Source organism: Macadamia integrifolia, chromosome 6 (genome assembly GCF_013358625.1).
Source record: "Macadamia integrifolia cultivar HAES 741 chromosome 6, SCU_Mint_v3, whole genome shotgun sequence".
Taxonomy (NCBI): Eukaryota; Viridiplantae; Streptophyta; class Magnoliopsida; order Proteales; family Proteaceae; genus Macadamia; species Macadamia integrifolia.
Window position 1 is genome coordinate 6,464,409 of NC_056562.1, and position 63,622 is coordinate 6,528,030.

At 40.2% G+C, this 63,622-nt stretch overlaps 3 protein-coding genes across 3 annotated transcripts in view; 2 read left to right on the plus strand and 1 right to left on the minus strand.

The window, feature by feature from the left end:
* LOC122081754 (protein decapping 5-like) overlaps positions 1–5,327 on the minus strand; it is a 33,353-nt gene extending 28,026 nt beyond the window's left edge. The window contains exon 1 of the mRNA XM_042649000.1: positions 4,880–5,327. Coding sequence (XP_042504934.1) covers positions 4,880–5,021 — 142 coding nt within the window. The 5' untranslated portion in view covers positions 5,022–5,327. The remainder of the gene's footprint in view (positions 1–4,879) is intronic.
* A 10,449-nt stretch (positions 5,328–15,776) lies between these two features.
* LOC122080826 (lycopene epsilon cyclase, chloroplastic-like) lies at positions 15,777–20,310 on the plus strand. The gene is made up of 2 exons (XM_042647691.1): positions 15,777–16,280; positions 20,179–20,310. The coding sequence occupies exons 1-2, from the start codon at positions 15,987–15,989 to the stop codon at positions 20,188–20,190; spliced, it is 306 nt and encodes a 101-aa protein (XP_042503625.1). The 5' UTR covers positions 15,777–15,986; the 3' UTR covers positions 20,191–20,310.
* Positions 20,311–30,121: 9,811 nt separating this feature from the next.
* On the plus strand, positions 30,122–53,580 carry LOC122081700 (peptide-N4-(N-acetyl-beta-glucosaminyl)asparagine amidase A-like). The gene is made up of 2 exons (XM_042648897.1): positions 30,122–30,271; positions 50,400–53,580. The coding sequence occupies exons 1-2, from the start codon at positions 30,122–30,124 to the stop codon at positions 52,191–52,193; spliced, it is 1,944 nt and encodes a 647-aa protein (XP_042504831.1). The 3' UTR covers positions 52,194–53,580.
* The last annotated feature ends 10,042 nt before the right edge of the window (positions 53,581–63,622 follow it).

Consider the following 63,622-nt stretch of genomic DNA (forward strand, 5'->3'; position numbering starts at 1 on the left):
GGGTTCAGGTGTTTGTAGTGGGACATGAATGGGAGCCTTGATTGCTTGGCATCTCTACTTTTTCGCCCGGACCAAGTTAAGGCTCTTGTCAGCCTCAGCTGTTGGGGATATGCCCACACTTCTATTGTTGGTAAGTTGGTTTTGATGATAACAAACAATGAAAGTATTTAACAATTTGCCTTTCAAGTATTGTCTTGAGGTGACTTCAAGTCAAGAGTTAAAATTGGTAAATGAAATGAAAATCAAAATCATCAAATAACGAAGAACAAAGTAAAGAAGATATGAAGAATAGAAGTGATGAAATATAAGATCAAAGATCAAGAAAATAGCGGGAGTACGAAGCCACCAAAGCTTGAGAAGGTGGTATCAAGATCTCAAGGTGTCAGGACTCGAAGAATGAAGACTTCAAGAATTGAAGACTTGAAGTTATTCCTAACATCAAGCAAACAAGGTCAACATGAAGAACATAGAAGACCATTTGCAAGAAGACAATTGTGATAATATAGATCATTGTAATAGTGCACACACTATACGCAAAGCACTTCCCTGTATGCATCTACATAATTGCATCATCATTAACCTAGAATGACCCTAGGTGATGCCCAATGACCTAGCTTTAAGACCCAAATGAAGTTGAAATCATGTTGGCTATGATAAGCCATAAACATTACTGAGTTAACAGCAAAGTCCACACTAAGGCCATTTTAGTAATTTTAATGACTGAATATAAAGACACTTTATGTTGCAAAAGTGTAGAGCATCGAGTTGTGAAGCCAACGAAACTTGAATCGAGTCATTCCGAGCCCAAACAAAGAAGTTACACATGCTTCCTTTACAAATAGTCTTGTAGGCCAAAAGAATGAAGCCTACTGGTAACTACCAGTTCTGTTCAGGCTTTGACAGACAAAGACCTACCGGTAACTACTAGAACCCTCCTGGTAAGTTACCCGGCGAACCGGATGTCCACCGAATGATTTGAAAAGCCTCCAACAGCTAGTTTGACTTCTCTAGCGGCTATATTTCTCCAATAGTAACATCAACCGGTAACTACCCGTGCGAAACGGTAACTACCGTAGAGCCAAAAAGTGTTCATTAAACACAAATTCTAGCTCCTCTCTTAAATCACTCACTCTATAAATAGCCCACAGTTATGTAAAACATAACAACACTCAATACTACTCATTCAAATGCATTAATTGGGCATTAGAGAGAAGAGAAAAGCAAACATGTTTGAGTTCTAATCTTGCTCTTTGAGCATATTTTCAAAGAGGAACTCAAATCTCTCCGCACAATCTTTTCCATTATTTGGCATTTTATTGCAAGCATTGAGAAGACATCAAGGTGCATTCATTGCATATCATACACGCACCACACGAGGTAACATACAACCTTTTTATTTGATTGAAAGTTGTATTTGTCTAACAGTTGACTTAACTCTAAGATTGGACATTCTTGTTACACATTGTTCTAGACTGTACTTAGATAAGTGTAGAGGATTCTCATATCCTTAAAAGATTGAATAGGTCCCTCTCTACCTATAAAGAGATTTGGAATGTTACTCTCTACGCTCTACCTGTAAAGGAGATTTTGTGAGGTATCCTCTTATCCTGGAAAAAGAGTTGTAAAGGTGATTCCTCCCCACCTATTGTACTGAAGGGGAAGAACTAGTGGATGCCTAAGGTGATCTTGTGAGGAGGGACTAGACTCGAATTGCAACCACTATAAATCTCTTGGTGTTGACTGTGATTGTTTTATTCTTAATATTCTGCATTTGTTTACAATCACGAAATTGAAGTTTAAAATGTGAAAAAGTGTAAATCCACTAGTGATAACCTATTCACCCCCCCCCCTCTAGGTTATCCAACATTAGCATCATCATTCATCCGTGAAACCCATAGCCCCTTGATCAAATACAATTCTAACATGACTAGAAATAGCCTAAACCAACTAGTAATCAAACTAACCACTTAAATCAACAAATAAAAGATTTAAAACAACTCAAATTCTAACAAGGACTTCAACTTAAACTAAAAAATAAAATAAATGCCATATTCTTAACTCATACCTTATTTAGGTCCATTAAAGTTGCCTATTATAATGAATATCCTTTGGACCAAGGCCCAATATGTAATGAACCAAACTCAAGGCTTATTTACAGTAAACTAAGCCCACTTATGTGATTTATCTGCATCAAGTGGTTAGCCTGTTGTGCATGTAGGCACCTAGGTGATGCAGATTGATAACCAAAATAGGCTAGTTTTATTAGGAATAAGCCTAGGGTTGGGTTGTATATGTGTTAGGTCTTCAGTCCATGTGGCTTGGAGTATATTGGGCCGCTTTTATGGGTCTAAAAGAGGGGCTCTAAGATTGAGTACGGGATTACTAGTTAGTTTCTTTTTTTCATTAGTTTCCTTTTTAGCTAGGCTTTGATGGGGTTTCTTAGTTTCTAAAATTAGTTGTTACTTTAGTTTCTAATTTCAGTCTATTATTAGTTTCTAATTTCAGTCTATAAGTAGTTTCTAATTTGATTAGTTTACAATTTCAATTTTTAGTAACTACATGTTAGTAGTTTTAGTAATTCCGTTTTTAGTAGCTTTTGGAGTTTCTAAATTGTAAACACCCCCCATCATTATAAATAAAGGAAAGGGGTCTCACTTTGAGCCCACGATTTTTATAAATGAAAAAAGAATGCTTCTGCGTTTTGCTCCTTGTGGGTGGCTTTGTGTTTGATCAAAGTGTGGGATTGGTGTTTGATCCGATCAACACTCTGTGGCGAGAAGTCCAGGTGGATCTTATTCTTTTCTGGTTTTCTTATTGCTGCTGTTATTGTTCTGCATCTCAGGTAAGAGAACTAATCTACTGTTAAGTTCAGATCTGAGTTGTTCCAGAATTCTCCAAGTATCGACCACCCCTACTGGACTATCTAGCCATCGGATTGAGTCCCCCTTTGGATCGAGTGTTCCCCTTGCTGGAAGGGAGGTTCGATCCTGATTCCATGCCCATCAGACCAAGGGATTGTCTGGTCTGGTTAATTTTCTGAATCTGGCCGATTGTGTTAGAATTGAAATCTGGTTTGGTATGTTCTGTCTCTGTGGTGTTGCTACTGAGTATGGTGTATTTTAATACCCTATTTTCTGCTACTGATTAGTCCTGTAGTTGGTGTGATATCTGATTTCTGAAACTCTTAAGTTCTGAGTTGAAACTTCTACTTTACAATTGGCTATTCGATTCCTATTTCTGGACTATTGTGTATTGTCTATTTTTTGGGTGATTAGTGGTTGTTCTTTGATTAAAAGATCCTGCTGTTGAAGGCTTGGTTAGTCTCTATCTATCCTAGTCTTACATTACTAGGTTAAGGGTGGGCTTTGGGATTATGGATTAAACTAAGAATTAATTGTTTGGACAATCATAATTAAGGACCCTCTAGATTAGAAAAATTAGCCAATTGATCATAGCCAATGTCATCAGAATTCAGATCCACATCAGCTCCAAATCTCACCGTACCTCTGATCCTTGTTAACACTAGCTATCAAAAATTAAAATTTCCAAAATGAGTTACTTTATAATTTTTGTTTGGACACATGAAGAAATAATGTATAATGTTAGAACTCGAATCTGCACCCTATACACCAGACCGAATGCCAGGGGAAGAATTCCGAAGGAAGTTAGCAGCTCCTCAATCATGAGAGCCTTTCTGATGAATTTATTAGGAATAAATCTTTCCTTCTGGCAGTTTATGCATCTTCAGCATGCAGACTCTGGAGATTTGAGTATAAAAATTGCACCCTCTAGCTTGGATTTCATCACTGTAAATGTCATCTTTGGAAGAGGTGCTTCAGAAAGCAGAATCTATTGTCTTTTCAAGCTCCATTTATAAGGATGCTGATTCTTATGTTTCTTATGGGAGTGTTTAGATGCAATGGAGTAATCTCTTGTTGTTGATATCCAGAGGCTGAACCAATTGGATTGATTTGATTTTATTGTATCATTTCATTCAGATGAGCTCCTTTGGCTTTGGTTTTGAAGGTTTCCTTGAAGTTTCAGCGACAAATCTTTCTAGAGTTACTATTGGAGGGATAAATCTAGTTTTTGGATATTTTTGCTCTGGATATATATAATGTATTTTTTTTCTCTTTTGTACATTTTTTTCACCTTGGCTATAAATTGGGGGGAAAAATTTTTGCAGCCAAGCACTCTGCCACAATGAGTGAGAATCAGATGCCTTTCCTTTTCCTCTTCTAGAAAAAGTCAGTCTACAAGCCACTAATGAAAAGACGTATCAAAATTCATAACAATAATGCAATCGTTAAGGACCAGTCTTCACCTCGCTGTTAAAGCACCACAAGTCCTATTAAACCCTGCGCAACTGCTGGGGAGCTACATTTAAAAAATAAAAAATAAAAAACAAAAAAGAGAAGCGATTTGAAACAAATCCATACGGTACTCAGTAGAAACGCTATACATGAGATAAGGCCAATGACAATAGGAAATGTGCCTCCTAGCAGCTCATTACCCTTTACGTCTTAATTCACGAAAGGGGGGAAAACATTGACACTAAAGCGAGAGTGAACTATTCAGAAAACAAAGGCACAATAATAACAAGATCAGAAATCGCATTACAAATGACCGTCATTACAGTTTTATCTCTTTTGCGAACAAAATTATGCAAGATTGTAAATCTAGCCACAAATGAGCCGCATAATCCATTATAAATCATTAAATTCAGTAAAGAAACCCTCCTTGAATCAAGAAATACGTAAAGCAAAAATAATAATAATAATAATAATAATAATAATAATAATAATATACATTCTCACGATGAATCATAACAAGATCGTTCCTCTCGATAAACTACAAGGGTTTCTGAGTACTAACATACCATTCTGCAATCCGATTGTGGATTCTTCAGTGTCGATGTTGTAAAGAACGCCCTCATAGCGAATCTCGTACTTGGACGTCAAACTGATGAGGCTACCGATATAAGAATCGGCCGGACTATCAGATTTGCCGGACTCCGCCATTGACGGACGATCCGATTTCTTCTTCGACTGCTAGGGTTTTCTCGAGCACTTCAGTTTCGGTTGCAAGAGCCAGTCTCTCTCTCGCTCTCGCTCTCTCTCTCTCTCTCTCGGTCGCTCTTCTATCTTCTCTAGTGTTAGCCTTACTGTGAAGTTCCGGTTAGATTCCAGGGAAGAGAATGGCGTACTAGTATGATTGAAATTGTGCCAAACCGGTCTTGTGGATGCTTTAGCGTGTGCAGTGGACGCAGTAAGTACATGCTACGCAGTTGTGCGGGGCCTTTTGGCCGAAGCTTTAGAGCGAATACTGCTAATGTGAGCCGCTGTCTGCTTAGCATTTGGCCCTTTGGCCTATATGGGTTGTGATGGAATGGTCCGGAGGTCCATGGGGTCTCTAACCAAAATCATTATTTATTTAATAATCTTTAATGATGGGTTCTGTATTGTTTAACCAAATTACCCAAACTATGGACAGGTATTACAAAATTACACGAAACAGTATTTTCTTTTACACATGCCTACTTTCTCGGACAATTTGCATTGTTCCCTGGATTCTGATTCTCTCCCATTGCGGGAGAGAGCTCTACACACGGATTTAGATTTTCTTTAATTAATAATTGTGTAATTTTTGTGCAATACTCTCTATGCACATGATGCTTGTACATTTTCAAAATCGAATGGTTATAGAAGTTTAAAGCATCTGAGGTAATAAAGTGGATTTGAATTCCAAAAAACTTCTGTAACCATTGGATTTTAAAATGTACAATTGTCGATTGCACATAGAGAATTGAACAAGAATTGCACAATTAATAATTGAAGAGGATCAGAGTCCTCAACACACATCTAGCCCCGACACATGGCCCAACACCTAGACTTGGGGTTCCACAAAAGAAAAAGCACAGACATCGGCTGCCCACGGGTGGATCTCTCTCTCTCTCTCTCTCTCTCTCTCTCTCTCTCTCTCTCTCTCTCTCTCTCTCTCTCTCTCTCTCTCTCTCTCCTAACATCTCTTTTCTCCCTTCACAAGCTCAGTTTGCTTCGGCAACGGGCATAGAGAGCATCAACTCCAAGGTTTATTACGATTGCATAATAGAATCCCAAGACTATAGGTACAATGGATCTTCCCTCTCCTCTATCATTTTCATTCCATCCCAACCCACAAAAGGGCAAAAAAATATCAGATCGCGAATATAGCCTATTTATTAATTATGTTTAACATACAATGGTTGTATCGACTAATCCTCCAAGAGACTAGCATAGCAACCCACCGCCACGATCTCCACTTAAATCGTGGATGCACTAATGGAGAATCGAACATGGGACTATGTCTCTATCCACATAATCCCCAATTCGCCCTAACCATCTGGGCAACCCACGGATGCCACAATTAAAAATTTTACATGTATACAAGAAAATATTAATTTAAAATTGATTTAGACATGCAATTTCTAAATTATCACATAATAATAAATGATAACTGTCACGCCCTATTCACCACTAGGATCATCTGATACAGTAACCACAACACAGCAAGCCACACGTGATCAATGAAATATGATAATTTACTACAGCGGAAGTCTTATCATAATTGATTACCTGTAATTCCCCCAAATACGCTTGATATCCAAATTGTTATATATAAAATATTTATATATGGGCCCATAGCCATGATATTTACACAAGAAATAACAATTTAAATATCGAGAGCATAAAAAGGAAAATATACCAAAAGAATCAAAAGAGTGCAGTAAATAGAATCTCACTGTTGCCCTGCAACACAACCCTCATACGGGCAACCGTCACCGTGTTCAAATTCTTCGGAGACCCACCAATCATCCACTGGGGTTTTGTTAATGGGACCCGGCATGGGTTCATCTATAAAAATATCCTGCAAAATCATCTAAAAAGGTGTGTACACGAGGGGTGAGTTCACTAGCTCAGTAAATGGAAGAAAGACGCACACAAGCAAATGCAAAGTAAATGATACTATCTGCATGAGATTCATTTTAATCCTATTCCACCTAAACAAATCATTTTAGGTCATAGGTAACGTGCTACTCACAACCACAGTGCGTGTATGCCCTGGGTCCAAGACGAGTTCCCCATCCTGTGATACGCCCATAGGGTTGTCGGAGAAGGCCCACCGTGTGCACTCGAAAAAGTAAATCGTGGCCAAACCACAGTAGAAATATAAATCGTGGTCAAACCACAGCAGAAAAGTAAATCATGGCCGAACCACGGCAAAAATTAAAAGCAATACGATTGGCCCTCTAAATGTATCACCAAGGTTTTCAACTGTCCTAATAATCAGTCAGGCGTAATTCTAACCACCACGGTGGTCCGCGACCGACGCTTCCCCCAGTGATAACCCAATACGTAAACCCCTTTGGGAAGGATCGTAGCACGAGGGAATATGAAATCCTAACCACATGCTCCTACATGAGATAGCACAACTGCATAGTTCTTCCGTGTCCCATTCCACGGTGAATTAATGCATTTGTTTCCAAGCTAGCTATGGCATCTAATCTAGAAATTCCACACATGTTCGGCAAGTCGGCATCATAAATATCATATAATAAATCCATTCTCAATATTTCAACATATAACAATGCATATAGAATTTAAGATATACATGTTCAGTTTTAATGCATCACTCATTCATCAATCATATGCATGAGCATGGCAATCAGTATGTCAATATAGTCTATGAATGCGAAGGATGCCAAAAACACTCAAAAAATTAAGAATCAAAGTCCTCTCCACACTTACCTATTTTTGTAGAAGAATCAACACTCGCGGTACAAGTAAGATCCGGAGTGAGAAGATGAGTTTCTCGAAACATATCACAGATAAAGGGTTTAAAAATGCATCCAAATCAGGATTATAACCGACGTAGGATATAGACATGACGCGTATAATAGCATGAAGAAAGTCATCGACGAGTTTGAGTTCCATAGGAGCTCATTTGGGCTACAGGTGGGTCATACAGGTGGGTAGGAGAACCCACTTGTGCATTCTGCCTAGACAGGCGGGTCAAGAACTCGTCAGTCCTACCTGCCGGTAGAACTAGAGGTGCAGGAATGACTGGTAGGTCACACCGGCAAGTCAAGAACCTGTCAGTCTTACCCGTCGATACAACCCAAGAGGGTAGGTGTGACTGGTAGGTCACACCAACGGGTCAAGCACCCGTCGGTTCTCTCGGATTTTGCTGATTTCCTTCTTTCTTTCATTCTAACTCTTGGATCCCCAATAAAGTGATTCCCACATCATTTCCCACACATTTTAAGTTTCATCTACTTGGTTGTACCATGGATCTATGACAACAACAAGATTTGGGGGGGAAGAAATCATACATTTACTTGGAAAAACCCCAAATCTTGGAATCCTCTTTCGAAACTCAAATGCCACTTCAATAATCATCAAATCTTTGTTTCCCTCCTCAAAAATTTCAAAGAAATCACACAATGGCTTCATTATCCTCTAGATTCAAACATATACGAAGAGGGTTTCATCAAATTTTAAGGTTCATGGTACTACTTACTTCAAAATGAAAATCTCAAGTCATCGGACACTATTCCAACGACGGGAAGGCGAGGTGCGGCTCTGGAATCCAATGGGTGAGCCTCTTTCCTCTTCCTTCTCTCCTTCTTCCTCTCCTCTCCCTCTTCTTTACTCCTCTCACCCACTTTGCTAAAAAAAACATAAATGAGGGAGAGAGTTATAAAGGCTATTTATACCCTGGTGTTATAAATATCTTATAAGGTTCGTTTGGTTTTGTCCATTTATGGATCGAATCACATTAAACCGTGTTTTCAGGCGAGGTAGCCGACATCAGCTAGTATATAAGATCTCATTATGACGAAGAGGCCAAGACGCACGTGCTCATCCAAGCCGGGCATTCTGGGGTCCACAATACCCCAACAGGTGGGTCACACCGGTGGGTCTCGCACCTATAAGTGACACCCATCAGTTGGCCACACAAGCCAATCTTGTAGTATTTTGGAGGAAAAATGGAGTCTTAACATGTACTTCACTCTCGCCACGTGTTGTAGACCAAGTTTCTATCATTCAATACTATAGCGTACTTTTCCTATTCATACATGACCTTGTGATATGTGTAAGGGCACGACTTAGGCGTGCGGGTCATCTCGGGAATCGGCTCAATCTCATTCAGCCACCCCGCATTTATCATCACCCTTGCCGTCATATACCACAAGGCACTGGCACCAACCCACTTTGGTTCAGACCCTGCAAGACCAAACCAAACCAACCGATCAATAAATCGGGTTTAAAGAGTAAGGCTCTACACTAACTCATACTAACCAGACTTGGCATCGACTAATCTTTCTAACCGAATTAACTCAAAGCATGGCAAGGTTTACAAATTTAATTATAAATTAACTGAAATTAACGAACCAAATGCATGGTGTGATACCCTACTTTCTAAACTCGATCTAATTACCTGTGTTAACTTGGTTTGATTATATAGGGGTTGAATCGGAGCGAACTAACGCAAGTACCATATGGAACATGGTACCAAGAATGACCTTGAACTCGGGTTGGCCTGACATGACCAAATGGGTACCAAGTGCAATATGTGCACCCAAACCTTGTACTTACATATACCACAAGGCCATGTACAAGAAGTAAGGGTACGTGCTAGTAATTTTGGGTGCCTATGCAATTTAATTATAAGAATGAGTTTGTCCCTATTGAAGTTCAAGTGGAACACTAACAATGGGCTGACTAGAATGGTATACCCACCTGAGATATACTCACATGAGATATACCCACTTGAGATATACCCACATGAGATATACCCACCTATGACTAGAAGATATTTTTTGGGGCCCAGGTATAAAAGATGAGGCATTTATTGTCTTTTCTCTCATTAACGGTAATTGGTCGGTGGGAGAGTAAAGAAAAGAGAGAAAGAAAGAAGAAAGGAAAATGAGGAAGAAGAAGAAAGAAGAAAGGAAATTGACCGTAGAGCTTCATCGAAATTGGGTCTTGGTATTTTGAGCCCAAATCAATAATCAGCTTGCCTAGATCTTCGATTTAAGGTAGGTATTGTACACATTCCAAGAAGTCTTGGGAAAACCCTTCTTAAACCCTCTTTTTGATTTTTGGGAAAGAACCCACTTGGATCTTGCTAATCTGACATGGATAATAAAGTCTAAGGACTAATAGAAGGTGTGTACAATGATTTTGAAGGATCTTGAAGAAGTGTTGGTGAAGATCTAGAGTATTTGGAAGTTCTTGAGTAAAATAAGTGAAATTTGAGGTTTCATTTGTGTTCTTAAGAAAGATGTAAGAATCTCCTTTATTTTGATTTGATCTTAGATATAGGTTGAGGATATATGATTGGACCTTAGATGAGTGATTTGAGTAGCCAGATCGACCCCAAACAAGTTCCCCGAGCCCAAGAGAAGATGGGGAAGAAGATGGGAGAATTTCGTTTCAAGACTAGGGAGTGTTCCAGGCCCACCTGAGTTCCCATAACTCAATTTATGAGTTTTGGTGTAACCGGCAGGCATGAAATCGGTGGGCTACGAAGCCCACCTATCTTTGACTCATGCCCACCTATCTTTCCATAATGCCCAGAATTGGTCCAAATTATATGGGTAACCCCCATTTATGATTATAAACCCGATTTTAGTGTTCAAACATGAGGATTTTGACCCCAAAATAGTGAAATGATAAATCATTATGTTTATGATAGGTTACACTCATTATACGCGTACCCACACATTGAATCTCTTGCGTGCCGAGTGCAAGCACTGTGTACATATACAAGTAAGTGGGGAGTGGACTCTGATTTAATTTCAGAATGTTATACATCATTTAACATGTGTTAATCTACCCGTGTCATCATGTCACTTATGGGTAGACTAGACATCACATATGCCATATCACACATTGAATGTGCATTTACATAAGGGTTTGTCTAGTTGTAGGAGGGTATTTTGGGCATTAAGAGAAAAAATCAGCTTACTTAATAGCGATTTCTAACCGTTGGCGTTGATAGATAGAATATTTTATTGGAAGGGAGGTGAGTGATCTTTTTGGAAAAATGCGAGGTCAAATTGATATTTTGACATAGTTCAAAGGAGGGGAGTGATATTTCCTCTAAAGATAAAAGAAGAAGAAAGAAAGACTTTCCTCCCACTAAGTTGTGTTTGATAGCCAAGAGAAGAAAAGAAAAACGCACAAAAATTATACTATTTTGTTGATTTAAGAAATTCTCATTGTGTTTGGTATATCCTGAGAAGATTCTTGGTTTGAATTTCAAAATTCACAAGTTTTCTTCTGTTGAAAAAAAAAAAGTCATCAGCAAATAATTTTATCCATAAAATGATGAATGAAATACAAAAGCTACTTAAGGTCACCAAAAAATAGAAAAACTATATTAAAGTATTTCCTAAAAGACTTGACTAAAACACAAGAAAAAAAAAACTTTTTTTTTCTTTTTTTCTATTGGTAGTTAAATAGACATAATTTTTTATTTTCTTCTCTTTTCTAAATTTTTTTTAATGGTAAGAAAATAAAAAATTATGTCATTTGGCTGCCAATAGAAGAAAATAAAAGAAAATAATTTTTTTTTTCTTATGTTTTAGGTAAGATATTTTTTTTTTTGTAGTAGTAGTAGAAGCAAACTACACCATTCTCAAGGTGAATTTTAAAATTCAAAAATAGATTCATCTTTTAGTTCATGACGCGCCAAACACAATGAAAATTTCTTAAACCAAGAAAATAGTACATTTCTTGTATTTTTTCTTTTATTTTGTTTGCTTCTCTTCACAAGCTGTGTTTTAACTAAGATTTTTTTTTTTAAATAAAAAAAGAAATTCACCATTCTCAAGGTGAAGTTTGACATTCAAAAAAATAATAATTTTTTTTTCTTGGTTAAGGACATCCAAACACAATGATAATTTTTAAAACCAAGAAAAATAGTACAAATTTTTGTACTTTTTTCTCTCCAAACACATTAGGCGTTTCACATCCACCACTTCTTGTGATGCGTATCATCCAAGTAGATCGTTCTCCGCTACACGTTTAACAAAAACTAAGGGATGTATGAGAACTACATAAACTAGGACCGGGTGACACACAATCATGGTCCATTCCAAGTTATAGTTTAACAAATTGAATCGAATGAGTCGAAATCGCCTAGATAAGATTGTTATCGGTCAAAACTAATCTAGAATTTTGACTGATTCAATACCAATCCATTGGTGCAATGTAAGAGTAAAAAGGTATAAAACAATGGTGAATCCATTTGATCTTATGGATCCAATGCATAGCACATTAGGTGCAATCTTTGCTTAAAGAGCTTCTAAGAGTGGATGATCTAAGGATCAATTTTTGTCACATGTATCTCCCTCTCCCCATCTGGAAATTCATCCAATCCCTATTGATATTTAATGAAATTGATCCTGAGTTTTAAAACCTTTAAAGCCATGTTCCATCGGTTCATCCTTCTCATGGTAATCTTTTCTTTTAGAAAAAATTACTTAATCCCTTGGTTGGAAAACAAAAGTACTTCTATCCTTGTTCCCAAAAGCCGTCCTTTGCCAACTTTATTCACACCGGCCCGCATTCTTCTCTTGTCCGCATTTTTCTTCCTTAGCAATGTACCACCCTTGACCCGCCCCCGCCCCCGCCCCCACCCCCACCCACGCCTTTGCCTGGGCCCACGCCCAAGTTATTCCTACCCTACCCTCACCTTGCCCCTCAACTCAACAACCCCCCTGGGCAACCGTGGCCCATGGCCCCTTTTTCTTCCTCGTCAACCTATAAATACTAGAACATTTAGCAACATAGAGAAAAGGAACGAAAAACCAAAGTAAGAAAGCTCGAGAGGACGAGAAATGAAAACCTTTTGTTCTTACAACGTGAAGCGTATATATACAGTTGATCCATACGCATACGAATAAATGATCCAAACTCATGGTCTAATGCTATTTTGAAGCCAGTAGAGTTACAAACTTTCAAGCCAAAATATGGAGTAATGAATATTCATTTGTGGCATGGCCATGCGTCCAAACTCATACGGTGACAAAATGAGAGAGCGGATGCCACCGCCTTTGTGAATTCTAAAAAACCTGTCCCTATTGATGCCATGTGCCCCTTATTGCCCCTCATTGGTGTAAAGACCATGCAATAAAGGAGTGTTATTTTCTCCATTTTTTAGAGGTAAATAAATAAATAGATTTTTCCTCTTTGTTTGATGGATAAAAAAGATGGGAAACTTATGAGGATAAGTCCCACATGTTGAGGGTTGGGTTGACAAGGAAATAACCCATCACAATTCGAGTCGGCTAGTTGTGGGTTCGAGTCTTAGCATGCTCACTATTGCCCATCCGTCTTGCGGAAGCGTTGCTTGCTGTAAGAGGGCTTGTCCTGGGGGCTATGATCATTAACGTGGATCACCCTTTTTTTTTGTTACAAAAAAAAAAAAAAAAATGTTGACAAGGAAAGGAAATAACAAAATAGAATATATACTTATTAGTGATGGTGAGATTCTATGGGAAAGAGATGAAATAGAGCTGTAATGGAAATTTATGGGAAATAGAGGAAATGAAAGTGGGGTGGGATTCTATGGGAAATAAAGGAAATATGACGAGGAGAGAGATATACACAAAACAACTTTTCCATGACTTTGAAAGTGAATGGGGCCTCACCAACTTTTATATGATTTTCAAAAAGTAGTCAACCTCTGTGATTCCTTCAATGCTCACATTTCCTTTTCATTTATGGAAAACAATCACGTAGCGTAGTGGTTAGCTAACTTTACATGTGAATTTACTATAAATTCGGATTTTCATTGTGGTAATTCTCTTCCATTTAATATTAGTTACATCATTCGAGAATATAAATCGAGATTATCAATCTTTAGAATATAATCTTTCTTTTGGATGTTTTTCTTTTGGGTTTTGCGAGTGTTATAGTGATTTGTATCTCATGGGCTGATAATTGGGTTAAAAAAATAAAGAATGGAATGGGAAAAGTTAAGTACCACATATGCATGCAAATAACAATTATTTCATTAAATGACTTATTGCTGATAAGTTTTTCACCTCGCTTATTCAAACACTCATATTTATGGTAACTTGTGAGAAACAAGGGTAAGTTTCTCATAATTTCACTTTTTCCACTTTTATTCGTCAAGCAAACATGGTCTTATGTTTCATAAAAAAACATACTGTACATAAGTAATCATCAATAAACAGATAATTTGAGCAGATCCCTGAACTCATAATATGAAAATAAACAATTGATTTATTATAATGATAAGAATAAGAGTAACGTCAATATTTAACAAACAAACAAACAAGATTCTAATGTTTCCCACGCTAAAAGTGAAAAATATGATCTTATTTAAGGTGTCAATCGGTTCGGTTTCGGTTTAAACGGTGCGGAGCAGTTCGGTTTACATTTATTTGACTAAAACCATAACTGCATCGTTTACTAAACGGTTCCACTTTCTGAAACCGTGACCGTTTAGTAAACGGTTTTGGTTTCCACGATTTCTAAATGGTGTCGGTTTCACGGTTTTAAACGGTTTCGATCTCGGTTTATTCCATACGGTTTGTAAAACGGATCACAATCGGTTTGTTATAACTTGCAACCATCTCTAAACTGAAGATCATAAGCTTATCAAAAAATAATTAGCAACCACAAATAAGAGATTCTATATTAACGATGGTATTTCGTAAGTTGATAATCTAGTGCTATTTCTTTGCATGATCATTCTCTAACAGTTAGAACTAATAACATACAACATTCAAATTCAGCCTTCTACAACATAAAATATTAAAATGACAGGTGGTTCAGCCAAAACACCCCATCTATGATAATATAATCACATAGTAACATAAATGGATTATAAGTTAATGATCTAAAACCTAAACTTGAACTGAATTGCAATAAATCATACCAAAGCAGGATGGACACTTAATTTAATTGTTAATTGTTAAACGGATTAATCGGATCGATTTAAACGGTTTCAATTTGGTTTGAAACCAACGGGTTCCGCGGTTAAAACCGACCCAACCCGTATAACTAATCAGCTTGAAACTTGAAACCATAACCGCACCATTTACTAAACGGTTTTGCGGTTTCGGTGTAAACGGATCGGTTTGGTATTAGTAGGGTTTTAGTATCGGCCATGATTGATACCAATATAATACTGATACATATCGTTTTGAAATTTTCAGTTGTTTTGATCGATTCGGTATCAACACTGACTGATACATATTAGTATCGACTAAGTTTTAGAAACGATCGATAGAGAGACTCAATGAAATAGACATATCTGTGAAAATGAGAACTACCTGGGGGCTGATGCCTGCCCAATGCCAAAAGGTCAAGAAAATTGATGACCTGATGAAAAAGGGAGCCAGCTACCGTAGCGGGGAAGCCCCGGTGAACGATGCCAGGTTTTAACCTTTTGGTTCCGATACCGTGAACTAAAACCTTATCCAGTAGGCGGCAGTAAAGATTCCAAGCCAGTGGTTTTGGGTCGGAGAGGTCATGCTAGAACTAATGGAACCTGGGTCCATTCCATCTCGACCCAAAAAAGATTCCAAAATAAAGGTTTTGGGTCGGGGGTTCATGGCTACACATATAGAACCTGGGTCCATTCCGTATCTGACCCAAAAAGGCCAACTAGGAGCCACGCGGCCCCCCGCCTATCTCATTTTCATCAGAACCGCCTATGATTAGAAGAATACTATCCAGTTGAGCAACCTTTTCTAAATTTCCCGCTAATGAAGAGTTGCTCACACCTTCCTCTGTTTGCTAACACTCCCAAAGTCCCAACTCCAAAACACAGCACATCCAACACTCCGACACAACACCGTCCGTTCCTCTTATAGTCTTTTTCTTTGTTTGAATTTGACAGAATAGTAATGCATGGGGGAGAGAGTGATAAGGTTGTGAACCAGAGATAAAACAGTGGTAGTGATGGACTGTGTTGGAGCTCGAAACATTGCAGCAATGGCGGCTGTTCCTTCCTTTTCTTGGAGGTCTAGAACAAGGAGATTGAGTGGGAGACGCTCGACTCGGAGGTCATATCGTTATCATTCTTGTTTACCGACTATACGAGCAGGGGCAAGTGGCGGGAAGGATAGTTGTGTGGTGATTAAGGAAGGCTTCGGTGATGAGGAGGATAATGTTAAAGCTGGGGGTTCTGAGCTTCTTGTCGTTCAAATGCAGCAGACGAAGTCCATGGAGAAGCAGGCCAAGATTGCTGATAAGGTTCCTTTGTTATTACCTTTTTTGTTTTTCTAAGTCATCTTGTACGTTCGTGTCATTGGATTTATCACAAATCAGTGGCGTTTCTTACTGTTTGATGAAGTTACTGAATAATTTTTTTGGTGCTTGGTTGTCTTGATTGCTTATGAATGAGTATCTCTAACATCATTCTTAGATTTGTCTATGTCTGCAAACAGTTTTGAAATCTTCGGAACACAATATTTGGCCAATTCCAAACTGCATAAATTTGATCAGAGTATGAAGCAGATCATCTCTGTTTTAATTCTTTCACCTTGATGGACAGCTTACGGGTGTTACGTGCGTTTGTGAGCGTGTGGGTTTGGGGGGTGGTGGAGGGATGGAAGGGGAGAGAGTCACATCGGGGTTCTCGCTTCTGTTGTTGAAGAACATTAGAAAATTTAAGTTGCGAACTATGACATTTTAGTGTATAACACACGTTTGTTTAGAGTCTTTGGCTATTGACTTCACATAAGGCACTTATTCTCCTCTTTCCAAGGTTACAGAGCTTGGCTAGTCCTAGATAACATTTGTTTGCTCTACTGTTTACTTTTTTGGGTATGCTTCTATTCTTACGTGATGCAATGAAGGAGAACGGAAACTTCTTATTTTATTCAGGAAAGAGGAGGCTGGGTGAGGGTTAGTTTTTGCATTGCAAGAAATCATGATATATCTATATATTTTGTTGGTCCATTAGCTTCTCCTTGGTCATTGATATATCTAGACAACATACTCTGATGAACTTCACCAATTTAAACTAGTTCTTCATTATGTAGGTGAATTTAGAATTTAGAATTTAGAGCAATCAAATTTTTGTGTTGAGGAGTTGGATTGATCTGAATTTCTGAACTTACGATATAGAATTATGTATGAAATAATGGGTACGGGGACAAGCCTTCAGCTGAAATGTGTCAAAAGGAGGGTTTATGTTCAAGTGTCCTACTGCTGGGATTTGTGTTGGACACATATCATGTACCCATAATTATGTTCTGTAGTGTTGAGACAGTTACTAACTTACTATACATGAAGAGTCTGGGTAACAATGTGGCGTTGGCTAAAACTAAAGTTCAGTGGATGTTATATGAGGTATTACCTAGCTAGTTGAGTATCACCTACCTATTTCAACTAGCTTTTGTCGAAGAGCTCCATTCCCGTAAGATCTTGGATCATTTGGAACTAGAATGCAGGGGTCAACAGTATTATGTTCATTTGGGCATAGAATGCTGGGGTCAACTGTGTTATGCCAATGAAAGATCTACACTCAGTGCAATAAGGTGGCTGACAATCTTACAGAAACTTTGCTGTTAATATTTTGCACTTGTCTGAGGTTTATAATGCTCTTTAAGTCGTAGAAATATTCAAATATCAATGTCAATTTCTATGAAGGGTTGGGGCACTGAAGAGATTACTGCTTCTAGGTGCACATGACAGAATATCTAGATTGACTTTTACATAGAAGAAAAGCATTTCAGTGGACACACGTATTCAATGTGACAAGCACACAGCTGATATAGTGGAACATGATTCAGAGATTGAATATTATCTGAGGGACTGAGGGTGCATCTTGTCGTCACCAAGTAAGTGAGCTAAGAAATTGTAACCTTACTTTTTTGCCCCTGTTCTTATTCCCAAAAGTCATTTAATGCAGATTTTAATGTGGGGTAATCCTTTCATTTCAAATGAAAACTACATTAATGACTTTCAACATTTTGAAAAACCTTTTCTACCCCTGCATTAAATACAGCATTAAAGGGCCTTTGGGAATAAAGCAATAGGCAAAATGAGTAAGGTTACAATTTCTTAGTTCACCTACTTGGGAATGATAGGATTACCCCACATTAAATGACTTTTGTGAATAAGACTAGGGGCAAAAAAGTAAGGTTTTAATCTTGTTGTAGCCAACCTTGGTTACAACAAGATTTTCCCATTATCTAATTAACAAATTGGAGGTGATGCCGATCCACAAGGGAGAAGGAAGTGCTGGGGGGGGGGAAGGAGGGTATTTGAGGGCTACTGACATATGTATCATAGTAGTGCTTTAAATGCTAATTACGTACCTTGAACTTAAATTGGAAAAATTTGGGAGCCTAGATATGTTCAGGGTGGAAGCTTTTGCATGGTTCACAATGGTAGATGTGGAAAGTAACTTTTAGGAAGAGAAAAGGAGAAACTCTAACTGCCACATTCTGTTAACATTGGAGGAGAACTCCAACCATTTGTTTGATGGTTGATGAATGATAGCTGAAAAATTTTAATATGGAGCCTTCTAAGATGGAAAGAGCAATCTCTTTAGAGGTCATAAGGTTTTTCATTTATTGTTATCCATATCATTTCAGCAATTGCTGTCAGATTGTGTGGAGAATAGTCCTGCTTATGTTTGTTTGAAATTTGAAAAAGGTAGAAGAGTTCTCTAATGAGTGCTTTTTTTTCTATTTGAGGGGATAAAAACAACACCCCCTCCCAAAAAGGAAAGAAAAATGAAAGCTACCTCATTTGGACTAGTCATTTGTGTTAGACTAAAACAACAATGGATCATTGAGCTGTTGGAGGATGTTTGAGAGACAATGTGTGTGAGAATGAATCCTCTTTTAGTTACAATAGAAATTATTGCAATATAATTGATATATGAATTTCTGGGAAGAGGTTTTGTTTTCTAAATTTCAAAAAACAAAAATGAAGTCCACCAAAAGTTTTAAACCCTAAAACCAATAAAAGCATTGGACATGCCGAGAAGAAAGATAGCCTTTACCTGACTCACTGGAAATGACCTTGCCAAACTTTATGCCATAAAAACTGAGAAATGTAACAGAAATACTCGCGAGGAGGAAGACGATCAGTTGGGGCGAGGGGTTGTTTGGGAAGAGTGTATTCATTTTCAAAATACCCCTCGTTTTGCCGTTTAAATCAAAGCAATGATTCAACAAGTTGAGGTTGAATTTACTTTTTTAACCTTAAAAGCAATCACAAAATGACAAAATAAATGGGACATAGTAATTTACTTTTTTGACCTTAAAAGTAATCACAAAATTACAAAATAATGGGGACACAGTAATTTAATTTTTTGACCTTAAAAGCAATCACAAAATAACAAAATAATGGGGACACAATAATTTAGGTTACAAGGTTTTTGTAATCGGGTAGGTTACATTTAGACATACCCTTTACATAATATGTTATGCTTTGTGTTATGATTGAATATTCATTATGTCTTGATGTATGTGATGGAGGAATCTCATTTGGACATGATATGCATGCTAGATTTAGATGCCGTAGTCGGCTTGGAAACAAGTGCATGGTGGCTCGTGGAATGGGACGCTGTGCCATTGTGTAATCGTATTATGCTCATATAGAAGCATGCGGCTAGGATTTATATAATCCTTTGTGCTACGACAATTTCTAATAGGGGTTTATGTGTTGGATTACTATTGGGGAAAGCATCGGGTTATTATTGTTGAACTCCTGCAGCAGTTAGAAGTATGCACGACTGATCGTTAGGATAGTTGGTAACCCTGATGGTATATTCAGAGGGCCGATCATACTGCTTTTATTTCGGATGGAGTCACCCATTTATTTTCTGTAATTTAAATTTGTCGGGAGTCGGCTTGCATTTTAAATTCCAGTACCAACGGTGGGCGTTCTCCGACAACCCTATAGGCGTATCGTGGGATGGGGTTCGCGGCTCGTACTCGGGGCATACGTGCACTGTGGTTGTGAGTAGCACATAGCCTATGACCTAGTAATGTTGTTAGGCTAATAGGATTAAAATGAATTACATACATATAGGCGCATATGTGTTGTGACTGTTTATGTGGTTTTCCTTGTGTGGTATTCCTTTCCACTTATTGAGCTAGTGAGCTTATCCCACGTGCACAACTCTTTTTAGGTGATTTTGTAGGTTATCCTCCTGGAGATCAAGAGCCGGGCCCCACTGTGGAGTTTTCCTCTGAGGACTGGTCGGTCCCTGATGAATTCGAACACGGTGCCGATTGCATGTGCAAGGATTGTGCCGCATAGCAACAGTGACTCTAGAGTGATTATTTGTTATTCTTTTGATGACTTGATGCTAAAATTCTTATATTTTTGTGTATATATCATGCCTTCGGGCCCAAATGTATATAACTTTTATAACTCAATTTGGGAAACAATTACAGGTATTATTATGAACAAGTCTTCCTTTGAAAATATAGGTATTATCTTAGTTTAGTAAGTGTATGTTGTATTACAGTTACTGCATTGTTGATTCTGGCAGGTTTGTGAGTTAATCGGAGTTAACTCGGTCACCGGCTCGGTTCTGTGCGAGCAGGGTGTGACATATGGGCCAATTGTTTAAGGACAAAAACGTGGGTTGGATCGTGATCGGCCAAAACCCCAATTGATTTGGCTTGAAATGGGTTAAAATTGGTTCATATTGATTGAATTGGATTCAAAGGGGTTTCATTCCTAATTTATATGAAGATAGGCCAATGTGACAATTGAATTAATTGATTGAAATAACGCTTCTAAAGCTACAGGCCTATTTAAAGGGGGCCAGCCACACTCATGCTAACCTACGCCTTAAGAACCTTATCTAGTAATTTTGTATGCTCTCGACTCAAGTATAGACTCAGCCTCCCCACACATTGTCCCACCCAAAGCCAATAATGGACCAAATCCAAAATCAAACACATGATGAAAACCCATAGGAACTGGCCTAGATCATAGGCCAGCCCAACCCCGAACCAATCAAATAATTAATAAATCATAGTCCGGTTGAGCACCTGTTTTGAAAAGTCTTTTTTTAAATGGAGGCTATACGTGAAGATATTTGATATGTGATATATTTCTAAACTAAAAACTGACATAGATCACAAACACAAACATAAACTTATTACAATATTAAGCTCCTAACCAGAAAAAAAAAAAGTTACAATATTAAGCTCTATGATATTGCTAAATTGCAATTGGTATTAGGATATTAAGATTGTGTTTGGTAGCCATCCACAAAAACATTTATGGCATTTTTCCGTTCTATGGGAAACACCCCCCCCAAAAAAAAAAAAAAAAGAACAAAGTGTTTAGTGTCAACTTGGTGTTTTTGGGTTTTTTGGAACAAAAAGGGGAAAAAAAACTACTCGAAACACAAAATGATGGAACGAAGAAACCTTGTTATGTCATTTCGGTTTCGTTCTAAATACAAAAAAAAAATGAACAACTAGGGTAATCGTTCCTGAAACAGGTTCATCAAACACCATTTTTTGTTTTAAAACGATATTTTGACGCGGAAATAGAAAATTCTGTTTTTGACACGAAACTTCATTTTTTGAACTGAATGACTACCAAATGCAGCCTAAACCTCTAGCTACACAAAAAAAACAATTAAATAGAGGCATACAAATAAAGAAAGGAGGTGGGATTATTACAAATATGAATCATTAAATAAAAAAAGAAAATAGAAGATGGGGGTCTGATGATGAGTGAAGGATTTGATGGTGGTTGACAAAATTGGAGAGAAGATGAGAAAAAGGAGGAAGATGGGTTGCAGGTACAAACAAAGGAAAGGAGATGGATTCGGCCACTAGGATAAGAAAGAAGAAGAAGAGTAGAGAAGGGAGGTGTGGAGAAGATGGGTTCCAGGTACAATAGAGGGAAAGAGATAGATTCGGTCATAGGGAAAAGAAAGAAGAAGAAAAGTAGAGAAGAGAGGTTCGGTTACTTGAGAGGAGATCGTGATGGAAGGGATTCGGTGGTTGGGTCTGATTTGAGGGCTCAACTACAAAGAAGGAAAAGAGGTGGGGAAAAAGGTCAGGGAAGGAATAAGAAGTATAAAAAAAGAAATGAGGAGATGGAGAGCTCGTGACTCATAAAGGAGAGAGAGGGTTGCAGATATGGAGGGTTCGACTATGAATAGGGTTAGGGTTTTGATGTGAGATGAGTATGGTTTGGACATGAGAGAAAGGGTGGAAGAGGAAAGAAGTGCTGAAGGAAAAGGGAGATTAGGTTAGGATTATGGATATTGATCTAAGGGTCCAGATGAAAAGAAAAAAGAATTAAACCACATTAAACAAAAAAATTAAACTAATTCAAATTAAATGATTCAAATTAAGACACATTGAAACTAATAAGCCAGATTAAACTAAGATGAGTCTAATTAATCCAATTGAAAAAAACCTAATTAAACCTAATTAAGCCTAATTGAACCAAAATAAACTAATCAAACCTGACTAGAACAAATAAAACAAAATAAGTGTAACTAAACATAATTGAATAAAAAAAAAATTGAACCTAATTGAAACTAAAACCAAATTGATTGACATATTATTAAAAAAATACTAACCTACCATTAAGAAGAGAAAATTACCTAGAAATCTAGTTTTAATCAAGAAACAAAGGGAGATAACTCTTGTGCTTTAAGCTTCAAATCGAACCGAACTAGACAAAATCTCCTTGCTCAAGGAGGGTTGCACAATAAAAATGTTTATACTTTGAAGGATTTTTTGTATAGGGAAAGGGAATTAACCAAAACCTTAATGGGGTCGTTAATTCTCTAAAAAATTATCATCCACTTTAAAGTGGGAGAGGGGTCTATATTTATAACCAATGGAATGGGGAGACCTCTCTTTGATTTTTAATATGGGACTACAAAGAAACGGGTTTGTCAAAAAATAGTTGCTTTTGGGCAAGGGATGTTTGGTGCCACATGGCACTTCCAGATTGCCTGAAATGGAATCTAAACCTTGATTTTTGGGTCAACTTCTGAAAGTCATATTTTGCAAACCGTTAGTTAAAACTCAATGTGTAATATGTTGTTGGATAGCTCATTCTGTGCATTATCCAGTAATGTGAGACATGAATACGGTCTCTACTAAGAACCTTGGCAAAATGGATAGAGAAGAGGGTTTTTAGGAGGTGTGTCTTTTTATTTGTCTTCTTCTTGAGCCTTTCTCTCTCACCTTTGGATTCATCTACAGACGAAAGAACGCCTGCTTGGGATCAATATTCTTCTTGTCCATCATCTTCGCATTCGATGCCACCATTGTCAATGATGAATAACAAAGTTATTTGCGGCATTTTGGCACAAAAGTGGTGTATCAAGGATGGTGTTTAAGATTGGATCACCATTTTGATTTGAAACATAGCTTCAAAGCCTGTTGCCACAGTGGAGAGCTTTGAGATGCTCAAATGCTTCGGTAGGTGCCGCAACATTAGCACATGGTACAGTTGGAAATATCCCCACCAATAAAAAGGGTCCACATGTGACCTGGTAACACTAGGGGCCCGTTTGATAACATTTCAAGAAATGCATTTCTATCGTTTGTGTCCAAAAATGGAACAAAAAGCGTTTGATAAAACTGTTTCGTTTCATTTGTTTTTAGAAATAGAAATAGAAATTTCTACATATTTATGGTTCCAGAAACGATCTAGGCGAAACAAGTAGAACTTGTTTGGCCATTTTTTAGAACGACTCGTGGCCATTCTTTCACTGGTTATTATCGACTTCCAGAAACCTGATGTATCAAACACCTTCAATACCGTTTATGTTTCTGTCGTTTCTTGAAACAGAAATGGTAGAAACATTATCAAACGGGCCCTATGTGATTACACCAACCATGCTTGGAGCACCATACCAATTGAGTCCACCGGGTTGTCAATCATTCCTGCTTGGCTTCATGAATCGCACCTTGTCGTCTCCACCGACATAATTGGGAATAAGGGTGGCAACATGTCAAGCCGGGCCGGTCTCGGACCTAACAAAGTTTAACCACTTGGAAAGCTTGCACCGCGAATGCATGTTTAAGTAAACGGGACTAGATTTGGGGGCATGATATGATTTATAATCGAGCCAGTCAATGTCGGGCTTTAATCGGACTGCCTTAAATGAGCCTTAATCGGGCTACGAACCTATTTAAGCTTAAACATGCTCTAAACATGCCTACCCTAAAATTCTTTCCCTAAGTGGGTTGGAGGCCCAAAAATGTTCCATTTGAACATTAAAGGCCCGTTTAATAACGTTTCAAGAAATACGTTTCTGCCGTTTCTGTGTCCAGAAACGACAGAAACGGAAACGGAACAAAAAGCATTTGATAAAACTGTTTCGTTTCACATATTTTCAAAAATTGAAATTGAAATTTCTACCTATTTACGGTTTAAGAAATGACTGTCGTTTCTGGAAACGACTCCCTACCATTCTTTCGCTAGTCGACTTCCAGAAACATGACTTATCAAACACCTTCAATTCCGTTTCTGTTTCTAGAAACGGAAATTTATGTTTACGCCGTTTCTTGAAATATAAACGGCATAAACTTTATCAAACGGGCCCTAAATCACTATATAAGTCATTACAAAATTGACTGCATCAAAAAATTGACATGAACTCCAGTATGCATCTTACGTAAGTACTATGACACTAGATATTCCATTAGAGAATTGACATTACTAAATTCCTTAATAAATATTGATTGAAAATTCTCAATTTCTAAGCAAGATTTCCCATGAATTGAAATTGTGAACCTTCTAGGTGGGTTATAGTCATTATATGTCGATGTGGGTTTTCTTTCTTTCTTACTTGGAAAAGCAAGTACAACAAAAGGGTGACCCTTGCAAAAGAAGACCACTCCCCAAAAATGCTAAATGAGATACAAATCTACAATGCCAAACTCTGTTACTTCAGGAGCAATAAAAATCCAATTCTCAAGCAATCACAAGAAGAATCTATTCCATCATGGCAATGATTAATGGATGGAAGGTCCATTATTATATGTGTATCACTTTGTCATATGAATCAAATCTTAACATCCAAGGGAATTCACCAAAAGCATCCTATTATGATCTATGTGAGATTTTTAGTTTTGACTCTCTTAGCCTCTCATTATCAGCGTCAAAATAGGAATTTTATGTAGAATTAAAGGGGGTCGGGCTTGATCGGACTACAGTGAGTTGGTTCAAGTCAGGCCATAAACGTGTTGGGCTCAATCGGGCGCTTGACGAGCTAGCTATCTGCACCGTGAACGCACGTTTTGAGGCCGACACGTCAATTAATTGAGCCGGTCCAGGTTGACCTATAAACATGCTAGGCTCAGCCAGGCCTACCGTTGTGGACTCAAAATTGACACTACTACTTGGGAAATACATCTTGGCCGATCATTTGCACATGACTAGGGACGGTTCCGTATGAAGCCACGTGGTCCTAGACCCTACTCTATCCATAGGGTCACTATGATCGTAACCGCCTACAAACCCAACCATAGCCCTTTGGGCCAACTTTGATAAAGTTAACAGTTATATTGACTCAAGGGTAACTATGGTTGAGTTGACGGTTATAGATCTCACAGCTCAACAAGAGACAGGGACCAGTCCACCAATAAGGGCCTCCTCCACGTCAAAAAGGAAAGGGACGATCCCCCAATAGCACCAAGGATAGACCCATATAAAAGGGGAAGGAAGCCTCGTGAAAGTAAGTTCACTACATCACTAAGCTCAAACAACTCTAGATCTATCTTTGTGATTTCCCTTCCTTATGACCTTCTCCTTTGAGATTGTGACTAACTTAGGCATAGGAGCCTCAAGACTAGAGCACCCCTCCAGTCCTCGCCCTTGTCTGATTGATCGTAGAGCGGAACACTACATCACTAGCACATTTGCTTCTATGCATGACAATGACAATCAACTCTCTCTCTCTCTAAAAACGCAGAGAGATGGTAGAAGGAGCAGCAAAAAGAGGAACAAGAATGGGAGGAAGAGAGATTAGGAGAAATAGAGAGTTGTCAAATCTCACATGAACGTGTTGAATTCGTTGACGAACTTTTCAATAGCATAGAAGGATATTATTGAATACTCTTTGATGGCTTTCAACTTCTGGTTGGAAAATGCAAACCAAGGGGACAAACAATTATGGTAAGGTACAGGGTGGAGGTGGAGATTAGAGAGGAGAGGTAGAGACATGGGGTGGAAATGTAAAAAAAATAAAAGGTGTGTGAGTGAAGAAGAAGCATTATGTGCCTCATTATGTGATGAAAAATGTTTTCTCCATATCTACAGGAGCAATCTTAATTTAGTTATATCCAGATAAATCATTTATGAAAGAGAGGACATGTTCTGTTGTATTATCTTTCACTATGTCAATGTGTGGTAATAGGAAGCAAGTTTTTTTTTTTTTTTTTTTTTTTTTTTTTGCAATTCCCATGTTTAGATCGTGAAAAGTCTATACACATCCTGGCATTTTTTTTTTGTGGGTGATACGCACAAACTAGCCGGCCAGCATGATATGGACACTTGGTATCCAGCTACACACCCATCTATAAGAGATATTCAAAACATCACCTAAAACCAAGGAATTCAGATACCAAGGTAACAAGGAGACTCGAGTCTTTCTTCAACAGTAGAGTCATAGTAGGACTGTATCCGCCTAAAGGAGGATAATCCCTAAAAAAGGAATATTCCTCATGGAGAGAAGAAACGTGTGAGATGGAGTCCTCCAAAACCACCCCAAGCCCCTTCAGAGGCAGAAGGACATTTCCTGGTAGGACTTATAGGGTACGATTCTATAAAAGAAAACCCAGAAGGTAGCACCAGGTGAGTTCAACTCACTCGCCATTACTCTAGTAATACTGTTACACGAGTCTCTAACTTGGGCGCTAGAGGATTAATCTCGGAGCCACCTCTGAGCCTCTGCCTTTTATGTTATTGCAGGACTAATCTATAGATTCTCGGCAACAACAGTGGGGGACTAGCGGTACACCAGCTAATTGCTCAGGATATTTCATTTCTTCAACTCCATTCTTCTCGGCGAGGCCATGGCTATTCGAAGAGGCTTGCTAAAGATGATTTCAGATTGCATTGATTGACTTATTGTGGAGGCAAATCTCTAAGGCGCTATTTACTTACCCTTCAAAATCAGTGGCTTTTGCTCCTTCGTTTGTTAAGCATGTGTTGTAGGATATTTTACATCTCTCCTTTTATTCTCAAGCATGTTATTTTAAGTTTATTTGTATGGAAATCCACAATGTGACTGATTCCTTATTTAAGATGGTCTTGTCAATAACATGTATGACAATTTGTCTTATTTACACTATGTGGTTAGTGAATCTTTGTAATCCAACTTCAACGTATTCTCAAGTCAACGAGGTCCAATGCATGTTAGCAATACACGTATTGGTTTTGTTTTTGTACATTTGAATTACTTCCAAAATGTGCAGTTAAGTAATCCCATCTATTATTTTGTAGAATCGAATAATTTTTCCTTCATCATATTACACTTGTGAGATCTCTTACTTTCTCATTGTTATTGGATTCTAAGTTATTGCAGGATTCTTGAACTTTTCAACTCTTACACCATTTGAAATTATTTTGATGTAAAGGTGTTGCTGCCAAAAATACCCCGCTAGTCGAACCTACACAAACACAGACGACGGAGGCCCGGAGCTTTGTCCGGGGTTAGTCCTCCGACGCTCAAGTCAGGGTCGGCCGCACAGTTCAATAAGGGAGTAATGGTGAGGGTATCAGAACTTACCTTCCCCTTTCTTCCGTGCCTTCTTATATAGATCTTAGGGTTTAGGGTTTTCCCCCTTCTTCCCTCTTAGAGTCCCACTCGAATACGTCCAACCTTCTGGGGGGAATATTCCCCTCATGTAGACGACGTGATCCCGCATGATTTTGCGAGCGTGCCTCGGTGATTGAGCGTGCTCGAGCGTGAGTGGTCTCTCGGAACCTTCGTCTGGGGATGACACTTGTCTCAGAGACGACACGTGTTATTGCCCCCACCGAGAGGTTATTGTGGCTATATCAGGAGCCCCCTTACTTCCACTAGGAGCTTCTTCCTGTGGGAGTAACCAACATATTCTTCTTTCAGGTTGACTTGTTCCTTCGGCCTTGGCATTTCCAGTGACCAAGGCTTGGGGTCGATCGAGAAAAAAGACCTTTGGCCGCTTCGGATCGGCCTTACAGAGCCCCCCGCCGAAGGAGGGACCCTCGGTTAGGTTCGTTCGGCTTTGGCCGAACTCCCAACCGAAGGAGGGACCCTCGATCAGGTCCGTTCGGCTTTGGCCGAACTCCCAACCGAAGGAGGGACACTCGGTCAGGTCCGTTCGGCTTTGGCCGAACTCCCAATCGAAGGTGAGACCGTCTGCTAGGTCCATTCAGGCACGAACCTCGAGGCTTCGTACCCTGACGTGGCGGTGCCATTAATGCTCGGGAAGTCGTACCGCCCTTCCCCCATCTATATAGTGTGGGGGGCCATTTGTGGGGCAACCTTTCTTTTTCCCTTCGGAGAGCTCACCTTCGGCCTCGGGGTCCGTTCTAGCCCTCGGCTTCGTCCTCCTTTAGTTTAGCGACACCGCAAGTAAGTGATGTCTTCCTCGTCGGGCTACAGCCCATCGTCCCACGAGAGATCAAGGCCCAAACGTAGGTATAGGAGTCCTGGGGATGTCCGAGGGATGTCCTCAGACTCCACCGACTCTCCCTCCTCCCGCGACTCATCGTCCGCGGCCTCACCGTCGGGGTCCATGGGTGGCTCCAACGGCGAGGAGTTCAGGGAGAGGGTGCTCGACGCCCGAGCCCAGACCCAGGAGCCCCTGGAAGTTGAGGCCCTCAAGATCGTCTCCACGATGGACGAACCAGAACTGGAGGAGCTGAGGGCCTCCTTCGGTGTTTCGGATGCTTTCGAGCTCCGTCTGCCCAGACCTTCTGACCGAGCCAGCTATCGGAACCCCGAGGAGCTGTGCCTATACAAGGAGGCCTTCAAGGCAGGTCTTCGGCTGCCCCTCCACCCCTTCTTTACCAAGGTGTTTCGGCACTATGGGTTAAGCCCGACCCAGCTAACGCCGAACGGGTGGCGACAAGCGTTAAGCTTCGTCATCTTCTTCGTTCGGTACAAGAGGCCCCTCTCCCTTCAACTTTTCATTAACTGCTTCCTTCTTCAGGCCTGCAAGGGACTTACGGGTTGGTATTACTTTTGCCCCCGAAAGGACCTTCGGCTCCTGAAGGGTTACCCGACTTATATCCACGGATGGAAGGAAAAGTACTTCTTTGTGAAGTCGACCGAGGGGGTGCCCTTCGGCACGGTCTGGGACATCCCGGACCTTAGGGATGTGAACTCCGCCCCTGCCCTATTCGGGGCAGACGCGGAGTCGTTGGCGATGGCGAGGCGGCAAGAAGGTTGTTCTCCAGTCGAGGCCGACTGCCTCAAGTCCGACGCCATCCTCTTCAAGTTCGGGCTTAGCCCGGGTGAGTTAGGCTAGCCTCCGTCTGTTTCCTTCGAGGGTCGGTCCTTCATACTAATACCCTTACTTCTTCGTGCAGTGCAAGTTACCAGAGCCGAGGCTAAGGCCGCCGCCGCGGCAAGACAGGCAAAGATCAAGGAGGCCAAGGCACGTGATGCCCCCCAACAGCCGAAGTCTAAGAGGAAGGAAAAGATGGGACCGTCCTCCGAGACCCCGAAGAAGAGGACCAGGGTGGAGGGGTCGACTGCCGAGGCTGTCCAAGCCCTTGCAGCTCCTGGCAGAGACGGGCCTGCTCAAGACCCCTCATCCGCCACTGCCTCCCGAGGCCCGAAGGTCGCGTCGACGAGGGTTGAGGTGGGGTTCGTCCCCCAATGGTCGGTGAAGGAAGACGACACTCTGGCCGTCGGACGGGTCGCCAGGGAGTTGGTGATGAAGGGGAGTCTTCCCCGAGATGCCACCGAAGCCCAGAAGCAAGGGACGGAGGCACTGATCACTTCCGCGTGCATCTACATGGCGGGGGTAAGCTTCGGTCCACCTGACTTCTTTTACTTATCACTTTTTTTGTATTCTGACCTTCGGTGCTTCATGCAGGCTCAGAATCAGATGGGTCAGCTGGCGGCTCGAGCCGAGGCCATGTGCCGAGAGCTTGAAGTCAGCGAGAGGGAGAAGGTCTCCCTAGACAACGAGCGCACCCTCCTCCTTGAGAAGGTGGAGCACTTGGAGAAGGAGCTGGTCTTCGAGCGTCGGGAGTCTAATCGGAAGCTCTCAGAGCTGAAGTCACAGGTAAGGGCACGTATTCAGGAAGCCGATGCCCGAGGGGTCGAGAAGTATAGGTCCTCCGAGGCCTTCAGGGAGGAGATCAAGAACGCCATCGCCCCCGCGTACACAATGGGTGCTACCGAGGTCCGAGATTGGGTCCTCGGACGCTACCACGGGGTCTCCTTCAAAGACAACGGCCTCATCTTTGAGGACGACGATGTGGAGGCGGTTCCATCGGCCACTGAGGTTGTTGACGCCGACGGTGGGGGATGCAGCGAGGAAGGCGAGGTCCAGCTGCATAGGGAAGTCCCTCCGACCCCTGGCCGTGGAGGTTCGGACCAAGAGGCTCTCCCAGCCGAAGACGAGGCTGCGAACCCGACGGACGCTTCTTGAGGTCGCCTCGGGCCTCAGCACAGACCACCCCCTTGTTATGTAACCAGCCTTCGGGCCTTTTTTGTAACTTTTTTGCCTTCGGGCTTTATGTGTAATCCTTGCCTTCGGGCTTTTATGAATGCAATTGTCTTTTTTCATCTGTTCATTTGATGATCGTTGATTCATAAATAATTGCAAAGGGCCGAAACCCTAGTTGACCTTAGGCGCATGGCCCCGCGACTTGGCCGAGGGTCGACCTGTTAGTAAGTCAGACGAAGGCCGACCCTATAATTACTAGCAATATTTTCCAAGTGTTTTCCCTCTCGGCTCCAGCCGAAGGGTTTGTTAGTCGCATGAATCTGGGACTTGGCCGAAGGTGGACCATTCGATGGTCAACCACCAAGCAACTCGTTGTGTACCCTCGGCTCTAGCCGAAGGGTTCACCGAAGGTCGACCCTTCAGTAGTCAGAATTGCCAAGCAATCCACCAAGTGTGTACCCTCGGCTCCATCCGAAGGGTCTATTAGATGCTAGGTCTTCACCGAAGGTCGACCCTTGAATAGTAGGAATCACCAAGCAATCCACCAAGTGTGAACCCTCGGCTCCAGCCGAAGGGTCTATTAGATGCTAGGTCTTCACCGAAGGTCGACCCTTGAATAGTAGGAATCACCAAGCAATCCACCAAGTGTGAACCCTCGGCTCCAGCCGAAGGGTCTATTAGATGCTAGGTCTTCACCGAAGGTCGACCCTTGAATAGTGGGAATCACCAAGCAATCCACCAAGTGTGAACCCTCGGCTCCAGCCGAAGGGTCTATTAGATGCTAGGTCTTCACCGAAGGTCGACCCTTGAATAGTAGGAATCACCAAGCAATCCACCAAGTGTGAACCCTCGGCTCCAGCTGAAGGGTCTATTAGATGCTAGGTCTTCACCGAAGGTCGACCCTTGAATAGTAGGAATCACCAAGCAATCCACCAAGTGTGAACCCTCGGCTCCATCCGAAGGGTCTATTAGATGCTAGGTCTTCACCGAAGGTCGACCCTTGAATAGTAGGAATCACCAAGCAATCCACCAAGTGTGAACCCTCGGCTCCAGGTCATGTCTTTTCGGCTTTGGCCGAACTCCGAGCCGAAGGGGTGATTCGGCCGGGTCAACCTAGCATTGTTTGTGCCTCCACCGAGGTGTGGATCTTCAGTCATCCGATCAGCAGGGTTAAAGGTTGTCGGCCTAGAGAATCTCAATTGCCGTAAACCAGCTCTCGTATTATCCATGAATAAAATCTTGCGGATTTCAAGATGAATTACAACTTAAAAGGTTCAAAAGGGCAATAATTGCAAAGAACTACAGACGGAAAAAATTTATAGATGGCAAGAGTGACAGATGGCAAGAGTGCGTGCCCGCCACTTTACTACTGGTGGAATTTTCTTAGATTATCGGAGTTCCACGATCGGGGTACCCTTACTCCCCCCGTAGTCTCTAGGTGATAGGACCCTGGTCGTATTACCCTCGAGACTCTGTAGGGACCTTCCCAGTTTGGATCTAGCTTCCCTTGATGTCTTGGGTCCGACACTTTCGCCCTTCTGAGGACAAGGTCGCCCTGCCTAAACTCGTTCTTCCGGACTTTGGTGTTGTAGTGCCTAGCGACCCTCCGCTGGTAGGCGGCGATCCTTTCCTGTGAAGCTTCTCTGGTTTCTGCCAAGAGGTCCAAATTTGCCCGGAGTCCTCCGTCGTTTTCGTCTTCGTTGTAGTACCGAATCCGATGGGTAATAGCCCCTATCTCCACTGGGAGTACAACTTCAGTGCCGTATGTTAACATGAAGGGTGTTTCTCCGGTAGCTAACCTCTCAGTGGTGCGGTAAGCCCAGAGAATGTGGTACAACTCGTCTGCCCATGGTCCTTTGGCATCATCTAGCCTCTTTTTTATCCCTTCGAGTAACGTACGGTTGGTTACTTCTGTTTGCCCATTGGTCGAGGGATACCCGACGGAGGTTTTCCTGTGGTTGATGCCGAGGGCTTCACAGAACGCGTCGAAGGTTGGATTGGCAAACTGAGTTCCATTGTCCGTAACCACAACCTGGGGGATTCCAAATCTGTATACTACCGCCCTTTGGAAGAAGTCCCTTATGTTCTTTTCGGTTATCGTCGCCAGGGCTTCAGCTTCTGCCCACTTCGTGAAGTAGTCAACTGCCACCATGACAAACTTCCTTTGTCTCGTGGCCAAGGGGAACGGGCCTAGGATGTCCATTCCCCACATGGCGAACGGTACTGGGCTAGATAGGGACGATAGCTCGGTGGAATGTAGCCTAGGCACGGGGGTGAACATCTGGCACTTGACACATTTCCTGACCAGTGATTCTGCGTCCTTTCTCATTGTCGGCCAGTACAGGCCCTGCCTTAGTACTTTGTGTGCCAGGGCCCGGGCTCCAAGGTGTTGGCCACATATCCCCTCATGCACCTCCCGGAGCGCGTACTCGCCGTCGGAAGAATCCAGGCACTTGAGGTATGGTGAGGTAAACCCTATCTTGTATAGCGTGTCATCTTTCAGGAAGAAGCGCGCTGACCTCATTCTTACTTTTCTTGCTTCGTCCCTGTTCTCTGGGAGCTTTCCCTCCTTGAGGTATTCTATTATGGCGTCCATCCAGCTTTGGCCGTTTTCACCTACGGGTAACACCTCGCGGGGTTTTTCGATGCTTGGCTGTGGTAGTACTTCGAAATACACCGCTCGTCCGAGTTCTGTGAAATCGGAAGTGGCCAGCTGTGATAGTGCGTCTGCGCTAGCATTCTCTTCTCGTGACACCTGCTTTACCTCAAATTCCCTGAAAGTCGCTGACCTACTTTGCATAATGTTCAAGTATTCCGCCATCCTCTGCTCTTTGGCCTCGTATTCGCCATTCACTTGCCGCACCACGAGTTGGGAGTCGCTATTCACTACTAGTTCCTTCACCATCAAAGCCCGAGCCAGATTAATTCCGGCTATTATCGCTTCGTACTCCGCTTCATTGTTGGAGGCGTCGAAGTCGAATCGTAGGGCGCATTCTACTTTGAAACCCTCAGGGCTTACCAACACGATTCCTGCGCCGCTTCCATCGTGCTGTTGGAAGCCCCATCCACATATAGTGTCCAAGCCTCATCTCCTCGTTCCTCGGTAGATTCCTGCGGGTCATCGGGGATCGTCGTCTCCGCTATGAAGTCTGCGAGGGCCTGTGCTTTAATAGCGGTTCTCGGCTTGTACTGGATGTCGAACTCTCCCAGCTCTATGGCCCAATTTACCAGGCGACCGGACATATCTGGTCGCTGCAGTATTTTCTTCAGGGGCTGGTCGGTGAGTACGCATACCGTATGTGACTGAAAATATGGCCTCAGCTTTCTTGCCACCGTCACGAGGGCGTACGCCACTTTCTCCGCCTTTCGGTATCTTGTCTCGGCATCTAGAAGGGTTCGGATGACATAGTATATTGGCCGTTGTTGCCTTCCTTCCTCTTTTGTCAGTACGGCGCTTACAGCAACTGCCGATACAGCAAGGTACAGCTGCAAGGCATCCCCGGTGTTCGGCTTTGTCAGCAGCGGGGGTGCGGCCAAGTATTCCTTCAATTGTTCGAAAGATTTTTCGCACTCCTCCGTCCACTCGAACTTTTTGGTCCATTTCAGCGCTTTGAAGAAAGGAAGGCATCTATTTGCGGACCGAGACATGAATCTTCCGAGGGCGGCGACCCGACCCGTCAGCTCCTGGACTTGCTTTACGTTCTGGGGTGACCTCATGTCCCGAATGGCCTGTATTTTGACTGGGTTGGCTTCGATTCCTCTTTCCGAGACGATGAAGCCGAGGAACTTCCCCGAGGCTACTCCGAAGGCACATTTTGCCGGGTTCAGCTTCATGCCGTACCGTCGCAGCACTTGGAACGCCTCTTCCAAGTCTTGGATGTGTCTTTCCGCCTTCAGGATTTTCACGAGCATGTCGTCCACATACTCTTCCATGGTCTTGCCGATCAGTCCTTTAAAAACTTTGTTCACCAACCTTTGATAGGTGGCCCCTGCGTTCTTTAGTCCGAAAGGCATGACCTCATAGCAGTACAACCCTCCTTCAGTTATGAAGGATGTTTTCGGGACATCAGCCTCGGCCATTTTGATTTGGTTGTACCCCGAGTATGCATCCATGAAACTCAGCGCCTCGTATCCCGCCGTGGCGTCGATGAGTAGGTCTATCTTTGGCAGGGGGTATGCGTCCTTCGGGCAGGCCTTATTCAGGTCGGTGAAGTCGATGCAGATCCTCCACTTCCTGTTTGCCTTCGGGACCATCACCACGTTAGATATCCACTCCGGGTACTGGATCTCGCGGATGAATCGAGCCTTCAGTAACTTTTCTACTTCCTTGTCTATCTTCTTCTGTCTTTCTGGGGCGAACATTCTCTTCTTCTGCTGCACCGGCTTCTTCATTGGACTAACATTCAGGTGATGTTCTATCACCTCTCGGTCTATCCCGGGCATGTCCGACGCCATCCAGGAGAATACGTCAGCGTTGTTCCGTAGGAATGAGATGAGTCTTTCTCGCTGCGACCTTGGCATTGTGGCCCCAATCTGGAACTGCCGGGTGTCGTCCCCTTCTTCAGCTTCAACTTGCACCAAATCTTCGGCCGGCTCCCCCCGTTGATAACTGGCATCATCACGTAGATCCTCTATCGGGAGTGCCTCGCCCGCCTTTTCCTTTCCCCAGAGAGTGTGGCGTAACATCTCCGGGATGTCTCCTGATCGCCCCGACACTCCCCGACGCCATTCTTGGTAGGGAACTTCATTTTGAGATGGGGGGTGGAGACGACGGCCTTTAACAGGTTCAACCCGACCCTTCCTAGTATGGCATTATACGCTGATGTAATGCTCACCACCAGGAAGTTGATCATCACCGTCGCCTGGCGATCTCCGGTGCCAGCTCGAACCGGCAGCTCAATCGACCCTTCCACCTCCACCGGGACGTCGGAGAATCCCTGTAGCGGGTGCTCGACCTTCTTTAATTTTCCTTCGTCGAGGCCCATCTTCCGGAAAGCTTCAAGGAACAGGATATCAGCTGAGCTGCCGTTATCCACTAAGATCCTCTTCACTTTGCAATCTCCTATGGTCATAGTGATGACCAAGGCGTCGTCATGCGGGGTCTGTACCCCTTCCAGATCATCATCTGAGAAGGAGATGACCATCCCCGTCTTCGCCTTCTTGTTTGACCATTCTACCACATGTACGCTCCTCGCGTAGGCCTTCGCCTTCCTGGCAGAGACCGAACTCTCTCCTGCAGCTGGGCCTCCACAGATGGTCGCTATAACTCTTGTTGGGCTCTTATTCTCCTCTCGGGGCCCACGCTCATCTTCCTCCGGTGTCTGGTTTCTCCGCTGTTCTTGATTGCCTCTGCGGGCGAGCCCCCTTCTTTCATAACGACCTCCACCATCTCTCCGACGGTTATCCCTCCGGCCGTTACCATCTGGGCCAGCTCTTTTTCCCGATCTACAAATCTGCCTAGGTATCCCCTTCTGATCATTCCTTCTATCTCCCCCTTGAGATGCCAACAGTCCTCGATATCATGGCCGTTGTCTCTGTGGAAGTGGCAATATCTGTCCCCATTGCGTCTTTCGGGGTGTTGCCCCATCTTTCCTAGCCACTTCATGGCCCTGGCATCGGGGTAATCTTTTATCTGCATTAACACCTCTGTTCGCCTCCGGTTCAGGGGTGCGTACCTCTCAAACTTCCTCGGTGGGCTGGGGGCCCGACTGCGCTCGGACTTTCGTCTTTTTCCTTCTTCGACGGGTTTATCATCAACCCTTAAGGGTCTCTTCCTCCCCGCCTTCCTTTCGACTTCTTCATCTGCCTGGAGGGTTTCTTCCATCTGGATGTACTTATCGCATCGCGCCCTCAGCTCGGTCAGGTCTCTAGGCGTATGCTTCGCCAGGGACCTCTTCAACTCCTTGTCCTTGACGCCACCTAGCAGGGCCGTGAACTCCTCCTTCGGGTCTAGGCCCCTGATTGTGATATTTTCTTGTTGGAATCGCTTCATGTAATTCCGCAGCGATTCCCCTTCTTGCTGTTTGACGTTGGTTAGGTTCAACCTAGTCTTCTGGAGGGGCTGGCTACTAGAGAACCCCTTCATGAAGAAGTAACTCAGGTCGCTGAAGCTGTGGATCGACTTCGTCGGCAGTCGGTTGTACCACAGCCTCGCCGCCCCCCTGAACGTCAATGGGAGGGCCCGACACATAATATTTTCCGAGACGCGATGGAATTGCATGGCGACCTTAAAACCTTCCAAGTGATCGACGGGGTCCCCGACCCGTCATAAGTGTCGTACTTGGGCAGGCGAAAATTGACCGTGAGCGGGTCCCTCATGACCTCGTCAGCTAAGGCCGTATCATTGGTGAGGTCGGGCTCGCGGTTCCCTGCCTGGTTTTCTGCCACCTTTCTGATCTCGTCCTTCAGGTCTAAGATCATCCTCTTTAATCCCGAGTCCTCGGACCTCTGTTTGTCTCTTTGGTGCTGATCCCCATGCGGGTCTCTGGCGGCGCGTTGCGTCCTACTTCGGGGCGCGGGACTCTCCCTTGCTCGGCTTCGAGGGTCACGATCGGCCCTCGTCGATCCCGTACTGCTTCGGTCTTCTTCGCGAGCCCTCTCAAACTGGACGTGGGACCTGGGGGTGCTCCGCCGGTCCTGTGGGAGACAGCTTTGGAGACCTCCCTCATAGTCTCGGCCATCCGGTTATATTTGTCCTGGAGGTCTTCGAATTGCTGCCTCGTCACGTACTCCTGGGCCGCGGGAGGCTGATGGTCGCTGCCTTCACATACTGAATATCCAGCCGAACGCTGGTATCTGACGGACACTTCCCGGTCGTCATGGCCCCTCTCTCGTCCAATCTCCACCGAGGGAGGAAGCTCCCCTGAAGGTTCTTCCCCCATGTCTATGTTGGACGTCGCTCTCGTCCTCTTTCGGTTGTAGGTTCTCCCCACCATTACCGTCGTTCCCACAGACGGCGCCAATCTGTTGCTGCCAAAAATACCCCGCTAGTCGAACCTACATAAACACATACGACGGAGGCCCGGAGCTTTGTCCGGGGTTAGTCCTCCGACGCTCAAGTCAGGGTCGGCCGCACAGTTCAATAAGGGAGTAATGGTGAGGGTCTCAAAACTTACCTTCCCCTTTCTTCCGTGCCTCCTTATATAGCTCTCCGGGTTTAGGGTTTTCCCCCTTCTTCCCTCTTAGAGTCCCACTCGAATATGTCCAACCTTCTGGGGGGAATATTCCCCTCATGCAGACGACGTGATCCCGCATGATTTTGCAAGCGTGCCTCGGTGATTGAGCGTGAGTGGTCTCTCGGAGCCTTCGTCTGGCGGAGGACGCGTGTCTCAGAGACGACATGTGTCATTGCCCCCACCGAGAGGTTATTTTGGCTATATCAGGTCATAATCACCAGCAAGGAAGGAGTTCAAGCATGTTTTGAGGGAAATAAATTAATCAACTGATTTATGGCATCATATGCAACAGGTCAGGGAGAGACTATTATTCAGGCTCAAGATTTTCCAGATGAGCTGAATAATTTGATAAGAGATGATTCTGAGTTTAAAGTCTACTATAGAGTGTAATCTTTGATTTTGATTCCCCATTGTAATGCAGGGCCTGTCCTGCTTGGTTTCAAGGGGTCTATTTTCCTTTCTTTTGGTCTATCCAAAGAAGGAGATTAAGACTACCTTACTCTGTATATTCTTTTCTCCTTAATACATACATATCACTTATCAAAAAAATAACCTTTTGGTGGGGTAGTACAGTTTCACTCCTATTGTGTCTGGTTATTTTCTGTGCGAGCAGGGTAGCAATCTTTCTCCCTTTCCTTTTTTAGGAGAAAAGAAAATTACCCATTTGTGCTCTCCTACGCCCTGATACAGGGGCAGTGAAACACCCTACCCTGTTGAATGCCCTAGAGCATGTTCCCATTGGCCCCTCTAATGCAAGGGCACACGACCATGTAGCTTTCTCTCTCCCTTTTTATGGGGGTGGAGATTGGGGGTGCCACTAATTTCCCAAGTGCTAGCGGCTCAGACAATGGAGGATAAAATGACCAATCTATCCCCATGAAAGGAAAATGACTCTTCTATGGATGCATCTTTGTGTGCTTCCACTGACCCTCGCACACACATAGAATCCACACTCCTTCACAAGAAACATCTATCATACCAGGAAAATCAATCATGGTCATAATTTCTAGTATCCTCATCTTTCGTTTGATTTGGTTCGGTTTGATTTTTGTAGACCAAATGTACTATTGGTCAATTTCAATCTAACCCAATATATATTGAAAACCAAAAAACACACAACGAAATCGAACCAAACCGACCTTTTGACACCCCTACTACCGTAGCCATCTAGTGATCCAGAAAATAAATTTTGATAAGCCTAGCAACATGAACTGCGTTACTTGTGCTCGTCTCTGCAGAAGGTTGAAATAAAGTATTCTAAACAAAAATTGTACAAAATCCGGTTTAGTGTTTCAACCCGAGCCGATTGATTTTGGGATGACCAGGTTGGATAGTAGCCCCAGTCACTGATGGATGGGGTTTTAACATTTAAAGGCCAATGGATTCTTTTTGGTAAGATTCATTTTAAATGCCAATGGATTCACTTACAATAATGCTGATCACTCAGCTGGCCCACGAAATTGGAACAAAAAATAATGGTACATTTGGTAATTGGTATGGTACAATTATTGAAATAAATAAATAATAACGGTACAGCTACGAGCATTGTCATTGGAGGGCGGTTGACAGGTTCAAGGATTTTTTTTTTTGGATAAGCCAAACTTTATTTATCATAATAACATGTAGTGCATATGGATTCAGAATTATCAGATTCAAGAAACCATGGAATGGAATTGATTCAAAGAGTCCTACACGTCAAGGACCGGGTCCTTCTAACAAATGAGTCAATCAAACTATTTTCCTCGTTCAAATAAAGTAGTTCATGACTCTAAACTTGATGTCAATTGAATAATATCATAGATAATAAGAATCGTTAATATTGGCGGGTCAAAGTGATCATCGATGAGGATAGAGATCAGTACTTTATTATCAGTCTTTACTTGTGACTTCCAAGCTAATTTAATTAGTTAAAGACTTTTAATTATCAGTCTTTTAATTAGTATAATTACTTGGAAGTTCATTCTCATGGCTGCCGTTGCTGCTATCCCTTAAGGAACATGTAACCACTGATCAAGGTTCTATAGTTGTTGGTGGACTTGACCAAGATATATCTTCAAAGAGTTGAATTAGTAAGTACTTTCATCATACGATCCTTTAAGAATTCTTGATTTACCTATTTGATAGAGAGAATTTAAGTAAGAATAAGGAGAGAAGGGAGATTGCGTGGCTTAATTGGGAGGTAGACCGAACCTCTTTGCGTAGTTAATTGGGAGTGAGCTGGCTTCATCTCTATTAAAAGAATCTTTAGGGATAATGATCTAGAATAAATTTCATTACTGATCACCATATAAATAAATAAGACTCCTCATGGTTACGACTGTTACTAAATTACCCACAATGATACAATTCTTCCCAACCTCCTCATCCACGTACTCACTTAACCCACCATGACCCCATTACCACTTCCAACTACATATTAACTACTATTTTAATAAGTAATAAAAGAAACCAAGACACAAACAACAACTACCCAAGTACATGTAACATTTCACCATGAAGAAATTTGTGTTGTGTTTATTACATTAAAACAACTAATTTATTCATACTAACTGTACTGTAATTTGAAATGTTCATCTCAATTATTTCAACAACGGGGTCAATTTTGTAACTATATTTCCCACAACTAACAGTCTAGGTGGAATGGAACTTTTTTTATTTGATCAATTCCTGCTCAAATATATATCACATGTGTAGAAATGTAGTTTCAATGTGGTATGAATGAGAGGTCAAGATTCACAAAAGATGGGGGGAGGGAGAGGGGGGGGGGGGAAATGAATTGGAAGAAGTCTTATTAGTAAATTTGAAGTGGATAATCTAACATAGCACTTGTTCATTCAATTTTGGAAGGCCAGACCAGTACCTTCATGTGATAAGTATTTCAACTACGCGGTGGATAACATCAAGAAGACCAGTACTACTCTATTACTTTATCGGAATGCCAGACCAGCTCTCCATACGATAAGAATTAGAACCACGAGGTCAAGTATGGCTACAACCTACCAGTCTCTATAAATAATAAGTCATTAATTTACTCCTTTCTCATTAGAATTTATTTAAGTGAATTTTAAATTTGTCATTTACCAAAAAACAAAGATTTAATATTTTTAATTTGCAAGGATGAAGGGTTGATGTCTTTCATTAGTTAACCTATTTGATTTTTTTCATTAGATAAAACCTGATTTATATGATTTCTGTTTCAATTCATGGGTGATTTCTATTTTGGGAGTTGTTTCATTTGGTTTTTTAGTGAAATATGAATCAAATTTTACTGAATTATGAAATAGGTGAGAATCTGTTTTTCAATTTTGAAATTGAAATTACATTCACTCTTGCTCTTTAATGACCACATGATAGGGGTGTCAATTTAGCATGTCCAAACCAAGCCCACCCAGAGCCCGAACATGGCTTAGGTTGTTTTCAGCTCATAGGGTGGGCCTGGGCTGAGCTTTTGAAGCCCAAGAATGGGCTGGGCTGGGCTGGGCTAGGACTGGACTAAGCCTGGCTCATGTCGACCCTATGTGTGTGTGTGTGTGTATATATATATATATATATATATATAAAGGAAAAAAGAAAAAAGAAGTATTAAAGGTAGCGTGGCTCCTGTGCCCAGACACAGTGAGGCCATGACCACCCCACCCCTCAAGAAACACAGAATTTCCACCCTTGTTGATGCTTCTAGTAGTGCTCCTCCCACTAGCCCCCATGTTGTTGCAAGGGCCACACTGCCTTTTAAGGAATCCTCTCCCAAAAATAATTTATCAATATATATACACATCACCCATACTTTTTAGTTTTTTTAATCCTTCCCCACCACTCACACTCTTTATTGTTCTATGTTTTCTTAATTTATTAAGGGTAAACTTCACTCCCCTCCCTTGAACTAAGGCGAAATATCAACTAGACCCACCACCTTTGCGAAAATATCACTCCCCTCCCATACAAGAAAAAGATGCTATCTAATAACCCCCAACCGTTAGTTCTGGCTGTTAAGTCAAGTTAATTTTTCATAATCCCCAAAATTCCCCCTAATTGTGTAATCCCAAAATTACCCTCAAGGGAAGGACCGCCTGAAATCCATCCCTATCCCTCTTTCTCTGTACCTGAACCGAAGAGATAGTCTTCATCGAAGCATTTTTCTCCTGTTCATCTTTGTTGTCTTTTCCCCTATGGATGCTTGAAGGAGAAGGAGAAGAAGCTTGAAGGTGTTCGAAATGAATGGACTTAGAAATCTTAGGAACAATGGAAGGGACTAAAGTTGTAGCAGTAGTAGCTGGAGCTGTATTAACAGAATCCTTAATTTCCATAACCGATGATAATGGATCCGAGAGCCAAAGCGAGGATGAATCATATCACCTTGGTCCGTCTACGCCGTCGGCCGACAACCCATATCTAGATTCTCAAAATTGAACAAAACCCTAACCTTGCTCATCAGATTCGAGCTGTGGAAAATAGATACTGTCGAGCCTAATTCAACCACGCCATTCGCACAAGGAATACAAACAGTCGTCTGCAACCCAAAAACCTGACCTTGTCGTGCCCATTCACAAAGTGAGTTCACAAGCCTCTCACTTCTGGCAAACCAAACCGGCGTCGAAGTGTAAAACGCCTAACCCGGAAGGCCAATGCCGTTCATAAAAGACTGAGTCATCGAAACAAGAAAGAACCACTCCGTATCAGTAACCTCTTCATCATCAGCATCGTCAGTAGAAGTCGACACGCCAGAAATTAACGAATTGAGTTCCTGAAAGGAGAAGAATATTGAAGGAGAAGGATCGATCGCCTTCATTGAAGCTTCCACATGTGACAAATTGGATTTATTATTCCATTTTTGTCTGACGTTCTCTCTATTTCTCTGTCGTTTTTAATGGTGGAATTTTTCTCTAGTAGAGCATTTGCATTTCCTTTGATACTCAGAGAGATCCTGCCAAGTTTGGGTTTTCAATGGATCAAAATATGCTTTTTGATAGCATTAGTGTAAATTTTAATCTAATTATGAATCATATTTAACACTTTGCAGAATTATGCAATGGGATACCTGAATTTGTTTTTGTAGGTGCTTGATATACTCAACTGCTTCCTCTAACATGTCAGCAGTATTTGTTTGCTGCAAAGTAACTCGTGAAACCATGACACCGCGATTACAAAGAACCGCTAATTCAAGGTTTATTGTCTTTAGATTATAAAATCAGACACTAAGTGACCTTGGGAATTCCTCTAAACCTATGTTTTAAGTACTTATTAGATTCAACAAGCTGAGCAAATTTACCTTGTCCATATTAGGAACCAGTTCCTGAAGCTTCCTTACCCTGTCACTGATTCGAGTCCTCGGAACCTAATCAAGGAACAAACTATCATATAAAGAAGTAGAAATTTTCAGAGTTTCTGAAATTGGGTGTCGTTGAACTGTTTATAGGAGCTTGAGAGAGACATTGGGTCTGTGAAAGAAGCTCGTCATCTTGGAACAGAGAGTCAAACCAAGTTGCCGGAGCTGACCGAAACCGGGAGAGCCTTGTGGTGGGCATGTCTATCTCAACAACAGAGAAGGAGGAGAATAGGGTGGATTTCGGTTGTTCTTTCACTTAAAGGTAACTTTTGCAATACACAATTAGGGGTATTTTGGGGATTATGAAAAAATTAACTTGACTTAACAGCCAGAACTAATGGTTGGGGGCTGTTAGATAGCATCTTTTTCTTGTAGGGCAGGGGAGTGATATTTTCACAAAGGTGGTGGGTCCAATTGATATTTCGCCTTAGTTCAAGGGAGGGGAATGAATTTTACCCTTTTTAATGATGTTTTCTTAATTTATTATAGGGATTTTCTTATTGAGTTTCTAACCTCTTTTCCTTTGCCCAAACCCTACTGACCAATGGTTGAAGAGATGGAATCTGTCCAAAGGTGAAGGAGTGTTTGCACATAAATATTGAAAAGCATTTGACATTTGAAAACTTTATCTCAATCACATGTCAATGAGGGAAATTCGTAAATCATATTAGCGTGTCGAGTTGTCTTCTAATAAAACCCACTACAACTTCTTAGAAAAGCAATTAGAGGTTGTATCAATGGAAGAACAAGTTATTGGTATAAAAATTATTCATCATGAGGAAAATGTGGATGAACAATCAGGTTTGAGAAGATGCAATAGAAAAGGAAATATGCAATTTCTTCAGATTATCATGTTTACCTATAAGAAATTAAATTTAATTTTTCAATTTATGTAGATCCAATGTCATTTTCACAAGCCCTGAATGGTCAAGATCATATCTTATGGTGCAATGACATGAAGGGTGAGATGGAATCAATAGCAAAGAATTATGTTTAGAAACAAGTTTAGTTGCCAAAAGGTTCTGCAGTCATTGATTGCAAATAGGTTTTTAAAAGCAAAAGGAATTCCAAAGGCAGCATAAAACGAAATAAGGACTACCTTGTGGCGAAAGGTTTTATTAGGAAGACATTGATTAAACAAAAAAAATTCTCCAATCATAGAAAGATCCAATGCGCATTGTTATGGCTTTAATGTTTTATTATGACTTAAAGTAATACCAGATAGATGTCAAGGCAATGTTCTCAAATGGAGAATTACTAGAAGAAATATACATGAAACAACCTAAGGTATTTTCATTAGAAAAAAGAGTTCACCTTATATGTAAGTTGAAAAATAGATCCATAAATGAATTGAACAAGCTTCTAGGTAATAACAATTGAAGTTTGATCATATGATTACTCCATTTAGATTTATGGAGAATAGTGCAAATTAGTGTAATCTATCTAAAGACTACAGGAAGTCATTTCATTATCTTGGCCATGTATGTGGATGATATTCTTTTAGCGAGCAGTAATCTTGGATTGCTACATGGGAACAAAAAAATTTCTGACTCGAAATTTCAATATGAAGGATATAGGTGAAACCTTCTTTTTTTTTTTTGTAAAGAGAAACCTTGATTCATAGAGACATATTAGATAAGACCATAGTACTGTCTCAGAAAGGTTATATCAATACAACTTTGGATGATTCAAAATGATGGACTCTGAGCCTACTGTAGCACCTATTTTTTAAAGTGACAAACTAAGTTTGGAATAATGTTCGGTGAGTGACTTGGAGCAACAACAAATATAGAATATTTTATATACCTCTATTGTAAGAAGCTTGACATATGCTTAGGTCTATACCAAACTTGATATTGCTTGTACAGTGGAAGTGTTGGGTAAATTCCAAAAGAATCTAGGAATGCCACATTGGATAACAACTAAGAAGGTACTAAGATACCTAAAAGGAACCAAGGATCACATGCTTACGTACAAATGTGTTGATGAATTAAAATTAGTTTGCTACTTGGATTCAGACTACAATGGACTTAGTGGTAGGAGAAGATCTACAACATGATATATTTTCTTAGTTGTTGCTGAAGCAATGTCTTAGAGAAGCATCAAGCAACCAATGACTTCTTCAACTACAGAAGCACAAATCCTAGTATTCTATGAGGTTGTCTCTCATGTATCTTGGTTAAGGCAATGCATCACAGATCTTAAAGTGATAACCGCAATTGAAAGGCCTATTCGGGTATACTATAATAACACTATGGCAATGAGGTTTTCAAACTACACTTTCTCAATAAGTCATTTTAAACATATTGAAATTAAGTACTTCATTGTTAAGAAAGATGTTCAGAACCGACAACTAGTGATTGTTCATATCAGCATTGAAGACATGATTGTTGATCCCTTCACCAAAGGATTTGTACCTAAAGTGTTTAAAATGTTGTATTTTATATATTTTTGATTCTCAAGATCATTCTTATGATTTTGTAGTTCACAATTTATGATAACGTAGAAGAAAGCTCTCTACCATTTTGTTTATTGTTATTAGTCATGTATTTGTATACACTTATAGTTACGTGCTTGTGTCGATCAGTTTATAAAGAAAATTTGTTGGAACTACTGTTGACCACTGGGTTAATCCATGAAGGCACATCTACCATAATTCTTTAAAATACGTGGAAGAAATTATTCTTTCTTGCTAATGGCAATGCCGAAGGTGGGGGGCTGTTCCTTTCTCTTAGTCTATCTGTGTATGTTGCTGTTTTGCTTTCTTGTACATTCCATCTTTTTATCTTTTTAATACAAATGATCTTTTAGCGAAAAAAAAAAGAAGGAAGAAAGTATTCTTTGTATGAATATATACTGTCATAATTCATCGATTGAAGTTTCATTTTGATTCTTTACCAAAAAAGTTTCATTTTGATCATGTTGATAATCCTTAAGTTAAATTTCAGCATTGCCATATATCAATTTGAACTAATATTGTTTACTTGTCACATGATAGTGCAAGCCATGTGAGAGAATAAAAGGTGATGTGGCCAATATGTCACGTCAGCATTAGGGAAGTGGAAATATACACGTAATACACTCTTCCTAAGATAACTACCTTGATGAGAGGTAGTTATCCATAGGAGAGATACGGGGGATTGGGGTCCCTAGTTTCATCTTATAGATAATACCCAATCATACCAGAGATTGGACTTGAGAAACTTGGGTAGAAACTAAAAGACTGCCAAGTAATCTCTATTGTCGTTTTCAAGTATCCTATAGCCGTTGCACACCGTCGCCCCCCAAAGAACGACAAGCAACACAAATACTGGTCTGAGATAGTGAACATTGGTCCCAATGGTGGATGTTAGTTCCGCAGTCTCCACCCCTTGTATTTTTCTATCTTGGTTCTACCACAGTTCAGGTGGATGACTCATTGTCTTGCATAATTATATTATCTGTTGTACTTAATTGTAGTCAGCTATCGACTACTATGTCACTTTTCAACTTTTGGTTGTCAGTAGGAGAAGCTAAAACTCTTTTTAGACAACATAATCTATAATAATAATTGTACTAATATAGGGCATACTATGGCAATCTAGATACCAAAAACAGAAAGGATGGAACCAGACTAAATGACCAATTTATGATTCTCTTCACTTTTGTTGTTTTGTTCTTAATTTCTGTCCTATTATTAAATGAAGTATATCTTTATAAGAAAGACAATGCCCTCATTTGAGGGATTATAACTTAGGTGATGTGAACACCATGTAACAATATAAAAGATAAATAAAAACACTGACAATTGTTAAAGAAAACAATTAAAAGCATATCATTGGTTCTTATCCATTATTAATGAGATAAAAAGAAGAGGTCCAGGGAAGCGTGACAGAATTAAGTCAAGATTGGATTATCAGCGGTGTTGAGAGCTAAATACGGTGGTGCCAAGGAGAAGGGTGAAGGGTGTGATGGAAGTCATGTGGTTGCCGCTGATGGTGAGTTGGTGGAAGTTGAATTGTGATGATTGTTCACTGGGGAATCCTGGAAAGGCAGGAGTTGGAGGGTTGATTAAGGACAACAATGCTCAGGTCACTTCATCCTTCAGTTCCTTTTTGGGAAATGCTTCTAGTTTTCAAGCAAAATTTTATGCATTGATGGAAGGAATTGAAAGAGCAAGAGAACTGCATTGTTCTTCCTTGTGGATCAAATGTGACTTGTATCAGCCGTGCTTATGGTGCAAAGGGGTATGGTACTGCGCAATAGAAGTGGCGGCTCAGATCCGACACCTTGGAGGGTCTCAAGGTGTGCGGTTATGTGTTGGGTTTCATGCCAAGGTGTTCCAAGGCATCGGATCTGAGCCACCGCCTATATTGCGCAATAGAGGAGCCGAATCCGAAAGTTACCTACGCTTGTAGTACAAGTGTGATTGGAGATTCCCTCGACTCAAGGATGAATAAGTCGCTTTCTTCTCTCACTTTTGGAGGAGATAGGCTTCTGAAAAATATTTGGGATTTTATAGGGTTTCTCACCACTATTATTAGTTTTTCTAAAGTTTTTAGTGTTTTTTGGAATTTTTTAGGAATTTTTAGGATTTTTTGGGAAAATAGGGTTTCCACAGTATTCCAACCGAATCTGCAGGTTTCTACTGATTCTAAGGGATTTGGGCAGAGCTTTGGGTCATTTTTCTAAAGTTCCTAAAGAATAGGAATTTTGCTACATTTTCTCATATATGTTTTTTCTCATTTTTCTCTCCTAGTGAAACCTATGTAAAAGAATCCAACATCAATGGCAATTTTGTAAATATTTAACTTCCAAAGATGGGCAGATTGACAAAAGGATTTAGGCCGATCAGCCAAGCCTTGGGCAGATTAGCCAAACAAGGGAGGTCGCTGGAGCTGCAACATGGTGCAATGTTGGACATTCTTTAGGGTTTTTAGGGAAATTTGAACTTCTAGAAGTGATTCTAGGGGTTACGGGTATCAAAATTTTAAGCATGAGTGACAAAATCCTCTCAATGAGTACTATCCACTAATGTAGGATGTGAACTCTCTAATGGCTCTAAGATTCACGGGAATCAAGAAAACAAAAAATCTGCTCTATTCTAGAGAGTTTCAGGGTTCTCGAAAGCAATGGCAACCACTTCCGGTCACCCCGGCATCATTGGCTATCACTTGTGGTGATAAATGACCAATTATTGACTCAATCATTCCATACCCAAGTTTTGGGGTTTGGGTTGGTTCAAAGGGTACTAGGGTTTCTAGGGCGTTTGTGGAAAAACAGTATCTTTTTGGAGAGCAAACATACTAGCTCTACTCATATATCATCATTATTGAGGCCGGGGGGAAATTAGGCATCTACAAACACTCAACCTTGCTTTAATGCCTTCACAATCAATCACTTCCTTGTTAAACACTCCACCTTACTTTAATTTCTTCCACTCACTCATTTTCTTCATTATAGACAAAGGGTAAAATAGTATAAAAATGTTTTAGAGGTATTTTTGTCCAATTCAAACTAATCCAACTCAAGATTGAATCAATATTGGCCAATACTAATCCTGATGGGGATTCCGCTTTTCTTTTTTTCAGGTGGGGTGTGTGGGTAAAACATTCCGTCTTCTAAAACCTTGGTCAGGAAACATAATCTCAAATGTTTAAAAATATTTTTGAATAGCAACCAGTGAGAGATATTTTGAAACCAAGACCGTAGGAAAACTCTTGGGTAGATTTTATCCACTTGAAAAACAAAAAAAAAAATAGGGAAAGCTCCCAATCACACCATCCATAAATGTTCAAATACCGATAATAGTCGGGTCAAAACATTAAAGAAAAGAACCAAAGACAATCCAAACTCCTTACATAAAATAGGGAAAAGAAGGGACAGTAGGAGAACAGTGAGATATTTTGTAAACGTGACTATAGGAAAACTCTTCGATAGTATTTATCCACTTGAAAAAAAAAAAAGGGAAAGCTCCCAATCACGCCATCCATAAATGTTCAATTACTGATAATGGTCGGGTCAAAACATTAAACAAAAGAACCAAAGACAAAAACTCTTGTGATAAAGGGATGGGAAAAAGTGACGAACTAGAAAGATTAGTGCAGGTGTTATGTTTGTCTTGAATTCTTGATCCATTTTGAAGATTGATCTCTTTTGATCAAATTTGGTGGTAGCTTGAATGAGATTTTTTTGAGGTATGTGGTAGTAGCAGACAGCTTGGGTCAATAATAGCCCATCATTGATCTCATATGGGAAAATGAGGGCTTCACCCTTGCGGTATGGTACGTCCTGATTGGCCATGACTCTATGGATCGATCTAACTTAGAGGAGTAGTTATATTTTATGATGACTTGATGTAAGCAAGTGAGATTTTGGGGTTTTTTGTTTTAGGGTTTCTGAACAAAGTGTTCTTGCCGTGAATTTCAATGTTCTTCTTTAGAGATATTCATTGTAATATTCTTCCAACATTGTGAATCTTCTTATTCTTCATCTGAAAAACATAGTACATCACATTGATGTGTGAACCTCGTTAAATCGTCTTGTCATCTTTGTATGAATCTATTTGTTTTCCATTCGTTCTAACAGTTGGCTTACCTGGTTGGACATTTTCTCTCCATCTGATTCTTTTTATGGCACAAGATATACCAGCATGGTTCATCCATTATAAGGTTCTGTGGCTCTTTGAAATTCCAGACTTCATGATTGTGGCCTTTGACGTGGGAAGGCTCTCAGAGAGTACTGCGGGTTGGGCTTCCATGATAGTCGGTGTGAGAGAGTGAATGGAGCTTAAAATGGTAGAGAGAGAGAGAGAGAGAGAGAGAGCAGGGGTGTTTTTTACACAGGGTTTTGAAAAATGGATTCCCGGATCGATTCGGTTAGTTTGATTTCGATTCGAATCAGTCTAAATTGGCTGCAATAGGCCGGAAATAGAACAGAATCGGTGGGTATCAGTCACCTGGATCCGCCAGTACCGATTGATCAGAATCGACAGATTCACTGACTCAGTTCCTGATTTTTGAAACCCTGGTTTTACAGGTCTAGAGAGAAATACACAGCTTCATCAAAAAAAAAAAAAAAAGAGAAATACACAGAAAAATAAGAAATTTAAAAAAACAAATATAACGGTACTCTACTGTCTTCTGTCTGGATCAGCCAGGTGTCAGGTTACCACTATCTGTGTAGCTCATCCGAACTCTCTTTACTTAGATTTTGAATCTATCTGTAACTAGAGAAGAATTCATCAGAAAAAATCTGTAACTAGAGAAGAAGAGAGACAAGAACGCCACGACCATCACAAATTTATGGGTTCCTCTATTCTCATCCTCTTTCTATCTCTCCTTCTTTGTCACCGTTCTTTGCCTTGCAATGCAACTATTCAGAAAACAAATCGTTTCAGAACAGAGTTCCTTCACAACCCTCTCCCAATAATGTCTCCATCACTCGTTATTTCGAAGTAACAAAACCCATTGAACTACCTAAAACAAAACCTTGTTCTTACCTCATCCTTCAGCATGATTTCGGAAACACATATGGTAACCCCCCTGTTCTTGCTGAATACAAACCCCCATCAGATTGCCCATCTCAGGATTTCTCCAAAATCGTTCTTGAATGGAAAGCCACTTGTAAAGGGAGGCAATTTGATCGTATTTTTGGTGTTTGGTTGGGCGGTGTCGAGATTCTCCGCAGCTGTACTGCAGAGCCTAGAGCCACTGGGATCGTCTGGACCGTCGAGAAGGACATTACAAGGTACTTTTCATTGCTAAAGAATCCTCAAAGATTTTCTGTTTATATGGGTAACATTGTTGATCAAACCTACACTGGAATCTACCATGTTAATGTAACATTCCATTTCTATCCTGGGGAAGTACCCCAAAGTTCCCTTGAGCGGCAGAATTCGGTTTCTGGCTTTGATTTTCCTGCTGATTTGGTAATACCCATATCAAGAAACCTTCCTCTGAATGATGGGTTGTGGTTTTTGATTGAGAATTCGACGGATGTACAGAAGAAGAAGTTTAAAATTCCTCGAAATGCCTATCGGGCTGTTCTGGAGGTGTATGTTTCATTTCATTCGGATGATGAATCCTGGTATACTAATCCTCCCAATAATTATGTGAAAGCAAACAATCTAACAAACGTGCCTGGAAATGGCCCTTTTAGGGAGGTTGTGGTTAGACTCGACGAAAGGATTGTAGGTGCTATCTGGCCTTTCACTGTGATTTATACTGGAGGAATCAATCCTCTCCTATGGAGGCCCATCACTGGGATTGGTTCTTTCAACCTCCCTTCGTATGACATTGAGATTACGCCGTTCCTTGGCAAGATTTTGGATGGGGATCAGCACAATTTCGGGTTTAGTGTAACAAATGCTCTTAGTGTATGGTTTATAGATGCGAATTTGCATGTCTGGTTGGATAGTAAGAATGAGAGAACTAGGGGAAAGCTTATGAAACACAAAAGCTCACATCCTCAGGTATCCCTGGTTTCACATTTCAAAGGTGTGAATGGATCTTTTCTTATCAATGCAAGAAGGTCTATTATTTCATCAGGATGGGTGAAGTCCTCCCATGGGAAGATCATAACATATTCATTTCAAAACTTTAGTTTCACAAACTCAATGGAGATGAAAAAGAATTTAGATTTGCAGATTGTATCTCAAGCAATTGAAGCTAATAGAAGTGTTTTAGCAAGGCTTCCTTCTACTTTTATGTATTATATCAAATCAATGCAGAGGTTCCCCTTTTATTTGTACTCGGACAATGTGAACCAAGGAAATGGCAGTTTTACTTCACTTGTGAACCTCTCGTTGGGATTTAATGAAGACAAATTTTCTGATGACCATTTTGGTTTCTCTATGAGCTCTCTCAGAAACTTGCAGAACGGAAAGGGTAATATGCTTGTAAAGGGAAACTTGGTAGTAAGTGGGTTAGGAAGTACTCAGCAAGTATATGCATATGATAGTAATGAAGAATGCTACTTCAGGAATGTGAGCAGTAAAAACTACACTGTTCTTTATGATGAAAAAAGAGACCTTTGTGACAGAAAATCTTTTCCTTGAACTTTAGATTTAGTAGATGGTGGCCTCGTTCTGGTAGGAGGCCTTTCTGGCATCTAAATTGGAGTCAATGGAGGCTGGTTTAGATTCAGCTGATGCTCTACTTGCTCTATGTATATAGTTTTAGGCAGTAACAGCATAGTTTTAAGCATGTAAGAGTGATAATCAGGAATAATTACTTTTCATGGATATGTATGCTTCAGTCTCTGGTATTTGATTTGCTTCCTTCTTCATGCCTTGGTGGCGGTGCTGAGTAATTTATTTGTTTATTTATTTTAGAAGGGTACACTATAGAAGGGGGGAGGGGGGAGGGGAAATCAAGACTTCCTAGTGAGTGTGGGCTTATTACACCACAACCTCACCAATTGAGCTAAGAGTAATTTAATTTTTTAGTTCCATCATTTCAACCAAGTTTTTGAAATTTCAACTAAACATTACTATGGCACATGATCCGTATGTTTGCCATGTTCTAATATTCTGCAGCTTAAAATTTACTTAACGTGTAACAAAACTAGTTGATGGTTGTTGGTTGTTGGCTGTTGGTTGTTGGTAGTTGATTGTTGGTTGCTTTCAACCCATAAAAGTGAAACTGATTCAGCTTGAACTTTTCTAATTCTGAAGCTATAAATGTAATAAGTGGTTATGAGAAATTTTTTGATGAAGAAAAACTTGGAGAATCAATCATAGTTATCCCCTAGTATAGAATCCGAAATGCCCGGAGGTGGTGGGTGAAGAGATTCTTGGTACACTGTAGGTTGAGCAAAACTCAGCCCAAAATTAGATATATATATATATATATATATATCAATGTTCCCTCATTATGCTGGAATCTTTAATGGTTTTAGAAGTAAAAGATTCAAAATATTTTTTTGTCTTATAAAAGTGTGTGATGGAGAGGTTTGTCTCTTCCTAATCGGCACCTAAAAGTGACCAATAGGTGGGACTATTGGACAGTATGTCTGAATGGTTAACAGACATATCTTATGGAAGAGACATGGCTTTTGGAAACACCCATTGGAGATGTCTCTTTCGTCTCCTATATAAAGTAAGGTAATCCCTACTTCAAAAAGGTTGTCTTTTGGTTTTCTCCATTATTGTTTTGGTTTTGTTTTTCTGAACTATTGGGTCTAGCCTTACTCTCCCAAAGGATCAAAATCTATGTACAATCAGACAAAGATCAGTGGTTGTTTCATCTTGGAGGTAAAATGCAGGAATCCACAATTGTACTACTGTAGGGGGTGTTTCAAACCTTAAGGACTATTTCTGGTACGACTCAACCTGTTTGGTTCGTTGGCTTCAACAATTGATGCCAATCTTCTTCAACAGTTCATCTTGCTTCAACCAAGAAATGCATCTCAACAATATCAGTCTTGTTATTCTCAACATCAGGTACTTATTTCTAAAATTAGCCAATCAAGAGGGTCCTCATTAGATAAAATTTAGAGTGGCTGCATACACAATCAATCTACGATATACTCAATATGGGGTCTCTAGCAACCCATGGAAATACCCTGGCCCGCAACTATATGTTGTCAATCCCAGTCTGGGACTTAGATGTTCCTATATTCAGGACGATTTTACCTCATTGACTTATAATAATACCCCCAAAAAAGAAAAAGAAAAATTCTAAGCCCTGGCCTCTGCTCAACAAACTATGGTCTAGTCTAAAATGTTGATCCAAAAAACAGTTAAATAGCCCCACAACCTTGTTTAAATACATATACATGACGTCAAAACAAATAAATTCTCTTACCAAATGATATTTTTTTTATGAGGAACCAAGTAGGTTCCATGGTTTTCAATCAACATTTCTTTTTTCTTTTCAAATTGTTAAGTTTTAAAGAATCTCATCGATTAATAATTACAATAACAAATTCCCTACAAAACAATGTACTTATATATACATACATGTACATAAGAGGCATTACATATATGTAACAAGATACTTTTTGTCCAATCTCTCTTATAAATCATCCTAAAAATGTGTTTTATAACATGCTAATCTGTCTAACATGTCTCACTACTTTTACCAAATTAAATTGGAAGAACAAATATTTAAGTCCTCATCCTCTGGTTTGTGCATGAAACCTCTGTTAGCAAATTATGGAACCTCTGTTCGTAAGCGATTTGAGTTTAAGCTTTTGGGAATAGAATGAATTCACTAATTATGATTCCTTGAAAGGACATCAATATACTTCCATTTGTTGCTTCATGAACAATATGATCCTTTGTTTAATATTAACTGTAATCTTTGCTGATCTTTTAGGAAAAAAAAAAAACTCTATAGATGTCCAATTATTTGAAAATTTCTGAATACACACTAAACCATGAAAAGAGAAGCAGTAGCATTGCTGCATACACATTTATGGTGATGGACATAGCATTCTGTGTGCCGAAGAGCGAGGTTGGAATTGCCTTGAGATATTTGAAGAGGTTCTAGCGTTCAGGTGGATGACTCATTCGCTTGCATGGTTATTTTCTGTGGTACCTAATTGCAGTCACCTGTTTACCTAGTATATCACCTTTCAACTTTAGGTGGTCTGTGGGAGAAGTTATACTCTTCTTAGACAACATAATCTGTAATAAGAACTGTACTATATAGTGCATACTATGGCAATCTAGATACCAAAAAAGACAGGATGGAACCAGACTCGGACCAGTTTTTGATTCTCCTCGCTTTTGCTCTTTTTTCTTCTTGGGGGAAGTGAACATTATGTTACAAGCTGAAGCATAAAAGCATTGGCAATTGTTCAAAGATTACAGTTAAGAACATATCATTCTTCTTATCATTGGTCTGCTTTATTTTGTAATTTGTCATCTTCAGTACACATGTTTAATCATAGTGTTGTTCACAAAAATTTAATTTGATTAAAATTGCTCCAAATAAGTCCTGTGGCAAAGAATGGTGGCAACAACATTCAAGCCTCAAGGACCAAACCAAATAAGAACACACCAAAATTTTACAGTAAAAGAGAACCCAAATGAGAACTTTTCTTTGATACCTAGTAACTAGTCAGAATGGCTAAAAAGCTAGTGACTGAACTCAATGGTTCTAAGTCAGTATCAATAGTATACTACCAAAATATGGAATTTCAATCATAATGCGAAAATTGCCTAAATCTACTAGATAAGAAAATAAATTACAGAACAAGTAGGGTTGACTTTGTTTTACACCAACTCTTCTTGTAAACCTATTTATTTTGTAATTATTGTTTTAATCTAGAAATTCTAGGAAATTGTCCCTGGGGTCCTTTCCAGGCCTACTGAACTGAAAGTAGCAGTTACACTATCAAGCATGACGGTGCTCTATCTAAATTTTGTACTGAGTGTCTCATAGAACTGAAATCGATAAGTGTTTTACCGAAAATAGAAAAAAAAAAAAGTGAATTAGAGTTTGTTTTAGCAAACCAAAGTTCTAACAATCGAGTATCTTTGATAGAATCTCAACCTTGAGACAGAGTCCATCATCGACATCACAAATGGGATAGTCCTGAGGGCAGCAATAGTCAGTTCCAGTACAACATACAGCATTCTTATACATGCAGCAGTCATAGATGAGGCAGTAATCATAATATTCATATATGCAGCAGCAAGTCTCTGTGGCTGGACAGTAGTAGTCTCCACATTCACTTGGTGAAGGACCAGGAGAGTTCTTTTGTTGAATAAGAAGCCATGGCATTGATTGCACAAACCCTGTATGGCAAATCAGTGTTCCTATATATATATATATATATATATATATATATATGTACCCACCTATTCCCAACCAATTCCCCATGAATTCTTCACTATCCAATATTCTTCATCTCTTTGTGAACCATATCCTACAATCAATTAAAACTGCATGGTCCATGTCATCTGGATGGCTTCAACAGTACCCATCATAGATACCTTGTACAGTTTATAATGTTAAAAACATTTCCACAGTTTTGGATACTTATTTAGTTCTGAACGAAAAACAAAACTAAAGGTTTACATTTAAATCCAGAAAATCATAGACTTGCCCCTTTATATAGCTGAAATCCCCACACTTATAGGTTGCTGAACAACAGCACAAAGCATAGCACAGTCTTCAGATACATTTTCATTGCCATCAATGCTTACTACTTTGATTTCCTCCTATCCAATAGAACAGCATATATTAGAGAGGGAAGTGAAATGACATAATACACAATTAGATGTTGTGAGCAGTGTTAGTATTGGTAGGATATGTTTAGAGAATGACCTTGGTGACATTGTAGGTTCCATCCATCCCCGTATAAGGATAGCTGGACTTTAAATCGATTCCACCATTATTTATAACCCACTCAAACGCATACTCCATATAACCTCCGTCGCACCCATCATTGTTTGTGTCAGTCTACAATTTTCTGTTCTGAAAGGCTGTTTAGTCCTCAGGAGACTATTGCATTTAGACCTAACATGGCTCCAGTTGAAGAGAATGACGAACAACTCCCTACAAGAATTAACCAAAAGGAGAATGCCATTTAGGTTTGAACTTATAACTAACCAAGCATTCAAATCTTGACCCCTCAAAATCATTACATACTTGAAACAACATCAGCTCCATCAGCTCCATAGACTATGTTGGATGTAAGGGAAATTAAAGGGAAAGAAAATAAAATTTTCTATTTAATAAGGAAACTTGTGTAATCATTACTCTATATGGTTGTCACTAACTCCAAATCATTCTATATTTGGTTATTAAATTTCACTTCGCCTTATATTTAAGCTCCTTGGATTTGAAGAGTACAATAAAAAAGGAGAAAAAAATGTTGTCTTAGAAGAAAAAGCTATATAAAAACTGAATTATTTTGCTTTTTACATCTCCCGATGTCCCAAGTGTACATTCAACAGAGGCCAACTATCATGCTATGACAAATGACTACTTGCAAGCTCACTTGGTTATCCCATTTGATGCAAGAAATTGGACATCCCATCACAGCCCCAATCCCACTGTACTGTGACAACTAAGCAGCCCTTCACATGCAAACCCCGAATTTCATGAATGCACAAAACTCATCGAAATAAACTGCCATATTGTGCTTGGAAAAATCCCAACAATGTCTTATTCAAGGGACAAAAGTGGCTACCGAACTACAGGTTGTAGACTCATTCATCAAAGCTCTTCACCGAGACCGTTACAAGAAGCTTGCATCCAAGTTGAGTGTCCATGATCTTCACGCTCTAACTTGATGGGGAGGAGTCCATAAGACAACTCATGCCACGTCCTCCAGTTTATTTCCAAGCTAACTAACAGCAAATTTATTGATTGCTTACCATCTTAGGATATATTGTATTCTATCATAGATAACACTATCTTAGGAAAGAGAATCTGTAACGGCTCTATAAGACTGTATATAAACCCATTCAATAATTCAATAAAATGCAAGTCTTCTCGGTTTTCTGACAATCACAAATTTATGGGTTCCTCTAGTCTCATCCTCTCTCTTTCTTTTTTTGTCACCTTCCGTTAGCTTGCAATGCAACACTTCAAAAAACGAATCGTTTCAGAACAGAGTTCCTTCATCAACCCTCTCCCAATAATGTCTCTGCAATCACTCGTTATTTCGAAGTAACAAAACCCATTGAACTACCCAAAACGGAACCTTGTAATTTATTCTAAATTTTGTACGGAGTGTCTCATAAAACTGAAACCAATAAGGTGTTTTACTGAAAATAGAACTAAGTGAATTAAAGTTTTTCTTAGCAAACCAAAGTTCTAACAATCTGAGTATCTTTGTTAGAATATCAAACCTTGAGACAAAGTCCATCATCGACATCACAAATGGGATAGTCCTCAGGGAAGCAATAGTCAGTTCCAGTACAGCATACATAGCATACACCATTCTCGTACACCAAATGAGTACTTCTATTTTATCCCTAGAGTCAGAATGGCTAAAAAGCTAGTGACTGAACTCAATGGTTCTAAGTAAGTATCAATAGAATAAAATATATGAAATTTCAATCATAATGTGAAAATTTCCAAGATCTACTAGATTACAAAATAAATTACAAAACAAGTAGCGTTGACTTTGTTTTACAGCTACTCTTCTGGTAAACCTATTTGTTTTGTAATTATTGTTTTAATCTAGTAATTATTGGAAATTGTCCCTGGGTTCCTTTCCTGGCCTTCAGAACTGAAAGTAGCAGTAACACTATCAAGCATGAAGTTGCTCTATCTAAATTTTGTACTGAGTATCTCAGAGAACTGAAACTGATTAGTTGCTTTACCGAAAATAGAACTAAGTGAATTAGAGTTTGTCTTAGCAAACCAAAGTTCTAACAATCAAGTATCTTTGAGAGAATCTCAAACCTTGAAACAGAGTCCATCATCGACATCACAAATGGGATAGTCCTCAGGGCAGCAATAGTCAGTTCCAGTACAACATACGGCATTCTCATACTCACAGCAACCATAGATGAGGTAGTAATCATAATATTCATATATGCAGCAGCAAGTCTCTGAAGCTGGACAGTAGGAATAGTCTCCTCACTCACTTGGTGATGGACCAGGAGAGGGAGGCGCGGGCGAATGGGGTGCATGTGGAGGTAGTGGTGGTGGAACAGATGGAGATGGGAAAGGAGACGGTTAAGGGTTAACGGATTCTTTGGTTGGATGAGAAACCATGGCATTGATTGCACAAACCCCATATGGAAAATCTATGCTCCTCCTTATATATATGTAGGCATCTATTCCCCAACTAGTTCCCCATGATTTCTTCACTATCCAATATTCTTTATCTCCTTGGGAAGACCTATCATTGGCAATAAAATGGTTTTTCAAGAAATCCAAGATGCCTTGTTCTTTAAATGCCACCTTCATTACTCTCATTCCAAAGACTGAGGATGTGTCTACTTTTGCCGGATTTAGGCCAATAGCCATATGCAATTTGATCTATAAAATAATAACAAAGATTATCACCAATAAATTGCAAATGGTGATTGGAGATGTAGTTAGTAAATGTCAGTTAGCATTCATTAAGGGAAGATCAATTGCAAATAATATTCTTCTGTGTCATGACATTGTCAGAGGAATTGAAGATAGATCTCCATAAAGCCTATGACTCTCTTAGCAGAAGGTATTTGATTGAAGTTATGAAAATGATGAGATTCCCAAAGAGGTTTGTAGGGTGGATAAGAGCATGTGTGACATCTCCATCTTTTTCTATTTTGGTAAATGGAAGTCCAGCAGGATACTTTGAGGGAGGAAGAGGTATTAGACAAGGTGACCTATTATCTCCTTATCAATTTGCTATAGTTATGGAGGGGTTTACAGAAATCATAAGAAAATTAGAGGTAGAAGGTAGGATTGCTCTTATGCCAAGGTGTAAAGCTCTTCATTTGATTCACTTAATTTTTGCAGATGACCTATGATAATCATGAAAGGTGCTCATGAATCTGTTACAGCTACAATGGGGGCTCTAAGTGAGTTTGCTACCTATTCTGGGTTGCATCTCAATAAAGCTAAGTCTTCTATTATTTTAGGGGGCCTTACCCAAAGTAGCAGACTACAACTGTTGGAATTGATGGGTTTTAGGGATACAAAGCTACCTATTAGGTATCTTGGTGTCCCACTCATTGCTGGAAGATTATCTATGACAGATTGTGCTCCCATTCTAGATTTGATATGAAAGAAGCTGGACGGATGGAAGTCGAGGTTCCTGTCTTATGCTAGTCGTCTCCAACTGATATCCTAGTATTACAAGAATGTTATATCTACTGGCCAAGCCTCTTTGAATTGCCGAGTAATCTGATATCTAAGATTGATTCCCTTTTCTCAAATTTCTTATGGTCAGGCCCTATGCTTGAAAGGAAGATGCATTTTATATCTTGGGATGCGGTTTGTAAACCCAAGTTAGAGGGAGGACTAGGTTTAAAGTGCATCAGAGATATGAATATTGTTGGGATTATGAAATTAATATGATGGATTGCATCTCATAAAAAGAGCATATGGGTGGACTGGATATATAAGAGATATTTAAAACATGACTTTATTTGGACTGTTAAGCAAGTAACTAATGCTTCATGGGTGTGGAGAAAGATAATTAAGTATAGAAGCCGAATAAAACCTTATGTCTTGCATCTTATTGGTGATGGTAGAGATACTAGACTATTGCTGGGTAATTGGCATCCATTGGGAGTACTCCTTAATAGATTTGGGGATAGAATATGTTATGATGGTGGTTCAAATAGACTAACAAAGGTGGGGGAAATTATGAGGGATGGTAGATGGAATCCGGGACCATCTACTACAATCCTACTTATGTAGACTTGGGAAACCCTTCCTTCTTTAAAAAGGTTACACCATATGGATCAGGATAAAGTGGTTTGGAAAGGGAATTCTAAGGAGAAATTCACCACAAAATCAACATAGGAGATTATTAGAAATGGGGGGGATAAGGTCAACTGGACGAACTCCATCTGGTTTACTGGTAATATTCCAAGGCAATCTTTTACATCTTGGAGATGCCTTGTGGATGCTCTACCTACAAAAGGAAATCTAGTAAAAAGAAATGTTGGGGTGAACAGTAGTTGTATTTTCTGTTGAGCTGGTATTGAAAGTAGGGATCATCTTTTCTTTCAGTGCCAGCTCTCTTCTTCCATCTGGAGGAGCATTATGGCTTTATGCTCTCAAAATGGAATCCAATCTTTAACCATTACCAGTATTGTTCTTTGGATGAAGTATGAGTTCATGAAGAAGATGACCTTAAGGTTGTTGGAAGGTTAGCCCTATGTGCTACAATTCAGCATGTGTGGCAGGAAAGGAATGCAAGAATATTTAAAAGGAGGGTAAGAACTAAGTACCAGATTGTATCATGTATTATGGATGATATGACAAATAGGTGTAAGGCCATAGCGTTCAAAGCTGTTTGCAATGGAAAAAATCAGTTTTTGGTAAATAATTGGAGATTAAGTGTTACATGGAATAGTATATCCACAAAAATCTGTCAATAGGTACCTCCACCAAATCAAATGTGGGCAATCCATTGTGATGGTTCTCTCACACAGGAGAGGGCAGGTTATGGTGGAATTATAAGGGACAGTAGTGGACAACCGATTATGGCTTTTACAGGAAAGGGGGTGGTAAAGTCAATCTTATATATGGAGCTCCTGGAAATTCTAAAGGGGGCTGAATTGTGTAAAGAATTGAATCTTTTGCATACATCAAGTAGATCGGATTCAAAGGTAGCTGTGGATATCATAAATGGTCAGGTTGAAGGACCATGGAAGATCCAAACTCTTAAAAGCAAGATTTTTCATCTACTAACGAAATTTGGAAGGAAAGAGATACTACATGTGTGGAGGGAAATCAATAGTCCAGTTGACTTTATGGCTACATATGATACAGCAGATGATGAAATTTCTATTCGGCCAGAAGATTTTCCACAAGACTTGCAAAGTCTAGTGGACTCGGATGCCAACCGTACTGTTTATTTGAGGAAGTAATGTAATGGGGAGTGATTGTATAATCTTTTCATTGCATTATGCAAGGTCTGCCCTACTTGTTAAGGGACTTCTCCACCCCTCTTGAGGTATGTCTAAAGGGGGTGGGTGAGGTTGTCTCTTTTTGTAATTCTTAATTTTCTTTAATACACAAAGTTACTTAAAAAAAAAAAAAAAAAAAAAAAAAAACACCATAACCTACAATCAAAATTGCATGTTCAATGTCATCTGGATCACTTGAACAGTCCCCATCATAGATCCCCTTTACAAGTTATAAGCTAAAACATTTGCATAGTTGTGGATACTTTTAGTTCCGAAAACGAAAATCAAACATAAGGTTTACATTTATATCCAAACAACATTGACTTACCCCTGTATATGGTTGAAAATCCCCTGTGAGCCATCAATCCCCACACTTACATGTTTTTAAACAATAGCACAGTATAGCACTGTCTTCTTCAGAAAGTATAGCACTATCTTCTTCAGCTACATCTTCATAGCAATCAATGCAAGTCGCAGATTCCTCTCTTGGGTTTTCCTATTCCTATTAGGAATGTTGCTTTATGTTTTCATAGTCCTATTAGGACTGAATATAGTTAGAAGTTAGCAATTAGTACTGGCTTTCTATTTTGTTCTATTTTGTTTTTTGTTATTCCTTGTAGGACTTATAATAGCTATTTAGTTCTTTCCTATTCCTAGTGGGACTTGTAATAGCTATTCTATTTAATGAATGAAGGAGGCAGCCCCTAATCTTATCGATTAGGACTCCTTTTGCGCCACAATCACAGATCTCTCTCTCTCTCTCTCTCTCTCTCTCTCTTCTCTTTATATGGTATCAGAGCTTAGCAACTTGCTAGTTTAAGAGTTGTTCAAAGGCATCATGCTACTAGTGAAGCTCTAATTCTTAGAAAAATATAAACTAGGGTTTCAATGAAGGTTTGATACAAATCATAGTTGATTTTGTTTGTGTCTTGTACTTCTGAATTTGTCATGAATTGATTGTTGCTAGAGAATCGATTTGCTACTATTGTCTAGTATCATTTGTTTGAAATTGACTTTGTTTGACCTAGTTTACGAGTAGGTAGTTGAGATGACTAATGTCACCACTGATTTCTGGTGTTGGGATATTTTTGTTGAAACCATCCCTGCTCTGGAAACTTATCAAATTTTGAATCTGATTTCTGATCTTCCATTGCTGGTTTCATCTTAAGGAAGGAGACGATGGTTTCGTCCTTGATAACTACTGATTTTTTCAAGGAAGAAGTTTCTAGTTTGCTTTGATAGTTGCTGGTTTTGAGGAGATGATTGCTTGAATTTTCATAGTTGCTGGTTTTTCTTCTTCGCAGGTTCTTTTATTCTTCATAGTTCTGAATATCGATACTCTTGGAGTCGTTGCCATCTCTCTTGATTCCTTTCTCCTTGATTTCTTGTTAGGCAAGTTAAAGATACCAAGTTGTCTTTACATTTCTCTCTTTTTAAACCTACTTTACAGGTTTTCCCCTCCACTACTTAAAGTCCATACACAACGTTGCGTCACTCTTACTAGTTAATCCCATGATTCCTCTTCACCTTTATTTACTAGTTTTCAGACTTACCTCTCTTTTTTTATATTAATATGTTTTGTCCCTATTTTCACTTTGATTCCAAGAATACCCTTTAGTTATGCGTAACCAGTCTTTGTTATTTTTTCTACTTTTAAGTGGAAGTTCCTAAAATTTACGAGTTTTCCACCCTAGTGATACACTTGAGGTCAATTATGAATTTCTTATTATCTTGCTTTTTGTGGTTCATTAGTGTGGCCAAAATTAAAAAATCGACTTTGGGATTGATGGATTAATTACAAGATTACCATCAACTTTGGATTAATTGAGTTCTATTGTTTTTATTGGGTCCATACCAGACCAATTGATTTTTTTTACCCGAGGATCTGCAACAAGGAGATTATATGAAGTATTTATAGAATATTCATTGTGCATATATATATA

What these genes read in the sequence shown, in the direction of transcription:
- LOC122081700 (XM_042648897.1), top strand. Translation starts at nt 30,122, where the DNA reads ATGTGCCGAGAGCTTGAAGTCAGCGAGAGGGAGAAGGTCTCCCTAGAC. An exon ending in TCTCAGAGCTGAAGTCACAG is followed by an intron (nt 30,272 to 50,399) that starts GTAAGGGCACGT and finishes ATCTGTAACTAG; the next exon opens with AGAAGAAGAGAGACAAGAAC.
- LOC122080826 (XM_042647691.1), top strand. Translation starts at nt 15,987, where the DNA reads ATGGACTGTGTTGGAGCTCGAAACATTGCAGCAATGGCGGCTGTTCCT.